The sequence below is a fragment of the Sceloporus occidentalis genome, unplaced genomic scaffold (assembly GCF_023333645.1).
Source record: "Sceloporus occidentalis isolate IW3139 unplaced genomic scaffold, rSceOcc1.0.p SCAF_5, whole genome shotgun sequence".
NCBI lineage: Eukaryota > Metazoa > Chordata > Lepidosauria > Squamata > Phrynosomatidae > Sceloporus > Sceloporus occidentalis.
In genome coordinates this window covers 55771914-55823062 of record NW_028316985.1, presented here as the reverse complement: position 1 = coordinate 55823062, position 51149 = coordinate 55771914, and the positions used below count along the sequence as shown (strand labels likewise).

Here is a 51149-nt window from a genome sequence, read left to right as displayed (position 1 = left end):
ATAATAGAAATTAAAATGCATTGATAACTCTATACAAACCTTAAAAACTGAATTACACAGCATTTAAAAGTTCAACACTCATCAGTTTGAAAAAGCCTGACACCAGAAGGATGTTTTTACCTGCTGACAAAAGGAAGTAGGATGGGGTCATCCTGGCTCTCTAGGGAGGGAGATCCCTAGAGACAGGCCTGGGAGCAGCCACCAAGAAGGCCTTCTCTTTTGTTCCCACCTGAAAGTGTAGTGAGACAGAGTCAAGGCCTGTCCTGATGATCTCAGTGCTCTAATGGGCTCATAAAGGGAGATACGGTCCTTCAGATAACCTGGAACCAAGCTGTATAGGGCGTTATCAGCCAAAGCCAGCACTTTGAATTGTGCCGGGAAACGTAATATGGATGCTGATGTACACTCCTATCATAAAGGTTCTGGTTCAAAGCAGCAGTTTCTTTCTATAGAGCTCCTGTATAACAGCAAATCAAAGCAATCTCTGCAACATTTATTGGCCAACAATGACAGAAATAAGAGAAATTAAGGGATACAAATGCTTGACATGGAACCTGTTTTCTTCCTTTCTAGTGGTTTGGGAAAGAATAGATATTTGTCTTACATTTTATATCTGTTGAAGTGCAAAGAACTTGATTGGTCAGTTATATGTGGCTCTTTTATGAGAGAAACACACAAAGGCTAAATCCAGTTACTGTACTCAAAGTAGCAGAGACATACCAAATCAATTGTATGATAAGTCCTAACTAAATCCAAGTGCTTCCACGGGCCTATTCCAGTTGGGACTGGCAACTGGATTCCAGCAAAGCAGCATGCAGAGTGCAGCCCTATGTATTGTTATCATTGTTAACTGCCATCAAAATGACTTTGACTTATGGCAACTCTATGAATGAGAGACCTTCAAGTCACCCTGTCATCAACAGCTCTGCTCCAGTCTTGAAGACTCAGGGCCGTAGTCTCCTTGATTGAGATGAACCATCTGTATTGGACATACACTTACCCAGATAACCCACTACATGCAGGGGATTTATTTCCAAGTGTGTATGCACAAGACTGCAGCCATAAAAAGTCAAACAAAAATAGTAATTCTTGACACATGAGCTTCTGAAAGTTAGGAGGCTAAAATGGTCTTGGTAAAGTGACAAGTTAAAACTACCAACTGTCAGGGCAATGGCTTTTCCTTCAGGATTTCAAATCAAATGGGTTCAGAGGACTGTGTGGGTGTTTGCTGAAGAACTGCCATGCTCACTTTCTGAGATATTCTCAACATTCCTTCATCCAGTCAGTCATCTTGTACTATTCCTCTTTTTCCATCTTTGTTTCTTAGACTGTTGTGACTTTTTTTCCTTTTTGGATAGAGAAAGGACATCATTTCTTTAAGTGCACTTTCCTTTGGTGAGCTTTTGATATGGACTGTTACTACTGGGAAAGTGAATGTATCACTGCTCAGCACACACTCAGTATAAAGCTTGTACTGAGTGCCATATTTTGACACTTTTCCAAATGAACTGGCACTAGAATGCTTTCTGAACTAGTAGCGCAGTATGATACCATAATGTTTATAGACTGCCAATCCCTTTCTGGTCATCACCATTATCTATGTTGTTTAAATGGCAGTTATGGAGTTGTAACACAATGGCTATGGCTCACATTTTATAGGCGAATTATGATACAGTAAGTTAGACCTATCACCTTTACAACTAATTTTTTGGGTCACTGAAGTGGTTGGAACTTTATTCTAGACATACAACAACCCAAATCTATCCTCCCCCCATTCTTTCCAGACTACCTTGTTAGCAGTGTAGCCTCTCTTTGACAACATGAAAATCACCTCACTTTGGTTGGGTGAGTCTACATGGCTTACAAAGTGGGGCTGAGAGCGTAAGCATTGGCAGATGCAGGTATGGAGATATAGCTCTTCTGATGCAAGTTCTCAGCCACTTTCCCCCTTTCATTTCAGAAATCATAGCAAGTAAAACATTTTGTTGCCAGTAGAAAAGATGGACACACGAGAATGGGACCATGAAATTGCATCCCCCAGAACAGTTACAGTTAATGTGTACCAAATTCAGATGGCTAACTTGGAGCAACGGTGGCATATCTCTAGTATGGAATTAATGTGCAGAACATGATTGTCTGTCAAGTCAACTGCAATTCTGCTTGTAGCTTAAAACAAAAGAACAAAGATTGAGTAGCACTAAGAGCATTGTCTGAAAAGCAGCTTCAATTGCTTGGTCTTATACACTGGCTCTGCATTCAGGGTGGTGGAGTTTTGCTGGATCTCCACTGAAGTTGTACCCTATTAGCCATTCACAATTATATCTAAATATGTAAGCTGATCCTATGCAATGGATTTATTGCATAATTCTAGGAAGTCCTTGAAGAGAAACCTGTTATATTTCATTGCTAGATCCACTCTGCCAGGAATAAGAGAATATAGTCTTACTGGTAAATTCAACCATAATTAGACATTTGATTATTTGGCTTCTTTGTTATAGATTGCATCTTACCTAGATGGCCTTCTAGAAGTAAACATTTGCTCAGGATGAGAGAAGTATCAGAAAGAATTGTCTTAGGATATGGAACAGGACTTGCAATATAAGAATTAAGCTAAATATAATATATAGTATGTATAGAAACTACAGTTAACACTAAATACATAGCCAAGGGTGTTCTATAAAATGTTTTCAGAGTAGCAGCTGTATTTGGTGTGTGTATGTGTGCTTAACTGCCATCCTATTACTTGCCATGACACAATGGATATATTCATTAGACAGTGGCAGAAGCAGAGTTGTGCATACTGCAAAACTGAGCATTGTGGTAGTGCCTCGACTCGAGCATTGTTGTTGCAGGATGCAGCTATGGCTGCACCATCGGTTTTGTAGTTTGATGAGGTACTACAGCTCTCTGGCGGAGAATTCAGAATTGTTGTTAATTGCCATCATGTCATCTTTGACCTATGGTGACTCTTTGAATGAGGGATCTCCAAGACACTCTACTATTAACTCAGGTCCTGCGAGTTCAAAAGTGTGGCTTCCTTCCTTAATTGTGTGTATTTACCTGCAATGTGGTCTTCTTCTTTTCCTATTGCCTTCAACTTTACCAATCATGACCAGATTCTCTACAAGTCATTTCTCCCATGATATACCCAAAGATAAATAATTAATTTGAGATGCAGTGTCGGGGAAGAGTGTTGAGAATTCTGTGGACAGCCAAAAAGACAAACAAATGGGTCCTACAGCAGATCAAGACAGAAATCTCCCTGGAAGCCAAGATGACAAAACTGAGGCTGCAGTACTTCGGACACTTCATGAGAAGGTACGGCTCACTGAAAAAACAGTAATGCTAGGAGAGATGGAGGGACATATTAAAAGAGGAAGGCCGCATACTAGATGGATGGACCCTATTAAGGTCACGAGTTTTTATTATTATTTTATTATTATTATTATTTTATTATTGCAGGAAATAAACAGATTAGTGGAGGACAGGGAGTCTTGGAGATGTCTCATCCATAGGTCAAGATTGGCACAAGGGTGGTTAACAATCACCACCATCAATATCTTGTTGGGGCATTTTGGCTTCTAGAATCAGTTCAGCCTTGATTTGCTCTAAGACCCATTTATTAGTCGATTTGGCTGTCCCCAGAACTCTCCTTCTTTGTGTTCCAAATGAGTTGATTCTCTTCCTGTCAGCTTTCTTCAGAGCCCACTTTCCACAATCATACAGAGAAGAATTCTTAAATTTGTCGTTGTGTGCCTTCAAGTCATTTCCAACTTATGGCGACCCTAAGGCAAACCTATTCTGATGTTCTCTTGGCAAGATTTGTTCAGAGGAGGTTTGCCACTGCCTTCCTTTGAGACTGAGAGAATGTGACTTGCCCAAGGTGGGTTTACATGGCTGAGCTGGGAACTGAGCCTTGGTGTCCAGTCACAATCCAGCAGTCAAACCACTATGCCACATCACAGGATTCCCAGGTCAGTTAAAATAGAATCACAGCCCTACAACTATGTAGTGTGAAAGGGCCTCAGGGTAATTTCTTTGTAATACAGTAGTCCCTCCACGTTCGCCAGGGTTAGGGGTGAAGGACCTCGAGAATGTGGGAAAACTGCAAATAAACACTATTCTTTTTACCTAACAGAACACCTGTTGGCCAATGGAAAAGCACAAAATACTTATTGAAAGCTTTCGAAGCTCCATGGGCTTCTTCATCAGACAAGATGTTACAAACCAAACTGGAGGGAAAAAAACAATTGGAGATGTTAGTCCGATGTCTGCATGTTGTTTCAGTCCTTAGTAAAGATGTTATGATGGGGAGGATATCTTTTGCAGGCAGGCTCCTCCTCCATTTCCCCTTTGACCTCGGGTCCAAATGTAAGGCCTCATTCACTCTACCTTTTAAACCGGATCACAAATCACTTTGAACTGGTTTAAATGACCATGGTTCGCACTTGAACAAAATTGCTGAAGAAATTTGGAGGGGGGGCACGCGATAGACCCATTTAACCCATATCTTTTTGATGCTGATTTCCCCCCACATCTTTCTGGATAAACCGATCCTCCATAAGTGCGAGCTGGATGCGGATCAGAATCAATTTAAATTTGCCTTTTGGCTGGCTGGAGTGGGCTCATTTTGAATTGATTTGATCATCGACGTGAACTGCAAGCGGGTCATTTTATTTTATTTTGCAGCAAGAAAATGTGATTTGGGGCAAACGCAGCGTGAACTGCGCTCCGCTGCTGAACAGATCCATTGATCCGGATCGCAAAACAGTTTATGTGTAAGTGGGAACATGGCCTTGTTGGAAATGCCTCCAGGAGAGAAGGCTGAAATGGAGGGCAGGTCCTGGAAAAGGAGATGTCAGGCTGTGTGTGTGTGTGGGCTTTGTCTGGAGTCCCTTTCCTTTCCTTTTGGAGGCCATTCAGGCCCGTAGCTAGAATGGTCCAACCGGGGCACTGCCCTGGGTCCCCCAGCCAAAGGGCCCCCAAAGAGATGTGGCTCCTTTGTCAGCTGCAACAGGGGTGCCATAATGGCCAGGAGTGGCGCTGTGATGTCCCTTGTGCACCGTGCTGTTTGGATGTGGCGCACAAGCCATGTCATTGACGCGTGCCCCGTGTAAACAGCGGAGCGCCAAGATGGCGCCCGTGGCACACGGTAGGTCTTGGGAGTATGTTCGAACATTAAAAAAGTATAGGGCCCCTGAATGTACTTTCTGCCCCTGGGCCTGAGGCCATTGCTTTTGTTCTTCCTTGACTGGACTCTGGGCTGCGCGGGGAAGAAAAGGAAACGAAAAACTCTTCAATGAATCCCCTCAGCTCTTTCCAGAGGATTAACCCTCCGTGAAAGAAAGAAAGGCAAATAAATATAGCCTGGTTGGGGAGAGGAGGAGGAGGTGGCGGAGGCTGCCCAACACGTGCCTCCTTGAGCCGGTTTCCAGCCCTCAATCCCCAATCCCTTCCTGAATGAAGCCACACGTGGCCAGTGCCCCCATTCTCCACCATTTTCCCGCCTCCTCCTCCTCCTCTCCCCTCAGGACTGGTAATCAGGCCGCTTCCTAGGCTTAAACCACCAGACAGAGACAGAGACAGAGAGATAATCCTGGGCCAAGCTGTCCCTCTGGCTTCAAGGGAGAGAGAGAGAGAGAGAAGGGTCACTCCTTCCTTCCTTCCTTGCTTGGCTTGGCCAGAGAAGGGAAGGGAAGGCCTCACCAGGTGCCCCACAGCCAAGGAGGGCAAGGCACCCCAAAATGGAGGACTTCCCTCCAAAACAAGGGAGGACATGACCAACCCAAAGCTCAAAACCCCTCAAACCCACTCTATATTTAGCCCTGCTCTCAATGGAAAACGTTTGGGCATTCCTCCTGGGCAGAAAATAAAAGCTCAACCCACTCTTCTCCCTGAAGCCTTCTTAGTGGAGGGCATTTGGGAATCCCTCCTTCTTAGGCAGGCTGCAGATGGAGGGCATTCGAGGGAAAAAAGGAGGGCACGGCCACTGAAAAGCTCAAAAGACTCCTAGCAATGCCAGTGTCTCAGCCCCTGCCTGCTGCCAAGGGAGGAGGCTTGGGCATCCCTCCTGGGCAGAAGAAGAAAGGGAAGGCATTCACGGGAAAATGGAGGACATGACTAACGGAAAGCACCAAGCCCTCCTCTAGAACTCAAAGGAGAATGCCTGCTTCTTAGCCCCTGCTGCCAAGGGAGGAGCTCTGGCTCTCCCTTCTGGACAGAAGGATGAAAGGGAAGGCATTCCAGGGGAAATGGAGGAGGGCATCCAATGAAAGCTCCAAGCAGGACTCCTCTAGAAATGTCACGCCGTGCTCCTTAGCCCCTGCTGCCCAGGGACTAGGGCCTTCGGGCCTTCCTCCTCCGGGGCAGAAAAGAAGGGCTCCACACCCTCTTCGCCCCCTAAACCCAGCCTTCCTAGCCCTGCTTCCAAGGGAGGGCCTTTGGGAATCCCTCCCGGGAGGAAGGCTGGCCTGGAGGAGGAGGAGGGCTCTGAGCCAGAGCGGGGCCTCAGGGGGAGGGGGAGGGTCATCATCCCTCCGCCGGCCCTCCCCCTCCCCCTCCCCCTCCCCTCCTCCCCTTCCAGTTAAGAGGCTTACCTCGTGGCAGATGTTGACAGGCTCCCAGCCAGCTCCCACCATTTGTCAGGAGCCAGCTTCAGAGGAGGAGGAGGAGGAGGAAGGGGAAGCCCTCCTCGGGGTCCTTCTTCTCCCCCCGGGGCTTCCCTCCCTCTCCTGAGCCTCAGGGACCCCCCTCACTTGCTCAGTCTCCAGCAGCAGCCCTTTGCGGGAGACACAACGCCTTGGAAGCGCTTGGCTCCTTCTCCTTTGTCTCCGGGCGTCGCCTCTCTCTCTTTCCTCTCCCCTTCTGCTCTGTCTTTTGGGGGGCTTCTGTCTGTGGGTCTCCCTCAACCCTTCCTCCTCCGCCTCTGTCTTTTCAGAGTTGGGGGTGTGTTTGTGTCTCTCTCTCTCCAGCCCTCCTTCCTCCTCTGTCTTTTGAGTGTTGTGTTGCCTGTGTGTATTGCGTGTCTGCACCCCTTTCTTGTCCCCCGTTCTCTTTTGGGTGTTGCGTGTCTGTCTGTCTCCCAGTCTTTCCCCCTCCTCTTCTGTCTTTTAAGTGCTGTGTGTGTGTGTGTGTGTATTGTGTGTCTGCACCCCCGTTCTTTTACTCTCCTTCCGTCTTTTAAGTGTTGTGTGTGTGTGTGCGTGCGCACCAGCCCAAGCCCTTTCTTTCCCTCTCTTCTTCTGTCTTCTCTCTCTCTCTCTGTGTGTATTGTGTGTCTGCCTCCCTTTCTTCCCCACTCCTCCTCTGTCGTTTAAGTGTGTTGTGTGTGTGTCTGCCCCAACCCATGCCTTTTCTTTCTCCCTTCTCTACTGTCTTTTGAGTGTTGTGTGTGTGTTGTGTGTCTGCACCCCCTTCCCCCTCCTCTTCTGTCTTTTGGGTGTATTGTGTGCCTGCCTCCCTCTCTTTCCCCCTCCTTCTCTGCCTTTTGAGTCTTGTGTGTGTGTTGTGTGTCCCGTCCCATGGTGTGGCCATGGCCAAGCTGCGGGTGGCCTATGAGTACACGGAGGCGGAGGACAAGAGCATCCGCCTGGGCTTGTTCCTCATCGTCTCCGGGATCGTCTCGCTCTTCATCCTGGGCTTCTGCTGGCTCAGCCCGGCGCTGCAGGACCTGCAAGGCAAGGCGGCCAACTGCACCGTCCTCTCGGTCCAGCTGCAGACCGGCGAGCTCTTCGAGTGCACCTTCAGCTGCGGCGCCGACTGCAAGGGCACCTCCCGCTACCCCTGCCTCCAGATCTACGTCAACAGCTCCGAGGCCCCCCAGGCCCGCGCCCTCCTCCTCCACCAGGACCAGCAGCAGCTCCTGGCCAACCCCAAGGTCAGCCAGCACCCCCCCCCCCCCCGGGGGCCGGGGAGAGAGAGAGAGAGGGGGCCCGGGGCACCTGGGGGGCTTTTACAGAAAGAGAGAACCCAGAGATCTGGCCTGGTATGTAAAGAGATCCCGGGCACCTTGGAGACTCAGGGAAAGAAAGAAGTAGGCAGAGAGAGCTTGTGGCACTTTGGAGACTCACGGAAAGAAAGAAGAAGAAAGCCCAGGCTGGCAACAGTTTTCTTTCAGTCTGTAGGGAGAGCTTGTACTGTAGCATCCTTGAGACTCAGGGAAAGAAAGAAGTATGTAGAGAGAACTTGTGGCACCTCTGAGACTTAGGAAAAGAAAGAATTCCAAGATATGGCCTTGTATGCAGAGGGAGCTTATAGCACCTTTGAGACTAACTGAAAGAAAGAAAGAAGAAAGAAAGAAAGCTCAAGCTGGCAACTGCTTTCTTTCAGCATACAGAGAGAGCTTCTAGCCCCTTTGAGACTTACGGAAAGAAAGAATTCAAAGATATAACCATGTTAGTCTGTAGAACGAGTATGCAAAGGGATCTTATAGCAGCTTTGAGACTAACTAAAAGAAGTTGGCAGCATGAGCTTCCATAGAGTCAACTTCCTCAGATGCAGATGGTACAGTACTTCCAAATGCATCTGAGGTCTAAGTCTACGAAAGCTCATGCTGCCAACTCCTTTCAATAGACAGAGAGATCTTATGGCACCTTTGAGACTCACTGAAAGAAAGCATTGTTAGTCTGTAGGATCAATATGGAGAGAGATCTTGTAGCACTTTGAGACTATGAGAAAGAAAGAAAGCTCATGCTGCCAACTTTTTTCTTTCAGTATGTAGAAAGATCTTGTAGCATCTTTGAAACTAACAGAGAGAAAGAAGTTGGCAGCATGAGTTTTTGTAGACCTAAGTCTACTCCCTCAGATGCATTTAGTGGAGTGGAAAGCCAGGGAGAGACCTGTATATGCCATTGGTGTGTGAGAATGTCAGTTAGTGGGTTCTTCACATGCAGGCCTTTCAGAATGACATCCCTAGGTTTACACTTCTTGAGAAAGAAAATGTCTGTCTATACCTGGGCAAGTTTCTTGAAGAGGTTGATAGATTGTTGTATTGTTATATATTTGTTGTACACCGCCCTGATTCTAAGAAGGGCGGTATATAAATAAAATTTTTATTTATTTATTTATTTTAATTTTTATTTCTACTCCATCCAGCCACATTTGGTGCTTTCCATAGTGGTAGAATTCAAAGATATAGCTGTGTTAGTCTGTAGAATCCGCTTGTAGAGAGATTTTGTAGGACCTTTGAGACTAACTGAAAGAAAGAAGTTGACAGCATGAGCTTTCGTAGACTTAAGTATACTTCCTCGGATGCATTTGGAAGTAGCATCTGAGGAAGTAGGCTTACAGTACATCTATGAAAGCTCATGCTGACAACTGCTTTTTTTCCCTTAGCGGATTATCACATGGAAGCACTTACCATGGGCAAAACGTTCCTGAAGTGTTTCTGAAGCATGAAGTTGTGATAGCACATCGCCCTTCTAAAACGTCATGGAGGCGTCCTGCTTCTCTCCCGTCGATGAAGCGTTTGCGGAAAAGCCATTTTCAAAATATGGGATCTTCCGTTATTCAAAAAATGGCTTCTCCGCAAATGCTTCGTCAACAGAAGGGAAGCAGGATGCCTCAATGACGTTTTAGAAGCGTGAAGCCCTATCACACCTTTGTACTTGAGAAACACTTGGGGAATCTTTTAGCCTTGGTAAGGCTCCATGTGATAAGGTCCTTAGTCTCAAAGATGCTGCAAGGTCTCTCTACATAGTGAAATAAAAAAGTTGGCAGCATGCACTTGCTGTCCTCTTTCTTCCAGAATGGAGTTTATCAGACAAGGGAAATTGGAAGTATAATCCAATGGCAATCCGAATGCAATCATGGGGTTTAACATTATTGCATGATAGACTACCACACACAATTTTGCACAATGGGAAGTTAGTCTGAACGCAATCATGGGGTTTCACATTATGGTGTGAGAGGTGGTCACATGCAATTTCAGGCAATGGGAAGTCAGTCCGAACGCAATTATGGGGTTTCATGTTATTGTGGGAGAGGTGGTCACACGCAATTTCGGGCAATGGCAAGCTATTTTCGGGCAATGGGAAGTCAGTTCGAACGCAATTCGAATTCACGTAAATTCGCTGAACTAGCGAATTCACATGAATGCGTTCTGGCCCCACTTTCCTTTCATTCGAAACTAAGAGAAATTCCTCCTGTGTGATAAACTCCTTTATCTCAAAGGTGCTACAAGATCTTTGAGAGATGGAGATAGAGGAGGAGGAAAGGGGAAATAAAAGAAAATAAAGGTTTCTCTGTTTGGGTGCCTTTGGGTTTAGGAATTAAACCCCATCACACTTCCTTGCTAACTTGCACAGCGAGAAGAAGGTGGTGGTCCTGGTCTACTGAGTCACTCCGACACCTTGTTGCTGTTGGGTGCCTTCTTCAAGTCATTTCTGACTTAGAGCGACTCTCAGATGAACCTATCATAGGTTTTTCTTGCAAGATTTGTTCCGAGGGCCATGGCCATCCTCTGAGAGGCTCAGAGAGTGTAGCTTGTCCAAAGTAACCCAGGAGAGTTTGAACCCTGCTCTTCTGAGTCATAGTCCAGTGCTCTACACCACATTGTCGCTGATGGCAGAAGCTTAGAAATGGGTAATGGAGGAATGAGCCTGGATGGTTTTCAAAGTTGGAGGGATGCTTGTTGCTTTCTCTTTGCCCAGGAAATCAGGATTGGATGCTGGGGGTTGGGGATCTAGGTGGTGGCGGCCCCTCTAATGGGATTTTTTAGCCTTGTGGAACCAAAGACAGCTGGCGACGCCCTGGGACTTCATCATTGGATCCAAAGAGAAGCCTTGCCAAGCATCCCTTGCCCAGGACACAGTGTACTCCTCCAGATTTATGCTCTGAAATTATGTGTGTTTAATCCATCAGCGAAGCTAAGGGATTGCTAGAGCCAAATCAGAGGTTGGGAAAGTTAGACTCTGGCTCCCAGATTCATATTACATCTAGAGCTTGGAGGATAACTTTTTAGGGGTTTTGGACTATACCTTGCAACTTCTTTCTTTTCTTTTCAAAGTGTGGATGCAATAGATAGAATATAAAGGTTCTGATTCTAGGAACTGTTGTATAAAGAAATGCTGCAAGTGCAGTTTGTGCTGTGGAAGGTTCCAAGAGCAAGAAAAGTTGTAGCTGCTGAAATGTTCCGTCACCCAGCTTCCTTGGGGGTCATGTCTCGCATCTATCTTCACCACTAGAAGGGATGCCTTTGAAAGCATATAGAGTTTGTGACTGTTATTAATGCAGATTGGTGCAAATGTGAGAGCCAGTGTGGTGTAGTGATTTGAGTGTTGGACTATGACTCTGAGAACAGGGTTTGAATTCCACTAAGCCATGGAAATCCACTGAGTGACTTTGGGGAAACCACAGACTCCAGAAAAACCCATGATAGGTTTGCCTTACGGTCACCATAAGATGGAAAGGACTTGAAAGCACACAACAACAGCAACAAAGTTCAGATTCCATGGTTATCAGTTCTGCATGGTAAACCTTGTAATTTTTAAAAGAAACTAAACACCACTGATTGTTGTTTTTTGTTGTGTGCCTTCAAGTAGTTGCTGGCTTATGGTGACACTACCATGGGCTTTCCTGGAAAGATTTGTTCACAGGGGGTTTGCCTTTCCCTCCCTCTGATGAAGAGAGACTCTGACTTGTCCAAGGTCACTCAGTGTGTTGTTATGGTTGAGCAAGAATTTGAACCCTGGTCTCCAGAACTGTAGTCCAGTGAACAAACCATTACAGCACACTGGCTCTTTTACACCAGTGATGTGTGTGTTTGTGCCTTCAAATCGCCTGATGACTAATGGCGAGCCTGTGACTTTCATTGGGTTTTCTTAGGCAAGGAATACTCCGAGGTAGCTTTGCCGGTTCTTTCCTCTGAAATATAGCCCTGCAGCACCTGGTGTTGGTTGGTGGTCTCCCATCCAAGTACTAACCAGGGCTGACCCTGCTTAACTTCCAAGATCAGATTGATCTGGTGCTTTTAGAATATTTAAACTCTATACACCCTATTATAATGTGCGGGTTAAAGACAATGTATAAATACTAAATTTCAAATTGATGTTGAAGCATGAAGGTCTTGGGAATATCTCGAGTCTAGGAGCTCCTAACTACCTAGGATTCATCACAAGGTGGTTGTCAGGATAATTTATATATATAATTGGTATGCTGTCCTGACTCACTAGGGCAAAATAATTTACACATAATTTAAAACTTGTTCTCTTTATGTCACTTTAAACTCCTCTTCCCTTAATTATTCACATGATGGTCAGAATTCTAGCCACAACACACAGGTATTCTCCAATTTTTGATCGGCAGCCTGGATAAAATCAGCCCCTGACAAATTACAGGAGGCCGAGGAGGTAAGCTGCTTGAATAATACAATAATAACAAATGACTTAAAAATGCCTGTGAGGGAAATCACAGCTATTCTCATTTTACAGATTGGGCAACTGAGCTGAGAAGAACTTTCCCCTTTGCCACATAAGCATGTCTGAAGTCATCAGTGACTTTCTCCTTCCGTCTCTTTTCTTAGTGTAAATGTTTTAAATTTCCCACAAATGCTTTATCTTCTTTTTTTTTTTAGTTTAAGTTAGCAGTTGAAGTGCCTGCAAAGAGTCTGGCATGTCTCAATGGAAGTTGGATAAAGTTTGATTAAAAGGAAAATAAATTTTGAATGTAACTTCAGGGAATGAGCCAGATATTGATTGATTGTAGCCTGAAGCAGTGGGATCCGTTAGCAGTAGCAGAAGCCTCGGAGGTTTGGCTGTGCCCACCAAGACACCACTCAATTTAATTACCACTTCTGAGGATGCAGTGGGTTGCCAATTCTCTAAAAAGGAAATGGGGGAAAAGAAGTAGGCTGCATAGAAGCAGAGAATGGAAAAAGAGGAAAGAGGAAAAGCATTCTGTTGGGAAACAGGCCTAATGAGAGATGCTTTGGTGGATTGGCTAAGAGATTGGATTGTGTGCTAGGAAGTCCCTGGTGCAATCCTAATGGAACTTAATAAGCAGCCATGTGCAAGTCACTCTCATTCTGCTCCCTCTCAATGGGTATGTCTATGTGCCTTCAAGTTATCTGTCTTACAGTGTGACCCCATGAATTTCATAGGGTTTTCTAAGGCAAGGAATACTCAGAGGAAACTTGCTTTTGTCTGAAATATAGCCCACAGCACCTGGTATTCCTTGGTGGTCTCTCACCCAGGTACTAACTAGGGTTGACCCTGCTTAGTTTCTAGAACAGATTGGAGCTGGTGCCTTCAGAGTATTAGGACTACTACCCACATCACGATATGGAGATAATTATAATGTCTTACCTTGCAAGGTTGTTGTAAGGATTACAATTGGATGGATCATGGCAAACACTTTGAACACGTGAAAATGCAGTACAGATGTTTATTAGTCTTATTACTATTTCGGTTTTCTCCACTTACTGTACATTTTGGTAGGGGTATGTGGCCTCTTTGAATCACTTCCCATGTTGTTGTTTGTTATTGTGTGTCTTATAATCATATTTGACTTATGGAGACCCTAAGGCACCATGGGTTTTTCTTTATTTAGAGGGGGTTCCTATGTTCCATGGCTACAAGAAGGATTGTCTGAGGGAACTGCACCCAGTGCCATTGCACTGACAGATTTTCCTGCACATTACGTATATTTTCCAAACGATGTTGTATTTCCATTTTACATTTTTGGGAGGAGGGAGAATGGTGCACTTTATTTTTTTTAAAAAAAAAATCAGTCCAGCAATGAATTTATCATTTATATGGGGACTCCTTCCCCCAAATGTTTGCTAAAACCAGTGGTTTGCCTCAGGATCTTTTTACACTTGGGGGGGGGGACGTCCAAATGGACTCCAAACCTATTTTGTCCTGTCCCTGCCCTGGAGCCACCCTGTACCTGTGTTCTCCACAGTAGTTGTTTATACATGTCCTTGTAGATGTTGCTGTGACTGGTCACTGCTGCCTTTATTCCATCAGTTGCCAGAGTCCGGACAGATTACTGCCTGGCAGGTACTGCTATTTACCAATGTCTAGGCCAGTTCCGCACCTAAAACAACATTTGCCAAGAGTTTTTTTCACATTTGTGAGGTGCCAGGCACCTCATTCTCACCTCAGGGTACGTCACCAGTAGTGGTGGTGAGGGGAAAACCTTTGTTGCCAAAGATCTCTGATAGGGAACTAGCAGCACCTGCCAGGCAGCAATCTGTCCTGTCTCTCCCCACCTGAATCCAGGGGGAATCACTTGTTTTTATATAGGAAATACTGGAGTTTCCTGGAAACTATGGAGAAAAATGTGAATTTTTAAAATTAAGACTTTGAGTTTGCTGCTGATAGGGCTGTGTGTCATGTATCCTAACCATGGCAAATTCAGATAAAATGCCATGCATAGTGTGTCCTGATTTTGCCAGATTTGGGGCTGGGGGTATGGTTCAGGGTTTCCCCCCCTCATGTAGACAAGCCTTCACATTTGCAGGAAAGACTAAGAATAAACTGCAGTCCTTGTGAGTTAATGAGATCTAGCTAATTCCTTGAGTTTTTTTTATTGTGTAGGACTAAATCCTGTTAGTCCTGGCAAGAGGAAACCCATTGAGTCAACAGGATTCACCTATGTGTTGACTCACTATTCAAAGATTAATGCAGTCAGTCTATTCTAGTTGGGATTAGTGAATAGGATTTGTGTCATAATCATGTTCTTTAATAGTGACAATTCAAAATTGTGATGAATTTCCTTTTTGGGGGGGGGGGTTTAGGAAAATCCCTATGTTTTATTCACAATAAGAAGTGTAGATAGCAAGTGAGTTATAGCAAATTATTCTGGCTAAAGAAAAACATAGTGCTAATTGGTAAAATCATGGGAACCTTAGTTAAGCAATCTCTAAATCAATACTTCAAGTATTACACAAGCTGTTGTCCAAGGCTCAAGCCACAATAAACCTGTTAGGTAGATCATGAAGGATCTTGTCCTGATGCCCATAAAGTCTAACCCTTCTACACTTTGCCTCTTAGGCCCCATTCCCACTGGGCATATAAATAATAATAATAATAATAATAATAAAAATTTTATTTATATGCCGCCCTTCCTTCGATCAGGGCGGCTTACAGCATAAAAACAGACAATTCAGAATACAATTCAATAAAAAATACAGTAAAAATACACATACAGAGTTACAAAAACTCAGCCCAACAGTAAAAAGCCCCATGGCCCAGCCTCTTGGCCACGAAAGAGGAGGGAGGCCCGCAGGATATCTATTCGGGGAATGCCTGTTGGAATAGGAAGGTTTTCAAGTCCTTCCTAAATTGGGCCAGGGTGGTAGACGAGCGGAGCTCTGTGGGCAGCGCATTCCAAAGGGCTGGGGCAGCTATGGAAAACGTCCTCCGCGAAGTGGAGGCTAACCTAGCCCCAGGCACCTTCAGTAGCTGCTGCCCAGACGTTCTGAGGGTGCGAGGCGGAATGTACGGGGAGAGGCGGTCCTTTAGGTATCCTGGGCCCAAGCCATTTAGGGCTTTATAGGTAATTACCAACGCCTTATATTGAGCTCGGAAACAGATGGGCAGCCAATGGAGACCTCTTAAAACCGGTGTTATGTGGCTGGTCCTGGGAGCACCAGTGACCAGCCGGGCCGCCATGTTCTGCACCATTTGAAGCTTCCGAGTTTGGTATAAGGGTTGCCCCATGTAGAGTGCGTTGCAGAAATCCAGTCTCGAAGTTACCAGAGCGTGTACAACAGTTTCTAGGTCCCTCTGGGCCAGGTATGGGCGCAGCTGGCGAATCAGCCGAAGCTGATAACAGGTGCTCTTGACCGTCGCATTCACCTGAGCCGTCAGGTGAAGCGACGAATCAAGAAGCACCCCCAGACTGCGCACGGAGTCCTTCACAGGGAGCGTGACCCCGTTCAGGACAGGTGGAATCACCGCCATTCCTGGACCAGGAGAACCTATTACTAGTACCTCCGTTTTCTCTGGATTCAGCTTGAGTCGTTTTTCCCTCATCCAGCCCATTACTGACTCCAGACAGGCCACGAGAGGAGAGACGCCATCCCCAGTCACTGCATCAGTCGGAGACATAGAGAAAATGATTTGGGTGTCATCAGCGTACTGATAACCCCGCGCCCCATGTCTCCGGATGATCTCTCCCAGCGGTTTCATGTAAATGTTAAATAGCATGGGAGACAGAATGGCTCCTTGAGGGACCCCGGTTTTGAGGGGCCTCTCATCGGAGCACACGTCTCCCAGCTGCACCATCTGGGACCTCCCAGTGAGGTAGGAGCGGAACCACTGGAGCGCAGTGCCCCCGACTCCCACCTCTGCCAGGCGTCCCAGAAGGATACCATGGTATAAAGTGACATATATCGCTGCCAGTCTGGATTGGATCAAGTTTTTGAGTCGTATTTGAATCAGGCAAACATTCCCATTACAAAAAGGAGCAAACGGACTCGATTTTTCTTGACTCATGTTCTCGTTCCAATTGATTTTTCTCCATTGTATTTTGACATGGTTTTTTTTTTGTTCCCCATTCCCATTGCCTTTTTGGAACCGTTTTTTAAAGCTCTCAATCAAATGCTTAGACGATTAGATTGACAGTGATGTCTATTCCCCTCTCTTCTTCTTATCCCCCCTTCTTCTTCACCCCCCCCCCCAATATGCAGCAGCCAGCCACCCCTTTTCTGTCTCAAAACAGGAAACAAGGCTGGAAGCAGGAGCCACATTCAGGGTTTTGGGTTTTTTTCTCTCTCTCTTTTTCCTTTCTGCTCACAAAAAGTTTTCGCCAGCCTCCCTTTCTCCATATGCCTTCTCCTCTTTCCTTTCTTTCCCCCTCCCTCTCAATAAATCCAGTTTAACTTTCTTCTTTTTTTTTTTAAAAAAAAGTTTTACACACTCAAATATTTATTATTATTATTATTATTATTATTATTATTATTTGCAAAGAGAGGGAGAAAAGGATCGCTCTGTGAGGAATTTGAAGAGAAAAAAAGTTGAGGGATTGGATAGGTACATAAAGAGAGAAGGAGTTCTATTTCTTAGCGTTCCTCCCTTTAATTTTTTTTTTGGGGGGGTGCTTAGGCAGCCTAAGGCCCTTTTATTACAGTTGGGAGCCTTGGGGTTTCCAAGGCAGAAAGAGGCGCCCAATTGCAACCCAATGGGGCTCCTTGCAAGCAAGAGCCTCAGGTCCAGCATTCCTGCCTTAGGAGGATTTGGGGGAAGGCATTTCCTTCCCCCACAAAGCTGAGGAGAGCCTGAGTGAGAAGGCTCCTGGTCTTCATAGGTCTCCTCCTGAGCAGGGGGACCCTTCTTCTTCAAACCCCCTCAATATGCAACAGCCAGCCACCCCTTTTCTGTGTCAAAAAAAGGAAACAAGGCTGGATGCAGGAGCCACGTTCAGGGTTTTGGATTTTTTTCTTTTTCCTTTCTGCTCACAAAAAGTTTTCGCCAGCCTCCGCTTCACCATATCCCTTCTCCTCTTGCCTTTCTTTTCCTCTCCCTCTCCAAAGTTTAACTTTCTTCTTAAAAAAAAAGTTTTACACACCACTGGGGAAAGGCTACGTAAATGGGGAAAATGAGACCGGTAATGTCAGGAAAAAGAACAAAGCTGGTGACACCCCTGGGACAGCCCCTTGAACATTGCTTCTCCCCCGATTCGGACACCCTTGTCATTCCCATTAGTTTGCCACAGATCTGACACAGCAGCTGCAAAAAAACCCCAAGTGGTGTCAGGTTAACCTGGGTTATCCACTGCTGATTCGGGTTTTAGCTAGAGAAATTGATCAAAGTTGGATCGAACACGGATTCAAATGGGAACAATTTTCGTTAAACAAGGATCGAACGCGAGTTCAAATGGGAATGATGTTCCTATAATCCAATTTTTGATTCGATTTATAGCCCAGTGGGAATGGGGCCTTAATCAAATAGTTGCAAGTTAGGATCCACCAGTAAGTTGTCAAAGCATTGAACGTAGGTGTTAGATAATTGCAGTGAATTTTAAGAGCAATAAAAGTCATACAGCTAGGGTTACTAGGGAAATAAGGGTAGTGCAGAATAATTGTGATCTGCCCAAGGTCCTTGTACTAGATAAGAAATAAATCCAGACAAATGAATATTAGGCAGGTTTATTATCCTTTCTCTCCATTGCTTTTGTTTACTTCACCCTATGCTTTTACCTACACTTCCTTTTCTTCCTCCCATCCTGTCCCTGTCCAGTTGTTTACATTTTCTAGTTTCAGAGACAGGTGTATGTTTATGTAGATAGAGAAAGGTAGATATTTGTGAAAAAGACAGCTTGGTGGTGTGATTTGAGCATTGGACTATGACTCTGGAGAACAGGGTTCAAATCTCCACTTGACCATGAAAACTCACTGGATGACTTTGGGCAAGTCATAGTCTCTCAGCCTCAGAGCATGGCAATGCCAAACTCCCTCTGAAGAAACTTGCCAAGAAACCCCTGTGATAGGTTTGCCTTAGTGTTACCATAAGTTAGAAAGACTTGAAGGCAAACAACAAACATACAAAGCCATATCCATAGCCATACTAGTTTAGATCATTGCTCAAAATTCCCAAGGGATTCATACAAAGGGATGTAAAGCTGCTCCAAGATCCCTTTGTATGCAAATAGAGTGAGCAGTGATTAAAAAAATCCAGTGGCTGAATGTTATTTAATGCTGGCCATCCATGTTGTTGTGTTGTGCCTTAAAGTTGTTTCTGATTTATGATGCCCTAAGGTGAATTTATCATAGAATTTTCTTGGCAACTTTCTTCAGAGGAGATTGGCCATAGCTATACCCTGAGGCTGAGAGAGTGTGACTTGCTCAAGGTCACCCAGTGGGTTTCATGGCTCAACATGGACTCAGATCCTGGTCTCCAGAGTCATAGTCCAGCACTCAAACCATTATGCCACACTGATCATCCATAACTGTTGTCTTGTGACTTTGTCTTGGTTTTATCAGAGATCAGAACCCTTACTTATTTGGATTACATCTTCCAGGATCCACCAATCACTGTGGCTACTGCCCATGCTGGCTGATGAATTCTCAGCATTGTAGTCCAGAGAAGTTACCTTTTCAAGTTCAGGTGTTATGGATCCCATGTTTTAGCACCATAGTTATGAATGGTTGTGCCAAGTGCAGTTTCTGTGTGCAGGCAAAGTAGTACAAAAGGGTTAGTGCCACCATCTTTTTAAAAAATGGCCTTGAAATTGTTCTGTTTATTTTATTTTTCTTTGTCCTTTGCATTTGGCTCGCAGTTGAATGTTCCTTATTTAAATGCTGGGAGGGCTATGTTGTGATTTATTGCATTGTCCTAGAGCTTCAGCAGCAGTGTTTTGTTTCTGAGCATGCCATTCTGAGTAAAGAAGAAGTGCTAAATATAATCACAGTCATACGGCTGGAAAACGATCTTTAGGGAACAAGGCAGATACAACTTAGAGGAAAGAAAAAGTAGATTAGCAAGTGGTACTGGTGGCCATGTGGGCTCACTGCCATGGAGTTGTGAATGCACTTTAGATTTTAGCACCTCTCCTATTGTAGATTCTTTATGCTGCTTGGGAGTTCTGACAAGTGTGGCACATAATAGGTTCACATAGCTGGGGTGCTTAGGAACCAAGTAAATGGTGAGTGGAGGTGAAGCCAAAAGTGGATGAAGTCAAAGCTAGCAGTGAGCAGAACCTTGAAGTAATAAGATAAAAGTAATGGAATTGGCATAGTGAAATGGTTTGGGTGTTGGAGGGTTCAAATCCTCATTCAACCATGGAAATCCTCTAGGTGGCCTTTGGCAAGTCTCACTCTCTCAGCATCAGAAGAAGGCAGAGACAAACTTCCTCTGAACAAATAGTGCCAAGAAAACCCCGAAATAGGTTTGCCTTAGGGTTGCCTAAGTCAGAAATGACTTGAAGACTCACAACACAGTTATCCATACCTGGCTGCCAGTCTGTTTCTGAGCACAATGGAAAGGGCTGGTTTTGATTGCTAAATCCTTAGACAGCCTTGGTCCAGGCATCTGAAGGATGTCCCCATGAGCCTGACAGAGCTCTAAGATTTTTGGAGAGGTGCTTTTCTTGATCCCATCATCTCCACAGCTTGTTTAGCGGGAATACTTGAGAGAGTATTTTCCATGGGTTGCTCCCAGACTTCCTTTTAGGCTGGAAATGGCTAGGCTGGCTCTCTCTTTGCCAGCAGGTAGAAACCTTTTTATTCTACCAGGCTTTTAGGAACTGATTATTTTATAAGAAAGGGGCTTTTCTTTGTTTAGAGTGCAGTACTAATTTTATTTTTTGCTTTAAATCAGTGTTATGAATGGTTTTGATGGTATTGATAATTCTTCTTGTATGTTTTTAGCTATGTTTGTGGTTTTTTTGTTTGTAATTTTCTCTGTTTTGTAGGCTGTCTTGAGTCTCAGGTTTGGGGAAAGGGTGCGGGTATAAATAAAAAATAAATAAATTGAATGAATGGATCTTTAACAAGTTATTTATTTTTATAAGGAGGGTTTAACAAAGCTACACTCTGTATAATGAGTGGGAGCAGTATTGCTTTAGTGGTATGAATAACCTTTCTGAGATATATTTCGATGTCTTCTTTAATGGACATTTTTAGATATGTTTCAGCAGGAATTTTTCAGCATTTACTGTATATCTTTCTGTTGTCCATCCATGTTTATTTTAAAGTAACCAATGCAAGACATAAAGCAAGAAGTGAGTTTTCAGACATTGCAACATGGTATGACAGTGGATTACTAAAAACAAGAACAACAAATCCACATGCTGCATAATAGGAATGGATTGCTTTTGAAAGCAACTTTGCAAGTTTAATCAACCATCCAGCTTTTCCCTTTAAACTTCTCTCTTCTCTGCTAACTGTATTTTTGTCTCTATCTGTTTCATTCACTGCTTTGCTTTCATTTTCTTGTGGCCCAGATCCCTTGGGATTTAAAGGTAAAGATCTCATAAGAGATGTTTTTTGGGGGGTTGGGGTTGGGGAGGGGAATAAGTCTGTTGGATGGATCCAAAGAAGGGTTATCATGGGTCATATCAAAAGGAACATCAGCCCCCCTCCCCCAGTAGCTCCCTGTCCCTGGATTGAATAGTGAATGCCTTTGGTTTTACCATGAAGAAACAGAAAGCAACTGTTCTGGGCAGGAGTTTCCAGATAGAACCCCCTTCCTCCTGCCACTGAATATCAGCTCTTCAGAAAAACACTGGAAAGGGGATATCACTTTCATGACCAGTTGAGAGGCTTCCCGATGCACTGGACTGAACACCATGTGAAGCAGCTCACTGGTCTAGATACATTTTTTGCTTGATGCATCTTCTTCCTATCTTCTTGTGTTGTGGTTGTATGCCTTCAAACTGTCTCTGACTCATAGTGACCCCAGGATGAATTTATCATAGGGTTTTCTTGGCAAGATTCATCCAGAGGAGGTTTGCCATTGCCTTTGTCTGAGGCTGAGAGTATGTGACCTGCCCAAGGTCATCCAATGGGTTTCATGGCCAAGCAAGGAATTGAATCATGGTCTCCAGAATTGCAGTCCAGCACTCAAATGACTGCACCATGTGACCTTCTTTGGAGGTCTTTAAGCAGAAGCTGGATGGCCATCTGTTGAGGATGGTTTGATTGAGATTTCCAGCAGGGCAGGGGGTTGGACTGGATGGCACTTGTGGTCACTTCCAACTCTATGATTCTATGATCATCCCCTTGTCTTTAAAAAGTGAACTGTAATCAAGAGGTGATCAGAAAGTAAATTGGGATCTCTTGCTAGAACCCAATTTGTAATAGATCAGTAAAATTTCTGATTCTCAATCACTTACCTATAAAACAACAATAGGCTCCCTCCCCTCATGAGGTGAAACAGAAAAAAGCTCAGCTGGTAGGGGGAACCAGAGATACATTTTTGTGCAAAAGTACTGTGAATTTACACAGTACACCCAACATTCTTGTCCCAGCTTTTTATCAACTTGTGAGAGTTTAAATTAAAATAAGCCTCATATGAACATCTTTGTTTATATTTTCCACAACATACACATTTTGTACAAATTGTTCTGATGGACATAATTTTTATATGCATTTCCCCCATAGATTAAGGTGTATGTGCATTTTTCAAATGCACAGTTTTTATAGGTGTGCTTTCCTGTGATGTATTCAAGTTTTTTACTCCAAGCCTCAAGTTGAGTCTCAAGTCCTTGCAAGGTACTTTCAAGTCAAATCTTAAATCTGGTTGCTGATGTGAACGTAAAAAAGGAAGTGGTGGTGGTGCATGTGTGGACTTCAATAACTAGAAAATAAAGAAGAATGCACAAAGTTAGGATGTGTTAGACAGTGGGCGTAAGGTGGAAGTATCCTTCTAAACTTTTCAAAATCTTTAGAAAGCTTCTCCTCCTTCAACCCTAACATGCTTGCTGTTTCTGGATGAAGTTAAACCAGCAAGATGGTCATTAAAAATATACTGGTCTCAGGTTCAGTCAAGTCAGTACCTCATTTATTGCTCATTTATTGCTGAGTTGACTCCACATCGAATCACTGAGGTGACTTGCGTCTGAGTCAAGTCTGAATCAATTGATTCAAGTCTACACCACTGGTGCTTTTCTCCAAATATTTGCATGATTTCTCTTTGCTAAGAGATGCACAAGTCTTGAAAACGTGGTATCCTTACTCCTGTTTTCATTCTTGAGAGGTGTTCCATGGATATTTCTATACAGAAATGCAAATGAAAACAATTTATCTTTTGTCCTTATAAAAACCCAGCACTGATTCTGGCTCTCTTACAAGCACTGCTGGAAACCTGTCAGTACCTCTGCAAAACCAGGTTGAGGAGAAGGTAGCACCATATGCTGCATCCAAATGAAGGAAGTTTAGAATTCTGGAAGTCATAAAAGAAATGAATGAAAATCACTATCCTTAAGTAGAAAGAGAAAAATTTGGTTTAATTGACCCTATACCTGTTTATGTATTCTGCTCCCTGCTTTGTTCCTTCAGGCATTATGCTGAAGATTAAAGTCCTGTGCTGGAACTTCACCATTGCCATGTAACAATAAGACTGGAGACGAGGATGCATGTGTGCATCACCATGACCATTAACTCCACCATCATCACTACTGTTGTTAATTTACTTCTTTCCCACCTTTCCCCAAAACTGGGACTCATGGTAGCTAACAAAAATTAAAATACAGGCAGCATCCTTATAGTGACATAAGGAGGTGTAAGTTCTGCTATGCATAGAGTGGTGCAGGTTTTTTTTTGTTCAGTGCTCAATGAAATAACCAGCTGATATCAGCATAAGTGGAGTTGCACATATGAGACTGGTTGCTGTGTGGTTGAACGACCAAGTACACAGAGTAGATTGTAAATGTGCATTGCCTCTGTGAAATGTCTTTGTGCATTACACATTGCAGTTGCACAGTGGATTGTCATCCATACACACTGAACACTGAGCCACATATGTTGAGCTATGTTGTTATTTAGTACAGGGGTCGTATAACATAATTTTGTCAGTGGATATTTATGCTGTGCTGAACTGATATAGGAGCTTGGTCATGAAGGTGAAAGTAAAGACATATAAAAATTATGATAAAAATTCAATTAAACTATCTATAGAATTAAAACCATTTAAAACAAAGCTATTTAAAAGTGAGGGGGAGACAAAAATCAATTGAACAGCACATTATTGTAAGCCTTTGCTGCCAGTTCCTAAAAGCTTCTAGTAAGAGAAAGGCTCATGGAATGAGAGTAAAGAGTGAGCCATCTTAACTTCCAAGGGAGAAATTTTCACACCCTTTCCCATGTTCTCATTAGGCATGCCAATAAAGATGGTGTGACTGAGGGAAGCATATAAATCCTGCCCGCAAATGTCAGTGTGCACTTGGATGTGTGCTAGGCACAGTGAGTGTGAAGGTCTGAAAAGGGCTCTGGGACAGCATTCAGCTGTGTGTGTTCCAATGACCAGGAATGTGAATGTGGCTGGGTTCTTGATCTCAATAGTTTTGTTCCCACATTTAGCAAATCCTTACATAGCTCTCTTTAGCCAAGAACTCACACACTTCCAAATTCCCTCCCCCCTTTTAACACTACATGCAAATAGCTGAAGTGGTTGGACTGAAGGACAAGAAACCTGCTAAGCTTCTCTCTGTGCATGGGATAGAATGTCCTATTGGAGAATTCTTCAATACTTGGGGATTCTGGCAGGGAAAAAAAAATCTTTTCTTTGACAGGTGATCAGCAACCTTTTATCTCTACCAGCAAATTTTCAGGCAGTATCTAGTCTGGTTTCTATGCACACAACTAAGGATGCATGAGGAAACTACTATGGCAGCCTTTTTTGTGCAGGCGTTCTCCAGTCCACACGACTGTCAACTTATGGTGGCACCTGTGAACTTATGGTGGCACCATAAATGTCATAGGGTTTTCTTTGGCAATGAATATTCAGAGGTGGTTTTGCCAGGCTCTTCTTCTAAAATATATCCTACAGCACCTGGTATTAGCTGACTAAAACTGGGAACTGCACTTCTAAGTTTTGGTCTGAGCCTCCTAGACTGGCTGCAGGCCAGATACAATCTGCATTCCAGAATCTATGTTTATGGGCAGCTGCAGATGCTACTGAAACAAAATACACATTTGCATAGTGTGCATAGAGGAAGATGTATAAAACACTGCATAAATATGCTTTATTCAGTGTGTGGGGAGGTGATATAAATGATGTACTATATGCAGTTTTTAAAATCTCACAAAATTGTTGACACCTGAAAAACTAAGCTACAAATAGAGAAGGAATGGATATTATCTCCACCCCAAAATGACACAAACTGGGAACAGAACAGGTGTGGAGCTTGTGGAAAGAAGGAATACTATGTATGCAGGCTTTAATGCTCATGTCTCTGTAGTGTAACTTTCTTCACTCCCAGAGATATCTTGTTTGCCAGTAGAGTTTGATGAGGCATTTCTCTTCAGAGTAAATGTTGATTTAATGCTGAAGCTCTGCCTTCCATACTTTGGTAGTAGAAATCATTTTAATCCTTTCTGTGTTGGAGACGCTCAACTATTTAGATATTTTTGTATCCTGGTGGGAAATTATCATTCTTCTCTTTGCTTAGTGGCTTTTTTTTCTTTTATTACTGTTTGGTTTGAGATTCGCCAGGTTTGCTCATCAACATATTGTTCTCTCTGTGCCAACATCATAACAGTTGCTAATGTTTTTCTTTCTTTTTTTATGTTTCTAACTGTTAGGAAGGAAAAGAGGAAAAAGAAGCATCTTTTGGTTGAGAAAAATAAAAACAAGTAAGGAATCACCTGAGCTGAAACTGAGGTGGCATCCTATGGTTGCTTGGCAACTAAAAGTTGCTTCTTTCTTCACAAGATGGAATAAACAGAGAAGACAGGGAAATAAAGCAAGAAGGCTGACTTTCTGATGTTTTACTACTGCTTCTTCCCTTGTTTCTTGCTCAGCAGAAAATTTGTTAGGGAGGGAACATCAGAACAGCAGCAAAGTGGCTTTTGACCGATGCTAGGATCTTTCCTTCTGGAAGCATAAGAAGATTGCTAATGGCTGCAATAATTCCTTGGGCATCCCCTTTGTCTGGTGGTGGCCAGTGGCTTCCATAATCAGGGCATTTGTTTTAATCCAGATATTACAGGAGCTATCCAGGGTGCTGAATGATATCCTCCAAACAAGTTTGGCACCTTGGATTCCCCCTTAAACCCAGAGTGCATTCAGTGCCCCTCTGACATGGAGGCCATTATTTGTTACTGCCTTCATCCTCATTCTCACATACAAGAAGGTGGTGGTATATTTCAAAGTATAATCTAACACAACCTGCAGCTTAAATGTAGAGTTTGGGAAAAAGTACTTTTTGGACTACAAATCCCACAGTCCCTCCTATGCTGGCTGGGGGATTCTGAGCATTGCAGGCCCCCCAAAAGTAACTTGACAAAGCTTTGCTTAAATGTACATATGACTTGCAAGGTGATATATTCGAAAGTGTCAGGGGCGAATGCTGGATATGCTTGGAAACCAGGTGAAATCATTCCAGTTCTCACCTCCTGATGCTGAGGAGTTGCGGCATGACTTTGCATATTTACGGCAAGCAAGACTATCATTTTAGCTGAAAGGCTCAAATGCTGTTTCTGCCCCATTAAATAACCAACATATAGTAAAAATGACATTTGTGGGCTTACTTGAAACTATTGCATTGAGCTACTTTCCCATGTGTTTAAATCGTTCTCAATAAGGGCATTTGTTCACAAAAGATTGTGTTTCTAATTACAATAAAAGAGCTAGGGAGGCTCTCAGATCAGGTTTGGGAAACAAACTAGGCATAGATACTGTGCTGTTTGCAATGCAAAGTGGGATAAGTCTTGGCAAAGTTATGATTTTAATTAAATGAGCATTAATGGAATGTATATTTATGCTCTAGTAAGCATTACAGCCTCTAGGCAAAATGAGAGGCGCTATAATATTTACTTTGGGAATAGCCCCCATTTCTCAGATAGACAGCAAGGGGGGCTGTCTTCTTTACATTGCTGTTACTCTAAGAGTGTTTAGGTGGGTGTTTGTTGGTGTGCTATGTAACATGGATAAAACACTAACTCAAATTGCTTTGTGCAGTATTAGATTTTTCAGGATGGCTGCTGTTGATAGGTCAGACTGATTCATGTTAAAAAGTATAGTAATTAAAAAGATTTTTCCATTTTATTTGTTTCATTGCTATTGATAGGGGCTTTGTCTAGTTGATGTTCCTAAATAAAGGCTGTAATCCAAAACAAACTGATCTGAAGTAACTGCGCTGAAATCAATATAAAACAATGACCCTAATCCTTCCATAGTTACAGATATAAAACCCATGCCACCTTTGTAAGGAGCCTGATGAATGTTATCATGTGGATGTTGATCAGGGTCTATAGATGCACTTCTGCTAGCACTATTTGGATAAAAAGGATAAACAAAACAATAAATACATAGTAAAATAACAACCAATAAAAGAACAGATTTTTTTTGCAGCAAGTGAAAACATATCTCTGGCTTAAGAGGTCTGAGAAGGCAGAATATGTATTTTGTATGATGATAAAATGACTTCAGTTACCAGCACCATATGAATCTCTCTGATGAGAAAGCTCCACAATAGGAGTAGACCCTTTCTCCAGTTGCCACCACTCCATTGTGGTGCCAGTGTAGAAGCAGTCAGATAATGGGGAATTACCTTTTGACCAGCTCTACTAATAGGCCGAGTAAGATGGTTACCTCTGATGGCAGATGCTGGGAATTGGCATCAAGGTATTAAAAGAAATATATGGCATGCAATGTGCCTGTACACATTTCATTCTCACCCAATAGGCTGCTGTTCTCAGGTGATATACAAGACAGTGTCTCAATACCACTTTTGATGAAAACTGCCTGCCTGGTCTGCTTATCTAGTCAGATTGTGTAGACAAAATGGATGAGGCTGCCATCTAGTTCTTCTCTTTGAGCAGTAATATATCTTGGAGCAATTCTGGTGTAGATGGCCTTTCAGATAAGTATGAGAAGGAGGACCAGGTTTTAGCACTGAGAGGCAATTATTTTATCAATGCAGTAGCTCATCATCTTTCAGGGACAAAATCCTCTTCTTAGGAGCTACATAAAGATACAGAAGTAAATCAAGAATGCAGTGGAAAAGATGCAATACTCATGACTGGTACTGTGTTATTCTCTTATGGGAGAACTTTTTATAGAATCCTCTAGCTGTGTGTTTTCTACTTCAACCCAATCACCGAGTTGTTTACTGTTAACCAATTCACATTCTGCAGAAAATTGGCCAGGTTTTTAATCAAAACTCAGGATAAAGTAAAGCTACTGTATCAGTTTGACGTATCTACATGTTGTTGCACCATCCAACTAACTGAATGGGTTTTCTCTGCCTTTATTGGCCAACTGAAATGCTCTTCTTCGGGGTCCTTGCCTGCCTTGAGATCCCTCCAGACATCTGAACTACAACAGAAACATTGCCAATGTGGAGTCGAAGGCTTTCATGGCCGGCATCCATAGTTTTTTGTGGGGTTTTCGGGCTATGTGGCCATGTTCTAGAAGAGTTTCTTCCTGACGTTTCGCCAACATCTGTGGATGGCATCTTCAGAGAATGTCACTTTTCTTCCATATGACTTTTAAAACATCTTTTGTCTGTTGAAGAAGCCAGTGGAGCTTCAAAAGCTTGCATGTTGTATTTTGTACATTTCAGCCAATAAAAGTATTGCTCTTTTGTGGATTTTGGATTTTGTTGTATTTTGCTACAAGGCCAGAACAGCTACCCTTGAGTATGTTACACCAGTACCTGGTGTCCATTGAATGAATTATTTGTGGTGGTGATACTCATATTCTCGTAAGCTATTTATTTTAATTTATGTAATTCATTTCATACCTGTCTTTATGTTGACTAGATAACATTGCATTATGTGACTAATGAAGACACATAAAATAATATTGTATTTTGTTTTATTTTCTGGGAGAAGTGGTAATATACGTCAAGACCAACCAGGCTTTGCTTCAGGATTTGTTTTCTGTACAATCACTAGGTCCTAAAATTCATGTAGTAACTAACTGTTATTATCTTCAACATCTGAGGTTGGGACTATGGACATTCTGGCCCAAGGGCATCCTTGGGTTTAATTCTCAACAGAATTTCTTAAAAAAACCAAACAAAGCATTAATTGCTAAAGCCTTTCTATCGCAATAATATACAGTGCAGAACCTGGCATGCAACATATTTATTAAGACTTTAATGAGCTTTCTTATAAAGCATAGCGTGAATAAGTAGCCCATAAGTACACATTTAAGGTATATAGCCAAATTCTGGAAATATATGGTTCCAAATGTCTTACTTGAATGGCTATTTTATTAGTGTGTTGTCACAGGAGGCTATATCCCACTTTTATCTTGTCTATTCTATGGCCATAGTAGCATTTAATTAACTCACAGGAGTATTATGAAGGTAAGTTAGTGTTTGTTCCAGAATACTGAAACTCATGGATTATTACAGAATGCTACATTTTATTATTTAGTCATCAAGCAGCAAAATGTCAGACCAAAGGTAGTAATGGAGAAAGCATATTTTCATGTCACTTTTGAACTATGCCACAAAGACTACACTTGTGTGTGTTGTATGCTTGTGTAGTATATTAGTTACAGTAGATAAGGAGAAAAAACAAGGAGTTGAAGGAGGAATACAGTAAAATCTAGTACAATTGTGGAGTGTAAAAGCTGGCTGATCACTAAGAACGCTCACACTAGGAACCATTTTGAGTTGTTGGTTTATAAATCTATTGGGACTTTTCAGACCCTGCTGCATTTCTTGCTATTATATTTTCAGTAGCAATGATAGTGGGATTTATTATCTTTAGTATTTTTTGGTGCGTTACAGACCGCCCAAAATGGGCGGTCTCGCACCGCTGCCGGTTTCTGCGTCTGGGAACCGCAGCAGCCAAACCGCATGGTTTCCGGGTGCAGCAAGAAAGAAGCGCCAAAATGGTGCTTCTTCCTGCGCCCTGGAAGAGGCGCCGCAAGGTGCGAGGCGCGCACTCGCATCACCACTTGCAGCATGTGACTTCCGGACGCTGTGCGCCCGCGATGTCAAAATTGCGGAGCCCATCTGTATGCGGCACTGCCATTTTGACATACTCGTTACGCACGAGGGGCAAGACGCGTCAGAGAAGCGCCGCCCCTCGTGCGTAATGACTGTGCCCCATAGGGCCCGTCAAGAATGCGCCATAGTTAGCTGTTTGAGGTGTATGGAAGGTTTCATTATTTAGTCGTAACAAGTGTTTGGTCACATATGTAGAGGAGAAAAATTACTTTTGTTTTCACTGCATGATGTTTCTTTGACTAGTTTCAAACAAAATGATACTGAGCACCACTTTTCTATATCACTTTTCTATATTAAAATATGTTTGGAATGGCTTACAGCAGTATTTGTAAAGTTTACAGATAAAGATGTGAAGGCCTGAGGGCAAGAGAGTTGGAAAAAAATGGGAAACCTTTTCCTCTCAAAGCCTTTTTCTCCAGAAAAACTTAAAAAAATGGATTGTAAAATATTTTATTTAGGAATGATGCATAAAATGTTCCAAGATAAAATGTTCATATATTTACTATCCCTTGATTATTATTAAACACTATGGAAGAAAAAGACTGTTACCATACCATTGTAATTCCTGGTCTTAGATTCCTTTTCTCAGTTCCTTTTTTGGAAACGTTGCTTTATGTCTGCTTGACACTATGGCAGAGACAAAATAAGTGTACTGTATTTGTTTTACCAATATTGCCGGTAATCATTTTTTCTGTTTTTGTCTGTTCCTTCTGAACTTCCAAAACAAAAGAGATTCGTCATAGTTGTAGCTTGTTTGCAAGAAAAACTAAAGATTCAGTTTGCAGTTTTGGACACCTAACCAAATCATACTTTATACTTACAGTCTATAAAGTGTACTAATACTGGATTTTTTTTAAAAAAATCTAAACAGAAATTTCTGATATTTTTTTACATTTCTGTTAATAGACGACAGCCCCAATATTAAATGACACTTACAAGTCAATGGCGGGATACAAACCGCCGCTTTGCGGTGCTTCCCCGCCGCCGCCGTTTGCTCCGCGCGGGAGCTGCAGCAGTCAAACTGCGCGGCTCCCGCGCGGAGCAAAAAAGAAGCTCCATTTCGGAGCTTCTTCTTGCGGCGCCTCTATGACGTCGCGAGGCGCTGGCGCGGACTCGCGACGTCATAGGCGCCGCGACACGTCTGGACGCTATGCGTCCAGTACGTAAAGATGGCGGCGCCCATGTAGAAGGGGCGCCGCCATCTTGTACGTATAGGATACGTACTAGGGTTAGGGGGGTGCGGAAGCACCGCCCCTTCCTAACCCTAGTACGTATCCTATACGTACTATATGGCGGTTTGTATCCCGCCAATATTAAAATAGTTGAGACCTAGTGTGGTATAGTGGTTTGAATGTTGGACTATGACCGTAGAGAGCAGAGTTTGATTCCCCACTCAGCCATGGAAACCCTCTGGGTGACCAGAAGACCCCAGATTGTCTTAAGTCGGAAATGACTTGAAGGTACACAACAAGAGTAACAACAGCAGCAATTTAAATTGTTGCACAATTAAACTAAACACTTCACTTTAATACATTAAATTAAGATTAAACATTCCATTAGGAATTCGCATTAAGGCCCAACAAAAGTAGAATAACCAAGAGAGAGAGAAATGCAAATAGCAGTAAGAAAAAGAATGTTTCAGAGTTAAACACTGTCCTAGCCCCAAGCCCTAAAGAAGGCTGTTCACATGGTTTCTAGGGACATGCAGCAGCAGTAACAGCAGAAATCTTTGCACTTAGCGCTAAGTCAGTTACCTTATATAAGGTGAAAATGGACCAGGAAGAGAAATAAGAACCAGGTATTTTAAGACTTAGCATATGAGGGTCATCTCCTGACTTTCTATTGTTTTTCTTTGTTGTTACCCGCAGGGAGAGGCGGGATACTACTACTACTACTAATAATAATAATAATTTCTGCTTATTCAGGCATCATTTTATTTTTTAAATTATTGATTAAAATATTTATATCCCACCTGTATTGAAAGATCTCAGGGCAGCTTACAACAAAATCAATGTAAAACAACAAATCCCTGCTGGAATCTTAGCTTACCTTTTACTAAACATAACTTTGTGTTTACTTAGCTAAGTAACAGAGGCACTAAGAAACCTGGTTAGTGAATTGTGAAGATGTGTATCAGGACACCAACGAGAGTGCTTGCTGCATCTTGGGATCTAATGCCATCAGTGCACAATGCACATCAGTACACAATGTGCATTAGGCACATTGTCAGCTCTGCTATGTAGTAACATAGCAGCAGCCCTGTATTGGATACATGTGTTCCAAAGTGACTGATTGTAATTGCTGCATACATACGTATACTTACGAAGATGTATCTCCCGTACAGGTTTCCTGATAATAACTCTCTCTCTATATATGTATGTATGTATGTATGTATGTATATGTATAATAGCTTATCAGTAAAAACCAGATGATTTGAAACCTGTTACAACAATTTAAAATAGTAGAACCACAAGACGTGTGCATCCTGGATAAAAGCAGTTAGGCCTGTAGGCTTTGATTAAAAAACAAAGTTTTGACACCACCAAAATGATCCCAGTGTTGTGGTGCTACTGCAGAAAACAGCCTCTTTTATGTCCTCCCACAATGTATTTCTTCATGAATGGTAGAATGCTTAGTTCCTTTTTCTCTTTCCCTCAACTTTATTCATATTGGAGGAAACTGAAGGCAAGAAGGAACTGAATGTGGGTAGAAAAGGAAGTCATGCTCATACAAAAGAAGATGTGGTCTTCCACACAAAGCACAATTTGAGACAAAACAAGTCACCAAATCAGGACTTTTCTTCAGACATTTTGAACAACTGTCCTTCTTACCTTGCTATTATTAGCACCTACATTCCATTAGCCTAAAGACACCAGATCCCATCTGATCTTGGAAGTAAGCAGGGTCAGCTCTGGTTAATACTTAGATGGAAGACAGCCAATAATTCCAGGTGCTGTAGGCTACTGGCAAAGCCATATATGAGTCTTCCTTGCATAAGAAAACTGTGAAATTCATGGGATCACCATAAGTCAACAGGCAACTTGAAGGCATGTACGCACACCCATTTGGGCAAAACTAAATTCTGTACTGTGAGGTTGTGCTTAGCTTACCCAGCCTTCTTAAAGTATTGCATTCTTCTAGAAGTTTAAATCCTAAAAGCTTAAAACTGCTTAACAGTTTTTAATTTTTGAAACTATCTTCAAGTCCTTCTATAGCAGACTGTTGTCCTTTCAATAACCTGGAGTAGAGGGAAAAGACATATGTTATTTTGTGCTACAGACATTTAAAGTGTCTTGGAGATAACATAGTTTTCTCCCTTCCTCTGCTTAGTGATATGGCTTTGATGTTGCACAACACAAAGGTGGAACTCCAACACCAGCCAATTGTGATAAAGATTGTAAGGACAAGACAGCCCAAGGCCACAGACATTCCTTTCCCATGAAGAAACATCTAAAAAGAGCATAAACAGGCACTCATTCACAAGTAGGGCTCAGTTCTATCAATTATCATGGCCCAACTGTAGCTGGGCCATGCAGGCTGGAGAATTGTGGGAGTTGAAGTCTAAAAAAATAACTTCTCCAAGCTTTCTGTAATCTTGAGATCTGCAAACAGATGAGAAGGGGCCATTGTACAAAACAGACTAGACAGTTATTTTTGAGCATTACATGTAATACACAATCAAGGCTGGGGATGTCATATGAGTGAACTTGAAAATATCTGTCCAGTATAGACTATTTGATGCTTCTAATGTGCTTACAGAAATCTTCATTGTATTGGATTGTGCTGATCTAATTAACTGGGTGAACAGAGAATAGAAGCTATATTTGTTTTGGAAAATAAATTATTTTGAAGAAATTTAATTAAAAACTGAAAGAATTGATTGGAGGAGAAAAACTTTGATGCTTTTAGTAAATGTGCATACCACAAACCTCCAAAGAGGTTTTGTTTTGCATAATGAGTTTCTTCAAAAGCTGGTACTCTGCTTATATTGATGGGTCATAAGGGGATTTAGAAGAACTGTTGGCTGTGATAACAATGGCATACATTTGTCAAAATCCTTATATGGTCTTAAAAGTGTCTTAGTCTATAAAACATACCAGGGTGAAAAATGCTCAAGGTAGCAAATTGCTTTATATCAGAAAATCTAGGCTTTCAGAAAACCCTGGAGTGGATTTCTAAGAGAGAGATTGTAACCTTGGGCAACATGTTCACAATCCCCACCTCCATTGTCTGTGCATATTGGCTTCTGAAATTACTGTGCATTTAATGCACAATAAAACATAAAAAATGGGAGTGGGATTGTAAATGCACATGGCTGAACACATGTGGAAACCACTCTGTAACTGCAAACCCAATCCCATCAACAGAACATGAAAATGCTACAATTTTGGTTACATCTCCCAGACTCCTCCTGCTAGCTTGACAATGACCACAGATCTCTGAAATGTTTTTGATAAAATCCCTTTCTAATGATGCCAGGATAAACTTAGCATTCACAGTAGTCCAGTGTTGTGATGCAAGGCAATAAGTGCTTCTGCTTTATTATTGCTGTGTGCCTTAAAGTTATTTCCAATGTATGGCAACTGTAAGGTGAACCTATTGTGGGGTTTTCTTGGTAAGATTATTTCAGAGGGGGTTTGCCATTGCCTTCCTCTGAGGCTGAGAGTGTGACTAAGATCACCCTGTCGGTTTTCACAGCTGACCAGAGATTGGAACCCTGGTCACTACATCATGCTGTCTCTCACTTGTGCTATATATCATTTGTCAATTTCAGAGCGTCTTGAGTGGCTTCTGCCATAAGATTCATGTGAACATAGAGGTTCCTAACTGGACAGTACCAGCATTTTTTTTATCCAGATACCCTATTTCATACCTGCAGATATGTAGTATGACATCTTCCCTCTTGATCTAATTCCCTGATACTTGAGGACTAGCCTTTGAATCTGAGAGCTGGTTTCACTGAAAAGCATTATATCTGGTGGCGCAGTGGTTAAATGCCTGTACTGCAGCCACTCCCTCAAAACCACAAGGTTGCAAGTTCAAGACCAGCAAAAGGGCTCAAGCTTGATTCAGGCTTGCATCCTTCCGAGGTCGCTAAAATGAGTACCCAGATTGTTGGGGGCAAATTAGCTTACAGTTGTAAACTGCTTAGACACTGCTTAGGTGGTATAAAGCGGTATATAAATGAAGCTTGTTTTTGTTTGTTTTACATTGAGATCTGGTCATATAACAGCTCTGTCTATGCTCTTATGGGCATTTGGAAAATGAACTGGTGAAAATGAATTGGTAAATCAGCATTATGTCTGCCTAGATGTGTCATCAATCATCTCCCAAGTTATTCTGCTAGATATATTTTGACTGTGCAAAGAAAAAACAATGAATTGTTGTCGGGTTGGTGGTTTTTTTTCCATATTTGAGTTTACTGAAACTGTCCACCCTTCCCCTCTTTCACTGTTCTGTGGGGTTATCCACCATCTGCTAATCCAATAATGTGTAAATGAGTGCATACTTTGAGCTCATTAAAACTTCCTACACATCAAAACCAAATCAGCTTCCCTTTGAAATCTTCCCAAAACACTGTTTAGAGGTGTAAAAATGTTTTCCAGTTTCTATAGCATCACCATTTGATTTAGCTTTAGACCCCCCTCCCCCATTGATTATTTCTGCACTTGAGCAAGTATCACAGATGTGAAGGCACAAAAGGTTTCTCTCAGGTTGTGTCTGCTGGGCTCATTGACCTTGTGCCTTGGGCCAGTTGAGATATATTTGCTCCAGCTTCAATTCTTTTTTGGGCCTTAAAAGATTAGACCAGGTAGAGTCAAATAAATCCCTCAAAAGATGAATGTAAAAAAAAAATTCAATAGGATTAAAGTGGCTTCAGCCCATCTGCTTTGTGTTTCTCATTTTGAACAGAAATTAATTAAAATTATGCTTGTGTGACCTTTCTTTTCTTTCTCTCACTGTATAAAAGTGTCTATGTCAGGGATAAAGCATGAAGCTCAACCACTCTGAGACTTTGTACTTTTCGTTCTTGGTGGCTGAGTTTGTTGTTCTCCCTGGCAAAGCAGTTAGATGTCTGCCTGAGACTCTCTGGGGGTATTGGGGTGCTCACAATAGTGAGTGTCATAATTTATCAGTAGAACATGTGAATATTAAAAGCTGCAGCAGATTCCATCACTACTATCTTCAGTTCAAAGTTTCTGGTGATGACTTTGGAGTGCCATCACCAGTGAAATTAAAGCAATAATTTCAACCTTTGGTTCTCCAAATATTTTGTTGTCTGTCTGTTTCTCTATTACACCCCTATATTTTCCCCAGAGTAACTAGGCATTTTACAGAAAGAAATACAGGTGTGTATATGTGTGCATATGTGTACACATATAGTCAGCCCTTTATAGCCACAGATTCTTTATCTACGGCTTCAACCATCCATGGTTTGAAAATATTTTTTTAAAAAGTCCCCAAAAGCAAACCTTGTTGTTGCCATTGTATATATGAGCCACCATTTTACTATGCCATTGTATTTAATAGGATTGATTGTATTTATAGGGATTTAGGTAAAGGTATTCAGCCTGATCTGTTGGAGAGCACTGGTACCTCACCAAACAAAAATCCCAGGATTCTGTCATGTAGAGTCATGACATTTAAAATAGTGCTTAAACTTCTTTAATTTTCCAGTGTGGTTACACCCACAGTCCATTTTCACCATGAATCTGAGGAAGTCAACATAGGCCTGAAACAGACAGGCCAAAAAGAGCAGCTTCTGGCTGCTTCGGGGCATTGTGTGCCGATGACACATGCCCTCAACCTGGCTGCAAGCTACTCTGAGGCCACCTAAGGTGGCTTGAAACCACCAGAAAAAGGAGTGGTGAAAAACTGCTCCTTGCCAGATGTTCATTTGGGACTGTGGTGGCAGTCAGCTTCAGAAACAAACCGTCCAGTCGCTGCAGTCCTGAGCTGATTGCTGCTGGTGTGGCCAGAGGCCATGTCAAGCCACCCATCTGCTTCACCCCCTAAGTCTACAGAAGCTTATATAACAACTTCTTTTTCTCAGTTAGTCTCAAAGGTCTACAAGATTCCTATGCACTCTGAAAACCAGTTGATTTTGTTATTCTTTGGGAACATGAGTGAAAGGGTGCCATATCTTGTTTGTGGTTTGCCTTGGTGGACAGACTGATTCACTAGATGGGTCTTTGGTATGACCCAGCAGAGCTCTCCTCATCTTTTTGACAGATTTATTCTATTCTATTATAACCATTTTACTGTATGTAATTGTCTGAAATTAGAGGTCAGGGATGCGGAGGGGAGGGCAGCCCATTCTTCTGGATTAAAGAATTCTAGCATTCATTAACAATGGTTAAAATAGCAATAGCAACAATATTGAGTGAAACATCCCTTCTTGTCTTTTTGCCCAGTTTTGAAACATATGTTTTGATTTTAAATATGAAAACTGTTAAGGGAGGACCAAACAGAAATACTATCTTATGCTCTCAGATACTAGAATGATGCCATTTTAACAGCCATTTGTTTCAACAGTGTTCATATATCCCTCCGTGTGAAAGAGAAAATGAGAAGAACTCTGACATTGTAACACACTGGCAAGATTACTGGGAAGATGAAGTCGGCTCTCAGCCTTTTACATGCTACTTTAATCAACACCTCAGGTAAGCTCTCTTTGTACCGCTAAACTACGTCTCTTTAGTTCTCTGTTCTTTATGATGGTGGAAAGAAATCATAATTTGGCTCTCAGGAATTCATTTTGCTGGGATTTTGCAAAGTGTCAGGGCTTCCCTGATGGGAACTAAATAAATAATTGAAGAATTGATTTGGTTTCTGTCCATCAGTTTGGCTCATAGCCTCAAGGCATAAGCTTTTCCAGTTCATAATTGTCAAATTGCACTTTCAAAATAAACAGAGTACACTACAAGAATAGGTAGAACTTTTATAGTCTTTATCTCTCTAGCAGGGTCTAGTGTCCTGCCTAAGAGAACAGGGTTGATAAGTCTTGATCTAATTTGAAGGGTTAGGAAAAGTTCTTCAGGAGCTCATGAAGGGTCCTCTCATCCAATACCATTTCCTAAGCTTCTAGGCTAATCAGCATATTCAAAGGTTCTCTAAGCCTAGAAACATTCATTAACCCAGAAAGCTGAACCCCAATTATTATTAGAGTTTTTGCTGTTTGTAGATCAGAGCAGCCGCTGAATTATTGTTTCATTGTTACAGAAGCATGGGGTAGTGGTTTGAGTGTCAGACTACAACTCTGGAGACCTGGATTCGATTTCCAGCTCGGCTATGAAACACACTGGGTGCCCTTGGATATCACATGCTCTCAGCCCCAGCAAAGGCAATGGCAAATGTCCTCTGAACAAATCTTGTCAAGAAGACCCCAGGATAAGTTTGCCTTAGGATTGCCATAAGTCGGAAATGACTTGAAGGCACACAACAACAAGCAGCAAAGTTTCAGCATAGAGGCTATGTGAAATACACTACATAAGAACTTAAGAAAACTGTGGACAGAATCCCCAGCCAGGACAGCTAGTGGTCATGCTGGTTGAAGGATGGAGTTGTAATTATAATAATAAAAAAGAAGGTGACCAAGTTCTGGACACAATATGGTGTTTCCCTGGTGATTTTTGTCTGCCATTTTCCCAAGAGGAAAAATGAGTTTGGGTGTCTTGGGTGGCAGTTTGGATGATGCCCACTCCATTAGCCAAAATAAATAAATAAATAAATAAATAAATAGAAGTGTAATGCTTGAAGAGTAAGTCCAAGAGTAAACACTTCATACCTGTATGGTATGCTGACTCACTGCACCAGTCTTAATTGCTTTCACCATCAGCAGTACTGTAATTAATTGCCCAGAGCTTCAGGTCTATTTTCACTTGAAATGCTTGTATTTTATATAAGGGAACTACATTTTTATTGGCAAATGCAAACTGGGCACTTTAGCATTTTTGCCTTTAGCCATCTTCCCTTTTGCCGATCATGCGGCAGCTTATAAAAAGAAGGTAGAAGGGTGTTCATCACTAAAAATGCTTTAGCAGCAGTTCAATGGATGTCCATACAAAAATCTGCACCGTATAACTAACTGCTTTTCCTGCTGGAGACACCAGTGGGGTTTGCAGGGTTCAGTATGTAGGCAGTACCAGGCTGTTATTAGCCAGACATGTAGGTTAACAGGAGAAGAACAGCACCACAGAGACTGCAGGAAACATTCTTTCTTATCCTTTCTATTTCAGCTATAAATTGTGTAGGGTTTGCAAAGCTATTCAGCTGGCCTCTGATAGCTTTGTTGTTGTTCTGTGCCTTCAAGTTAATTCTGAGTTATGGCAACCTTATCACAGGGGTTTCTCAGCAAGATTTATTCAGTAGATGGTATTACCTTCTTCTTAGGCTGAAAGAGTATGACTTGCCCAAGGTCACCCACTGGGTTTCCATAGTTTAAGGAGGGGGGGGGGGTAAACCCTGGTATTTCAGAATATTAGTACAACACTTAAACCATTACACCATGCTGGCTCCGTTTCTGTTACCCATACTGCATCTGAATTGTGTAAGAAACATTTTATACAGCATTCAGATTTACACAAGATGGATATTGCTCTTTGAAATCTATGAGTTATGCCCTGCACTTATTTGAGTGGATGTGAAAGCATTGCCAGGTGAATGAGGAAAGCCCTACTATTAGTGAACAGAGCACAATGTCTGGCAGAGTATCCTTATAGTACTTCTAGTCCTTATGGGTGGGGAAATCTATTGATTTCACTTTCTTTCATACTGGATCTTTTTAAAACAAAAACAAAATTCCCCACCATTTACATTGGCAAAATCCAGTAGGTACAGTGTTTCTCAGCATGGAGGATATTTGCTGGATAGGTGTTAGTGATGTGCAGGCCCTTTAATAAAAAATAATAATGGCTGAAACCTTAATTCAACAGTAATTTGATGGAATACAAAGGGTTTCAAACATAGACTTTTAAACGTTAAGTACTCAAAATCCTGGGCTTGGATTGCTGTATCTGTCAGTTATGGTTTCTTCAGTGTTCATTTTCTTTATAACTCAAAGTTTAAATTCATAGATTTTAGCAAATTCTTATCAGAAAGAAACTGGAACAAAAGCCTCTCCCATCCCTACCTTGAACTACTGGGTAGAGCAAGAGGTGTTTCATAGGAATAATGGCTGGCTGGCTAGATAGATAGATAGATAGATAGATAGATAGATAGATAGATAGATAGAGGACCATGTTGTACTCAACTGCTGGATTGGAGGTGAAGAAGAAGATACTCTCAGGAAAAGAAAGAGGTGGGTTTCTAGGACAGTAGGTCAGTGGTATGGGATGGTCTATTGCCAGGGTGATCAACCACTAAGGAGGGATTTCTCCCTCCACAACTCCCCATGGGCTGTACTGTCATTCCTATCCTAGCACAATGGATATGTCACTTCCTATTCTGGCTTTTGCCCAAAATACAAACAACTGTCAAGCGTTTGGATGGTGCGGCGGGGGGTGGGGGTGGGAACCAAACTGCATCTTTTAGGTGGTGGTGGGGGGCGGGGGGAGGCAAAATTTTGATATTTTTAAAGTTGGAGTTCTTGGGAGTTTCAGAGTTTCCAGGCTGTAAATACTGGGGCCCGCCAAGTGGGTTCCCAGGAGCTGCCTGTAGCCTTTGGGCTGCACTCTCCCCACTCCAGGCCTACTGGAATACAATGTGCCTGCTGCATTTGTATAGTTGGTTTGGAACTTGTGTGGCCCCATTATGTTCCTGTAAGAGTCCTGATGTAGAGTGAGATTCTATTTGTTCAGGGGAAACAGTCTGGCAGGTGCTGCCTTTGCCATTTGAGAGAACTATTCCACAGGTGATTAACACTGTTGTTTAGGAGCGGTGTCTATCCCTTCACCTATTGTGCTACAATAAGTCCAGTGTTTACTCTCCATCGTGACTTGGCAGCTGTACCATGTATGAGTGACACCTTCCTTTATCTTGTGCTAGGATAAAGTGCTATGAACAAATGTTTGTTTAGGGTTTGACAAATGAAAATGGATCCTGAGCATCTGTGGAGCACTAGGTGGTGCCCCAGGGTCATCCATCATGGAATAATTATTTGCTGGTGTAGGGGACCTCTTTGAAGAAGACAGTCCTCTTTACAGAATAAAGCATCTTAGCTATGTGGTCTTACTTGGATCTCTACTCTCTGGCACAGCAACCTGCAGTTAGATCCAAACTGAAACAGGTACCTGATAGTATGAAAAGATCATACTGTGCAAGGCAGTCATTCTGTGGTTTGAGGATACCTTATTTATATAGCAAATCTCTTCCCCCCCCCCATCTCTCTGCCTTTCTCTTTTTCTCTTCTTCCCTCTCTCTCTTAGAACCGAGTTGGGGAAGTAGAACTCTGCATGCTTTTAGCAGATCATAACTGCCATTAGACTCTATGGGGCTTATGTCTTAGTTGATTAATGCAAAATTGCATTGCATATTCAGCATTGTCAGTTGTCCACTCATCCTCAGGTGAGACAGAATGTTTCTTCTAGCAAAATCTGTGTTTCTGTCTTTGAGAGGCCTGCAGCTGCAATAACAGCCTATACCAATAATGTATAGCTAGTAGTTGCTGAAAAATTACACAGCTTATAAAAGTTCCTTTTTCTGCACTGCAGGGAACTATAGTCTAATAAAAGAAATCTATGTGGAGCTTATTTATCACTCATGGTCCTCTGATTCCCTGTGGGTGCAGCTGCCTTTGTTATATGGAGCTCCCTTACTTATAAGGGCTTCCCCATTTCCTTAATTGAGGTGGCAACAGCATTTCTGAAATCTTACTATTACTCTTAAATGGAGCAGACCCACTCACATGAAGGGATTTATTTACTTGTTTATTTATTCAGTTATTTCATTTGCATGTCACCTTTCTCCGAGAAGAGACCCAAGGTGACTCACAGATTTGTTGACTCACCAGTAATGGATTCAAAGGGTCTACTCTAGCTGGGACTAACCAACAGGATTCAGGCCTATGTGTGCATACATTGCATGTGTCAAACCAGCCACCTTGGTTAAGGCAAATTATATCACAGCATACAGGCTCTGTGTACACACTGGAGTTTGTGCAGCACTCAGTGAGGACCCATTGTTTTTAAAGCAGGAAGCTTATGTAGTTTCAAGAATGCCACATACTGGCCTTGTCTGTTTTTAGCTGTTTCCAAGGATATTGGGCTAGATTTCTAAAACAGCTGAGCAGTGTCATTCACATGGAAGCTTCCTCTGTTGCATCCTTAAAGAAACCATGTGAAGTGAATCTGGCTTTTCCGTTCAGGCAGACTGAAATACAAAGAGACAGATTGTTCAATGTGGCCATCTGACTGGTCATCAAGCTGATAATGAAATGACATGAAAGTTTCTTACAGGCAAGCATTTCCCAACCCAGCAACCTCCAGATATGTTGGACTATAGCTACCATCATTTCCCCAGGACAGCTATTGGACGTAGTGGCTGGGAATGATGGGGATGGTAGTCCAAAATATAATGGGAGTTGGTGGGCTTTGGAAGATCCTTGAAGATAATACATTGCAGAAAGTATGGACTCTGTGGACTTCTTAAAAGATGCCAATTGCCTCCTTTTCATAAGTGGCTTTTGTGCTCCCTACTCTTATTGCCTAATTTCTTTTACCCCCTCTGATTTTGTTTCTGTTTCTTTTGCAGGCCAGATGACGTACTGTTACGACGCACTCATGATGAATCTGTCCTTTTGCATTGCTTCCTTTGGCCTGTGGTGACGTTCCTGGTTGGTGTCCTCATTGTGGTTCTGACTATCTGTGCTAAGAGCTTGGCAGTCAAAGCAGAAGCCATCAAGAAGAGGAAGCACTCCTAAAACAAGTCCGTTGAAGGGAAAAGTGGAAGGATTTTTCAGGAGTCGGGCATGCCGAATGCAATTGGCAGGCTCTTTGGTGGTGCTTCTTAGCAGTCCTCATTCCCAGTGTATTGCCAGCTGTTGGTCTTGCTGATGCCTGAAGAGCAATCTTAGGTGACCACGCTGTGAAATGTTAACTAGCTGCTTCTGCCACTATGAAAGCCAACATGTCTGTTCCATCAAATGATCCTAAGCTGCACCAAACTGGCTCTACCGCATGAACGAAATAACCTGAAGGATGGCTCTTCACTCCAGGTTTCCAGATCGACTAAAGGACAGTTTGTGAAAACCCAAAGTGTGGTTGACTACTTCATCTTAGCAAAACTCTTTCTTAATATTTATTATTTAGTATTGAATATTTATTATTTCGTTTCTCATAGACTGTATTTCTGAAATAATTAAAAAGTTATTGGTTTTTATTTAGTGTGTGTGTTCCTCTTATGTGAGTGTCACTTTCTTTCTGGTCAAAGGCAAATTATGTCATGCTAGCCTGATTACACTCAAGAATGCCATGTTGGAAATGAATGTTTAAGTCTAGGTATATGCCAAAATCATTGTATTTGGTTCTTATTCCATCTTTCCATCTCATATGGTGCTCTGCCGAGGGAAGACCTCATCCATTGCCAAGGCCTCTTCCCTTCTCACAATTCCGTCACCATGGGCAGAGAACATTCATGATCAGAGTCTATAATTTTTTAAACAAAAGACAACTACACTCTGTCCCCTACATTTGTAGCTTTGACATTTGTGGATTTGATTATTTACTTTTGTGGATTTGATTAACAGGTTCTCTCTAGAAATTTCTAGCTCCTCCAGAGAAATTCTGCTGGATAGTCACTATATATTCACTGGAGGACCTAAAGATTCCTAGAGAAAACACATCTCTAGGCATTTGTAGGTCCTCCAGCATGGTTCTATGGTCAAATTCTGGCAGATGTTTACCACAGAGTTCTGCTGGAAAACCTGGGGATTCCTAGAGAGGTGTTCGCTCAGGTTAAAAAAGTACTGGTTTTTCACTTGTGGTTTTCCCACTTTCACAGGAGTCCTGTGCCCTTACCCCAGTGAATGCGGAGGGCTCACTGTAATACTATAGACACAGCGATGTTCAGTTTTTCACATTACTAACTGGCATACTGCTAAGATTCCACCATGTCATAAGCCCAATACTTTTCTCCTCTTCCTCTATCACCATCTACTTAAAAGGAATCCCAGTTTCTAAATGCTGTGTTGATTTAAAAGATCGAAGATTGTCCCTACCTCTTTATGCTGACAGTCTTAGATCTTTTAAATCAACACATCATTTAGAAACTGGGATTCCTTTTAAGTAGATGGTGATAGAGGAGGAGAAGAAAAGTATTGGGCTTATGACATGGTGGAATCTTGGCAGTATGCCAGTTAGTAATATGAAAAACTAAAGAGATGTAATACATGAGGAAAAAGGGATGTAGGGGGCAGAGAAAAGTGAGCACTGGAGGATTGCTCTTTGGATGTTGGATGAGGCCAGGCAGTCTCATTGCTGGTAGGTTTTCCTTTGGGAGAAACAGGCAATGCAAACTCCCTACAGCTGTTTCTTCTCTGTCTGATGGATGGGGCTTGTGTTCTTTTTGACAAGCAGTGTGAGTGCATCATGCATGTGTTGTGTGTGTACATGTGTGCATACAGATTTTTTGTGATCCTTGATTCCCTGGCAGATAAAGGGGCAAGAATGGGCTGCCCTTCTACTCTCTGGTCCTGGGATAAGTGATATTTGTCTGTTATGAGCAAACAAAAGAAAAATAACCTCCCTTGTGTTGTGTTGTTGTGTGCTTTCAGTTGGTTTCTGACTTATAGTAATCCTAAGGCAAACTTATCGTGGTGGTTTCTTGATGTTTTGTTCAGAGGAGGGTTGCCTTTGCTTTCCCCATTAGGCTTAGAAAATGTGACTTGCCCAAAGTCACCCAGTGCATTTCCATGGCTGAACAGGGATTCAAATCCTGGTCTCCAGAGTCATAGCCCAATGATTAAATCATTCTGCCATGTTGGCTCTTGTAAAGCTAACGTATTTTTCACCATGTTGGGGTATTTTAAAAACACCTAGGAAGAATAATGGTTGCATTCATAAGATGCTGATTGCCATTCGATGAGAGATGTAAAATTTCCCCAAAACTCTGAACATATAGGGGAAAACTGGTTTTCTTCTTTTTTTTTCCAGAAAAAAATGGACATTTTTTGGAAAAATTGAAAAATATGGTATTACACCCTTTAAAAATTAAAAGCCACTTTGTTACTTTAAGATACACACACACACACACACACACACACACACACACACACACACACGGTTAGACATAAATGTATCGTGTTTAATGTATTAAAACTACAGCTTGCTGAGATAATAATTACAAAATGAATTCAGTTTAAAAAAATATGGAGGTTGCAAATAGAGCTACAAGGTCCTGAAATATAAGGAACCTCTTTGGTTTTGTCAGGAGCAAGCAAAAAATCTCCAATGAAAAAGAACATTAGGAAAGATTGGAAAAACAAAGAAAATTATTTTTTTTTCTACTAGTTCTCCTTTCTGTAAAGCGAACGAAACACACTTATATAAAGAACTAAGAAAAGGAAACAAAGACCAGGAATTTAAATGCTGCACATAGTCTTACACAAAAGTCTTCTTTTATGTACTTTTCCATGTCATTTTGTGGTAGCAAATATTTGAAAATCTTGTCTCAAATATTTATTCTTCATACTGAACAAAAATTTGATAATAGATACACCCCCCTCCCCATTTTGTTCTGGAAAAAAAAGCTTTGGGGAAAAATTCCCCCTTAATTTTTGTCCCCCCCCCCCAGACCTTCACATCTACGTAATGAAGTCCTTGTGCCAAGGCATACTTGTAATCCCCCAATTTGCCTTCACTTATGTATAACTGTGCCTGGTTTTCTCCAAATTGTGTCACAGTTTATTCAAGCACCAGTCATCCACTAGATCTTGCTGTGCAATCCACAAGGCAGTTGTCAGATTTTCAGGCAGACTGGCATTTTAATGCATATTCCAATTTGTATTAGAAAAGAATGTATTGTATATTTTAAGTTAGTATAAACCTGTTTAATTTAAATGGTTGGTATTTTAGAAAGTGCATTAATTGTAAGCATTAAGATTTGTACAGTGTTCATGTAGAGTCGACAGTGATCAAATAGGTTAAGACGGTAGGTTCATTTTGACACACAGACCCCTGCCCATATTTTCAAGATTTCCTAAATCCAGCACATAATTTCAGGTTTCTTTGCATAAAGTAGTGGTTGGCATGTTATGCTCCTGTAATAATGTTTGCCTCTTTTTGCCTGGTCACACTCTTTTGACCACAGTCAAGGGTTCCCAGAGTGAAAACTGAAGAGGGCTTCTGCAATTTTAATGGGTAGAGGAGGAAAGTTCTGCAGATGTTGCATGTTCCCTGGTTGTGTGACAAGCAGCACTTCTTGAAAATCCCTCATCTTCACAACCATTGAAGAGACAGGAGCCCTCTCCAATTTTCACATGTTGCTCAGCCGCATGTGTCCTGATTTTCATCTGTGAAACACTGGCATTGAAATTGGAACAGAAAGGAAAGGGATCCAAACAATACAGTACGATACAGTACAAAACGCTACAGTACATCAGGGATGGACAATGTCATTGGGGCAGGGGACCAATTTTCTGCCCCGAACCTTCCAGGGGTTGCATGTCTTGCCAGTAATGATGACTAAAACTGGGAGAAGGAAAAAGCCTAGAAGTGGCAATATGAAAAACTGGTATGTTTAAAAAAAACAACCATTAAAAGCACTGCAAGGGAGAGGGGTATTCTTGCAATCTCATGAAAAGATGAATTATCACTCCTAGAGGCTTAGAGGAGATTCATATCACTTATTTTTTGGGCCAGAAAGGGGTGGTTTGGGACGAATGTTGGTGGGATGTAAACACAGCCTCATCTCTGCACTTTGCATGCTGAGGAAACAGGTGGTGTTCCATTGAGGTGTGGGGAAGGTGTAGAAATAATGGCTTAAATGAAAGGTGTGATTTTAAAAGCACCTGAGAAAAATCAGCGTCCCTTGGAAATCACAGTGTGACTGTATTGATCAACTAAATACATCTTTTCTTTTTTCTTTTCTTTTTTCCAGACAGCTATACTATGCTGCTATCAAGGCCTTGGATCCATATGGGGCCTTCTGTTACCTTGGTAACCAAGCATAACATTTGAAGGCTTTGCATTGTTAAACTCGGCAGAAGAGAGAAAAATGCCACCATCCGATGATTTTACCATTTGTCTGAAATTATGGTAAACCCTGTGGTCTCTTTCTCCTGGCAATGTCCTGGGGACACAACTCAGTGTGGGTGAAAATGGTTGTGAGGCTCCAGAGCAATCACTTTCTCTCTTTCTAAATCTTTCTCCCTCTTTGTCTCTCAATTTCAATCTCCCTGTCTCATTTTCTTGGGGGAAATATATGACAATGGCCGTGTGATGTAACCAAGGCGCCAGTAAAAGAATCCGGAAAAAACAGGTTCTTTTTACTCTGGAAGGATGTCCTGCGGTCTAGCAGCTGTGGCGTCCCTCCAGAGTTAAAATGTGTGTCTGCAGACCGCTGTTTTCAGGAGGTCTGTACTACGCCTCTGTCAGAGAGCTCTGGTGCCTCAACAAACTACAAATCCCAAGATTCCATAGGATGGAGCCATGACATTTAAAAGGGCATCAAACAGCATTAATTTTCCAGTGGTGCAGCAGTTTAGGACATTTGTCCAAGTAACATCAGGGTATGACTGATAAGGCAAAAGGTATTACTTAGGAAGAACAAACAAGTTAGGAAAGGCTGCAGCACTTTGCTTTTGCCTGAGTCTACACGGAAGGACAAGATTATGCCCCTTCCTCTCCTCTCTTCTCCTCCTGCTGAGTTAAAACTACTTGTGCACTTTGAACTCTGTTTGCAGTAATTGAAGTAAGCTGAAGATGAAGAGGGGGAGTGGGAGGAGGAGGAGGAGAGAGATATTGAACAGCTGAAACACAGTTGCAAATATGGGGCGACAATGGATTAATTGGGATTTTCCTTACCAAATTGGGGCAGTTGAGGGGAATGCTTCTCATTTCTAAATTAGGACTAACTATTGCATTTAGACCTAAGAAATTATACTCAGAATGTATTTTGGTGGACCAAAGTCCATTTCATCAGATGTATCTGACAAAGTTCATGATATGCCAGTCCATGATATACCCAGATAAAACAAGACCAACTAGAGTGGATTAACTAGACCAGACTCACTGAATTACCAGGATTTACATAAGCATTCACTTACCATTGATCTAATGGATGTAACTCAGCCGTTAAGGTGTCACAGGACTTACTTCCATAGATGTAGATGGCTCTGTTCCTTGGAAATACCTGTGACAGAAATAGATAATTGATTCTTGTAAAGGTAAGATGCAAAGGGAGTTTGTGTGGCTGCACCCTGTTTTAGAGGACACAATGTTCCTCTAAGCTAGGAGATGTCACAGGTATAATAGTGGAAGTAATTCAGGTCTAAGAAAGTAAATCTTTGTGTTTTTCAGTGTGAAATGAATGACTGACATAAGGAAAAGGGAGAGAACGAAGAGGCCTTGCAGAGCACAAACAAACAACATGCTCAGTGCCAGTCAATTTATCTATACTACAGATCTTATAAATCATGCTTTCCCCTAGTTCCTACTTTCCCTCTGCAAAGTATAAATCTAGTATTGAACTTGCAGGATTGTACAGGTGTGTATGTTTCCATGCTGTCTGCTTTGTAGCATAATTCAGGGCTGAGGGCCAAATTCAATTTCAGAGGAGTTCTCTCAGGCTGTCAATCCATCTTAAAGCTCTTACTGGCAATAACTAAGCCTTAGGAGATGCAGTTCAACTTTTCAGAACTGGAAAAAAAAATGTGAATGACCAAATTTTGTGTGATAGAGAAGGGGGCCATTTGCCAACTAGGGTGCTGGATTGACCCAAGGTAATGTTCTCCATTCCTGGCCTAAGCCTTTCTTATAACACTGCAGTGTCAATAAAAATTTGTCACACTGCACTGCAAACCTTCTTCAAAACATTGCCTGGCACTGTGTGTGTCTCTGGCAGCTGCCACACTGCAGAATTAGTACAGTTTGGTGTGACTTTGTCATGGCTCCATTCTATGGAATCCTGAGATTTATAGTTTTCTTGTGGCACTAGAGCTCTCTCATAGAGAAGGGTAAATATTTCATAAAACTACAAATCTCAGAATTCCATAGTATTGAGACATGGCAGATAAGTGGTGTGAAACTGCATCAGTTCTGCAGTGTAGATGCAGTTGTAGTCTCTCTCTCATTCCTCTGTCTCTGTCTTTCTCTCTGTGTGTGTACATGCTAGGTAAAGTGAAGTGGTCCTTCAGGTACAAGTATGGGATATCATTTAAAGTACAGCAAGGTACCAGCTATTGGATGTATTCTATTTTTATCACCTTAGGACAATGCTGATTTTTGAGTCAGTCATCAAAATTGTTGGATCAGTTCCAGATTTCGCAGAAGTGTATTGGTGAATGTGAATTGCTAAGAGGTTCTTTCCTCCTCAGACTTGCAGAACTGGAGGAGGAAATAGTGACTATTTTCCAGGCACTTAGTGAGAAAACTGGTTGATTATAATATGCTGTGTGAATGCTTGGAACGAGGCATCCTTTAAGGCATTTGGCCTTTCTGAATTCTTGTACAAAATGGTCTGATCAGTACTTTTTGGACTAATGTTCAATTGTGAAGTGATCTGTCCACCAGACGCTGCAGTTTTCTGAATGCTGTGAGACATCTTGCAGTGTTTTTATCATGTCAGAATATGCCTTCCAAGCAGCCTGGAAAAAAAATTACTTTTTAAGATTTCAACTCCTAGAATTTCCTAACCAGCATGGCATGATTTAAATGCCTTCTATTTGTGAGAAAATACCTGTGTACATACGAATTAAAATTTATAAGGAATATTTTCTTTCAAATTACAGATTTATGCAGAATTGGAAGAAAATCTGAAGACTGTACCCTCCCCTAAAAACCTGACAGGGCTTTGAGATCTTTGTGGGAGGCCCTGTTCTTGGTTCTGCCACCTTCACAAGCACATCTGAGGGGAACACAGAAGAAAGCCGTCCCTTCTCAGTAGTTAATCTGAGGCTCTGGAGCTCCATTCCTAGAGAGGCTGGGTTGGCTTCACCGTTGTTGGCCTTTCACTGGGAGGAGAAGACTTTTATTCCAACAGACTTTTGGGAACTAACTGTTTATAGAGACTGTTTTGGGAACTACCTTTTAAAGAGTGTGCTGTACTATTTTTATTTCTTGCCCTTTTAATGTTTTAAATTAGTTTTAATTCTCTAGCCAGTTTAATTATATTTGAACAACTTTTTGTATATTTTTGCCCATATGTCCTTTAATTGGTATCTTAATCTTTATAAGCTATTTTTTGCTTTTTCCTAAGACTCCTATTATTATATATGTCTCAAAAGTGGGATGAAGTGAAACAAAGGACTCTGATCATTTTTGAGCTTGTTTGGAGGTTCTAGCAGGGGAGCGCAGCTATCGTATACCTTGACCGAAGAATGGTACACTCCTTCTATCTGGGATGGTTGTCCTCTTCCACCGAGCTTTGGGAGGGACGCACATGGAGCAGTGAGGGAGGAAGGGGACACCTGCCTAGCCAGCCAGATCAGCCGAATCAACCCTGGCGATCAATGGGGTGACAGATGTCGCAGCCAGATCGCCCTCACATCCACTCTGATCATTTTTGGTTTGTTATTGATGCTATGTTTTGGAACACTTTGGTCCAAAAGACACTGCAGAAATAATTCAGTTGGTAAGCGCTTTAACTGCCCTGGCTCAGTGCTTGGGAATTCTAAGAACTGTAATTTTGTGAGACATGCATCCTTCTCTGTCAGAGAGCTCTGATGCCACAATGAACTATAGTTCCCAGGGTTCCCTAGCACTGAGCCATGGCATCTCAAACTGGATTATTTCTGCAGTGTGTTCTGGAGCTTTGAAGAGAGTTTGCAAAGTTTGTTTTGGCCTTTGAGAAATGTCACACTGTGCCTAAACAGTGATGCTGTTGGTGATTCATCCTTTGCCCAGTTAATCCATTATTTCACCTCATTGATTTGATCATTGAAACATTTCCTTTCAAAGCCACATCTTTGGATTTCCCACCTGTACGGTGGCCTCATTTATTTACTTGAGGATATCTTGAAGGGTTCTTTTTGTTGCGTGAATTTCAAATGTGTCCTGTTGTGAGTGCACCTTATTCCAGGCACAGCCAACTCTCTTACCCCCCCCCCCCCAATTTAATTTAATATTTATATTGCCATTACTTTGAAGAATTCTGCTTCAGCAAACTCTCCAGTGCTCAGCTTTTATTAAAGAATATGAATTCTCTTTCATGTGTTGCATTTAGATTTTTCTTTATTAAGATATCTAAACCCTGTTTACTTTTTATTGTGGTTAATGCAGTAAGTTTGACATACAAAATGACTTCAGTATTGCAGGTACACCTTTCCTAATGCTCTGTTGTGTACATCCTAGGTTTCAGCTATAAAGGAGAACAAGCCAAGCTGTTAATTCAAATTGTAATTGTATCATATCTCAAAAACAGATGTATTTGTGGTTCAACATGCTTGAGGGACACCATATTGAGAAAGACATCATCTGATTTTG

At 42.0% G+C, this 51149-nt stretch overlaps 1 protein-coding gene across 1 annotated transcript; it reads left to right on the top strand.

The window, feature by feature from the left end:
* Positions 1-6617: 6617 nt before the first annotated feature.
* On the top strand, positions 6618-42850 carry KCNMB4 (potassium calcium-activated channel subfamily M regulatory beta subunit 4). Its single transcript, XM_089524121.1, has 3 exons — positions 6618-7876; positions 37108-37235; positions 42262-42850. The coding sequence occupies exons 1-3, from the start codon at positions 7532-7534 to the stop codon at positions 42428-42430; spliced, it is 642 nt and encodes a 213-aa protein (XP_089380247.1). The 5' UTR covers positions 6618-7531; the 3' UTR covers positions 42431-42850.
* Positions 42851-51149: the final 8299 nt, after the last annotated feature.

Bases quoted from the DNA above. Each gene is read 5' to 3' on its own strand.
- KCNMB4 (XM_089524121.1), top strand. From the start codon at position 7,532: ATGGCCAAGCTGCGGGTGGCCTATGAGTACACGGAGGCGGAGGACAAG. The intron at 7,877-37,107 runs GTCAGCCAGCAC...TTGTTTCAACAG, and splicing joins AGCTCCTGGCCAACCCCAAG to TGTTCATATATCCCTCCGTG. The intron at 37,236-42,261 runs GTAAGCTCTCTT...TTTCTTTTGCAG, and splicing joins TACTTTAATCAACACCTCAG to GCCAGATGACGTACTGTTAC.